This window comes from Balaenoptera acutorostrata, chromosome 19 (assembly GCF_949987535.1).
Source record: "Balaenoptera acutorostrata chromosome 19, mBalAcu1.1, whole genome shotgun sequence".
In the NCBI taxonomy this organism is placed as follows: domain Eukaryota; kingdom Metazoa; phylum Chordata; class Mammalia; order Artiodactyla; family Balaenopteridae; genus Balaenoptera; species Balaenoptera acutorostrata.
Genome location: NC_080082.1, coordinates 3,503,320 through 3,555,084, shown reverse-complemented (window position 1 = coordinate 3,555,084; position 51,765 = coordinate 3,503,320). Strand labels below are relative to the sequence as shown.

Below are 51,765 nucleotides of genomic sequence, written 5' to 3'. Positions count from 1 at the left end.
TTTTTTATACAGCAGGTTCTTATTAGTTATCTATGTTATACATATTAGTGTATAGACCATTCATTTCTGTAAGCACTTTTGGAGCATCTATTCTGCGCCGGGCACCGGGTACCGCAGTGAACAGCATAACTGTCACTGACTGAGTGCTCCTTAGGCACGTGGCCTGCTGTCACCGCCTGCTCAGGACAGCCCTGCTCTCTCCATTTCCCAGGTGTGGGGCCCGCAGCAGAGGGAGGCCACAGGTCATCCCGCCGCTGAGTGGTGGCGTTCCGACCTGTGCCCTGCTGTCCTGCCCCAAGCAGAGAGGGGAGTGGCCAGTCCCTAGGGGGAGTTTGGCCCAACTCAGCACTGGGGGAGGGGACGCGGGGCTAATGTGAGGAGGCCCAGGCGGATGCGCGTTTTGTCGACTGTATGGGGTTGAGATGAGGAATGGAAAGAATCCAGTTTAATTTGCTTCCTCCCCCAGGAGGCCTGAGAACAGCAGGGCTTGTGCTGCAGGATCAGGGTTTCTCAATGTCAGCACTTGGACGCTGGGGCTGGGTAATGATCTGCCATGGGGGGCTGCCCTGGGCACTGTAGGATGCTGGGCGGCATCCCTGGCTTCCACCCACTAAAGGCCAGTAGCATAGCCCCTCCCCAAGTGGTGACAACCAAAAACCTCCCCCGACGTTGCCAGGGGACACCCTGGGGGGCACGACTGCTAGTGCCTTGAGAACCCCTGAGAGTATTCCAGTGGGTTCCAGCCCTGGCAGCATGCCAGGATCCCCGAGGGCGGTGCTTAACCAATAAATAAATACAAATGAGTGAAGCAAACACCCAGACTCGGGTTCACCCCAGGAATCCTGACCTAATTGGTCCAGGTAGGGTCCAGGTAGGGCCCAGGTATGGGTGTTTGTTCTGTAAAAACTCCCACATACGTTAATCGGCTAATACCATGGAGAAGCTCGATTTGAGGGTCAGAGCCCACTTGGAAGGATAGAGACTTCAGACACAGATCAACCTAATGCACATCTGTGCGGTCTGGACGGGTCCTGATTTGAACAAACCAACTAGAAAAATATATTTGTGAGATACTAGAAAATTGAACATAGTCTGGGTATTAGATCATATTAAGAAATTACTGGGACTTCCCTGGTGGTCCAGTGGATAGGACACCACGCTCCCAGGGCAGGGGGCCTGGGTTCGATCCCTGGTCGGGGAGCTAGGTCCCACATGCATGCCGCGACTGGGAGTTCGCACGCCACAACTAAGAAGATCCCGAGCGCCGCAACTGGGACCCGACGCAGCCAAATAAATAAATAAATATTTTTAAAAAAGAAATTACTACTAATGTTAATAGTTGTGACAGTGATATCACTGTGTTTTCTAAAGCCCTTATCTGTTAGTGATCCATGTGGAAAAGTATTTATGAGTGAATTAGTAGGAAGATGAGGTTTGCTTTAAAAGACATGGAAAATAAAAAGGTGGCAGAGTGAGGGTGGGAGGGGTAGAGGGAGATGAAGACAACGGCAAATGTTGATAATAGTTGAAGTTAAGTGATGGTTAGATGGAGGCTCATTATACTATTCTCTCTACTTTTGTATGTGTTTGAAATTTTCCGAAATAAAGTGGGGTGTTTTTTTTTTGTTTTTTTTTTAAAAGAGAGAGAGAGCCCACTTGGACGCCATTTTCCTGGCAGCCAGGTGAGGTGCCCAGGAAGTTGGTCTTGTTTTGGGGTGGGGGTGGGGTAGAGGAAGCTGGTGGTGGGGACCCCACGGGCTCTGGAGGAGAGTTCAGCTCAGTGGGCTTACCTTGCACCACGCGCCTGGAAGCAGCTGCAGTGACTGAAGAGGAGGGGTCAGCCTTGAACCCACACACCCTGGAGATCAAGCCAGCAGCCCCCACCTGTCTGTGATCAGAATCGCCCGGAGCTTTGGGAAAAGGCAGGTGCTGGAGGCGGGGATTCCTCAGGCATGGGCCCCGAGGGGTGGTGATTTGGGAAGTCGGGCCCCTGAGGCTTGTCCCGCAAAACCCTCCCTTCTCAGCCCCTTGGTCTGCAGGGGACGCAGGAGAAGGCTAATGAGAGCAATTCCACCCTCTCCTCCCCTTGGGGACTCAACTCCTGTGCATGATTCTACAAGGCTTCCAATGTGCACGGAGCACCTGCCACGTGTCAGCAACAGTTCCAGGCTCTGAGGATACAGGGAGTGAACGGGACAGTCCTTGCCCCCCGTGGATGTCAGAGTCTAAGTGCTAAGGAGGGAAAATAAAACAGAGGAGGCTGTAAAGGGTGGGGGGCTAAAACTTTAGACGAGGTGGATGAGAACTCGGAGAAGGTGGCCTTTGAGAAGCCGCCAAAGGGAGCCGGGCCCCGCGTGAGTATCAGGAGGAAACGCTTGCTGTGAGGTCCTGGGTTCAGGGCATGGCCCATGGAGGGCAGAAAAGGACCAGATTTGTAGGACGGCTCTTCCTCCTGAGATGTCCCTCCCCCCTGCCCTTGTCCAGTTAGCTCCCCCCGACTTTCACGGATCTGGGCAAGCGTCCCTTTGCCTGGCAGACCGCAGGCTGCCGTGGGTTCATCAATGCGATGACTGAAGGTCTGGGTCTCAGTGGCAGGGAAACCCCTGGAGGACAGGGACCAGGTCCGCAGTACTGGCCTCCCAGCCTCGGCCTGGGGCGCAGGGCCGAGCACAGGGCAGGCGCTCCGGACACACGTGTGGAACGCATCGGGGGTTTGAACAAACCAACAAAGAACTGCAAGTCCTCGGAAGGTTTTCGGGGACCAGGGGACCAGACACATTGCAAGGAGAGCAGCAGGTGCCAGAGCCCATTCCCGGAGGGAGCCATCTGCTTGAATGCGAAGCCAGGGGAGCTGCCCCGGGCAGCTGCTGGGGAGGGAGCGACTGTAAGGTTGCCCAGCCCAGAACAGGGAGGGCGTGGTTCTGTCTGCACAGCCCTGCCCGCCTGTGCCCCTTCCAGTTGCCAGCAAGGGGCAGCGCGGGTGAGGACAGTGGTGGAGGCGAGGCGGCACTAGAGCCACCCCAGGGAGGGGACCAGAGGGAGCTGAGGGGAGGGGCAGGGCTGAGACGACAGCGCTCGCCCCGGACATTTTCTGAGCCTGGAAGGACACCAGGGCAGGCCCAAGGCTCAGCAGGGGCCGTCGCTGGCTAAAGACCATCCCAGCCCAGGACGCCTGTGAATAGGGGCGCTTGGGAGCCCCCAGCCGTGGCATCAGGGTGGGAGAGTGGGTGCCCTGCAGACTGGACGGCCAGCAGACCCTGCATGGGTCTGAGAAGCCGGGCCTTCCTGGTCCCCACGGCATGACCTCCCCACGCCCAGAGAGCACTACCCAGTCACACGAGGCATTGGAGGATTTCGGGCCCAGAGGGCCTCCACAAGCTGTCGAGGAGGGTGGGGAGCAGGGCTGGTGGGGGGGGAGGGGGGAGATCGGTCCATTCACAACCCCCCAGGCCTCACCTGCAGCTAATTCCCTATTTGAGGCATGTCTGTGAAATTCAGTTTCATATTCAACAATCATTTGTTGATCATAGTGGTAGGTTAAAGATGGCTGCAGGCTGCAAATTCTTCCTCCCTCCCCCACTGAAAGGCGACATTCATTTCCCCTCCTTGACCCTACGGCCCTGAGACTGCGCGGCCAACAGAATGCAAGAGAAGCAATGACGTGCCTTTTCCGGGACTAAGCCCTACGGGGCCCCAGGGGCTTCTGCTTCCTGCATCTGGGAAGATTTGCCCTCGGGAAGGCTCCCTCTCGGAACCCCACCGTCATGCTGAGACGCCCAAGCCACAGGGAGAGCCCGGGTGTAGACTGCCTGGCAGAGCTCCGCTGAGCTCCCAGCTGATGCCCAGTCCCCCGCACCCGCCATGTGTGTGAGCCAGGCTGGACATCCAGCCCAGGCAAGTCCCCACCAGGTGACAGCAGCCCCAGCCGGTGCCATGAGAGGCCCAAGAACCACCTGGCTGAGCCCAGGCAACCCGCAGAGTTGGGAGAAAATATACAGTGGGGGCTGTTGTAAGTTACTGCTGTCTTACGTTTGGGGATGTTTGTTACAGAGCAATAGGTCGCTGAGCCAGGCTCCTACTAAGTGTCAAGCAGAGATGTGATCTAACTGCAGCTTTAGTTTGCTGCAGTTAGATTTATGAACTGTTCCAATGTCCAAAAAAGCAGAGAGCATGAGAAAATAGACACCTATAACTTGCTACCTTTGCTTGAGGTTTTTTCCCCCTAAGAATTCGTTGTTGCAGGTATTTGAAGATCTGCGTGTCACTCCCCCATCCCATTCTCTCCCCTCCCTCCCCTCCGACGTTGGGGTTAGCCTTCCCCGCTGTGCTGTTACTGTCCTGCTGTCCACCTGTGCGCCCACAGACAGGCTGCAGTCTTGGCTAATCTCCACAGCCATCTTGCCAGGCAGTAGGCACTGCTATCCCATTGTACAGATGAGGAAACTGTGGCTCAGAGAGGTGAAACAGCCTGGACTGAGGACGTCTGGCTGCAAAGGGGCAGGGCCGGCCTCTCTCACCAGGACCCACCAGTACGGAGTGGGTGGCAGGTAGTCCCTTTCTTTCTGGGGAAACCCTGGTGTGCATGTGTGTGCCCGCACTTGTACTGCGGGATTTTGGAATGCAGTGATATGATGCCTGGAATTTATTCAGAGTATGGGAGAACAGACGAGAATGGCCCTGGAAAGGCCAGTGTTGGATCCGGGTGATGGGTATGTGGGTATTGGTTGTGCTGTCTCCTCTCCACATGCAAGTTTGAAAATTCCCGAAGTTAGAAAAGCAATGCAGGCCCTGGGGAGACGGGTCCCAGGTGAAGGGTAGGCGGGCCACGCGGGCGGGGACACCCCAGTCTGCAGGCCTGTCTGCCCGAGAGGATCACCGGAGAGCCAAAGACTCGCATTGTAGCTCCAGAGGCCAGGCCGTCAGAAGGGGCCCAGGGCTTAACTCCACCCCGGAAGAGGCTGAGACGCCCCTTTCCACACCCCAGGCTGGGTCTGGCCCCTCCTCAGTGCCCCCAACTCCGCCCGGGGCCCTCCAATCTCACTTCGTCTCCCCCCAGAGCACAGGCTTGGCTTGGGGCAGTGGTGATGAGTCCCTCGTCTCTGCGTCCCCTGCTGGCCAGTGCCTGGCCCGTGCTGGTTTAGTGTCCCCGGGGGACAGCTTCTGCCTGGGCTTGCTGGGTCCGGGGAGGGAGCCTCCCTTTGCCTCCGGGGGGTCAGCCGTCGGGAGGCGAGGCAGCAGGTCTGGAACCCTCACTTGGGGTGACACCTCTGTGGCCCCTCGCAGTCTGTGGGACCTCAAGCAAGTCACTCAGCTTTTTGAGTCTCTGTTTTTCACCCTAAAGTGGGGTAAGGAGCACCAGCTCTGAGGGCTGCAGTAAGGATCCAAAGTGAGAGTGAATGTAAATTCCCTGAAGGAACCACAATCCATAGCTAAGGTTTGTTTTGAGCTAACTGGGCCCCAGGCACTGTTTTAAGTACAACTTTGCACAGCTTTCTGAGGTGGGTACTATCATTGTCCCCCTTTCGCACATGAGGTGACGGATGCCCAGAGAGGTGCTGTCACTTGCCCCGGGTCTTGGGCTAGTGAGGACAGAGCCTGGTTCCTGCGCTATGCCTGGCGCCAAAGCAGCGTCCACCAATAGAGGGGAAGTCACACATATCGATGGCCACTTCATCAAAATTACAAACTTCAAAAGACACCATTAAGGAATGAAAAGCCAAGCTGCAGACAGGGAGAACACGTTGGCAAATCATATACTGATCAGGGACTAAATACATAAAGGACTCTCAGAACTCAACAGCGAGAAGGCAAATAACCCAATTAACAACTGACATTTAAATTAAAAAAATTTTTTTAAAGATTAGAATAGATATTTCACCAAAGAAGATCTACAAATGGCCAAGAAGCACGTGAAAAGAAGCACAACGTCATTAGTCTTAAGGGTTTTGCAAGTCAAAACCACAATAGATACCACTTCACATGCACTCGGATGACTTTAATCAAAAAAATAAAAGGAAAATAACAAATGTGGGTGAGAATGTGGAGAAACTCTTAAGTTACTGCTGGGAGTGTAAAGTGATGCAGCCACTTTGGAGTCCAGCTTGGCAGATTCTTAGAAAGTTAAACATTTAGTTACCAATCTATCAATTCCACTTCTAGGCATCTACCCAAGAGAAATGAAAACACATGTCCACACAAAGACTTCTACACAGATGTTCACAGCAGCACTATTCACGAGAACCAAAAGGTGGAAAGAATCCAGCGGTCCGTCCACTAATGTATGGATAAGTAAACTGTGGTCCACCCACACCATGGAATATTACTCAGCCATAGATGGCAGGAAGCACCTCAAAACCGTGATGCTCGGTTCAGGAAGACAGACACAAAAAGCCACACAGAGGACGATTCCATGTATATGAAGTGTCCAGACAGGCAAAATGTATGGAGACAGAAAGAACACTGGTGGTTGCCAAGGGCTGGGGCTGGGGATGAGGAGCGACTGCAGTGGACAGAGGGATCTGTAAAGTTACTAAAGATTATTGGGTCATGCACGCAAAGCAGGTGAATTTTACGGTATGTGAGTTACACCTCATGAAGGCTGTAATACGACAACAACGACAGCCCCAGCTGCCACGTTAACACCTCGCGGGCGGGCACGGCCACAGGAGCGAGGGAGGAAGAGGCACGGCCCGCAGGGACTGGGCCCTGGAATGAGCAGGGGACCCCGCCTGCTGCCGGGCAGAGGTCTCTCGGGCTCCGGGGCTTTTGCAAAGGGCGAGGTGGATGAGCTTCACCACCAGCCTGAGGGCTGGCTCTGCAGCAGAGAGTAGGGGGAGCCCGGGACCCTCGTGGAGGGGCCGCAGCACCTGCAGAGAGGGGCGGGAGGGCAAAGGGTGGGCCCTAAAAACGAAGGGTGGGGGGGTGTGGAAAGAGGAGGGGAGACAAAAAGCAGGAGCGACCCGAGCAGGACAACGGAAGAAGGTGCAGGAGGAAGAGGAGGGGGGCGTCGCCCGGCACCTTGGAGAGCACCGTGACACCGACACCGCAGGCGGGCTGGGCAGCCCAGGGCCCCGAGTGAGGGGCTCACGTCGGCAGAGGGGCCGAGCCTCGTGTTTCCTAGCTCACACTTGTGACGGAGAAAAAGAACGAGCAGCCGTTCCTTCTTCAGTTCCTTAGGTACGGAGCACCTCACAGGTACTCGCGCTCTGTCGGGTGCCGGCAGCTTGGGGAACAGAAGAGCAGCGTGGGGGCGGGGAGGGGAGCCCTGACATGTGCGGAGACAAGCATGATGGGGGGTCACGGGGGCAAAGTTCAGGGGCACAGGGCCAGATGGCAGGGTTCAGGGGCAAGGCAAAAAGGCGTCCCTGAGGCAAGGTGATAGGATGGGAGTGACAGCTGGGCAGCCCTGCCTTGAAGTCCCTCGGGAGGCCGGGCAGAGGAACCCAGAGGGTGAGGGCAGCGTGAGCCGCGGCTGGAGGTCAGAGGTGGCCAGACCCGCGGGCTCAGGGGTCATAGAGTTTGGTAGCAGCTGGTCATCGAGACGGTTTCGGCAGGCGGTGGGCAGATCAGAGGGGCTGCAAAGCTGTCTCCAGCCTGCCGCAGGGAGGGGGCGAGTGGGCTGGAGGGCCGGGGGCCGCGCCGGGCCCTGTGGGTTCTCTATGACCCAGGTAATTGTTCCAGAGCAGGGGAAAAACACCCCCCAAAAACAATAAACAAAAACAAGATTGCAGCCGCAAGAAAGCTCTTCATGTCCTGATGCGGAAAGATCTCCAAGTGAAAAAAGCAAGTTGCAGAAAGGTGTACAAACGTTCAGTCCTTTCGCTGAAAAGGGAGAACACAAGGTCCTGCGTTTGTTTGTTTGTGTTTGCTGGGGTGACTCTGGAGGGTTCTGCAGAATCCAGCGCCCTTGGCTGACTGCGGTAGGAGGGAGTGGGGCCCTGGGCAGAGGCCCGGGGGACTTTTCGTTCCCTTCCCTTTAGCTCCTTTTGAAACTTGAATCAGGAGAATGGATTACTCAGTCCAAAAGTTTAAAAAAAAAAAAAAAATCCATGGGTTTTAAAGTATAGAGAAACCTGCAAAATAGAAGCTAATAAAAGTTTACTTAAGACACTGCAACGTTCTTCTGAGTTAAATTTGGTCCTCACAAAGTTTCAGTTCTTTGAAGACAAATTGAGGTTTCGCTTCACGAGCATTCCTGTGTGCTTGACTGTGCTTGTTAAATTTAATAAGTTACTTATAGCCACATAATTTCAAATGCCAAACTAAAAGAATTATTTTAAAAGTGTTCCAGAACCAAAGGTGTTTAATGGTGGGTGTGGGTGGGATTTCTCATCAGTCTTCCAGTCTCTGGGCTGGGACCTCCCACGGCAGATGTGGAACCCCAGCCTGGGCTGGGGTTGAGCTCGTGGGTGTGGAGAGATACGGAGGGGTTCCTGGGAAGTGGGGGAGGAGTAGGCATGGATCTGTGACGAGGGGGACGTGGTGGGGACGGGAGGAATGGAGGAATTAACTCTGATTTTGCCAGATTCAGGGAAACAGCCGATCTTGGAACCATCTTGAAGATAAAAAGATCGGTACTTTGTGATCTGTAGGGAATTTGTTGCTTTTGATAGACATTCTTGTTCATAAACGAATACGTTCTTATAAGGACAGTAAGCGCCGTTTATTTGAGGGCACGTCCGGGGACCTCCTTGTCCACACCGCAAAGCCCTGTGCCAAAGTCCACCCAGGGGTCAGAGGCAAGACCTGCGCCAAAGCTTTGCCCTTCTTTTACATGGGCTTGAGTAAGCTTGGCTTTCCCAGCTCAGCTCAGTAGAAGCATTTCAAAGGGGATGTAGATGGGCCATGGGGAAAGTGGATCAGGGACGATGAGGGAGGTGGGTGTCCCGACAGAGCTAGAGCACGCACTGGTGAAGCGCCTGGTACCAGGAAGGAGAATGCAGACCCAGGAAGTGTGGCCGATGGGGACGGCGTGGAGGGACAATCCTCCCTGCTCGACAGAGCCTGAGGGCATTGCCGGTCACCCGTCCAGCCTCGTACCTAATGGTCACCATTTGTCGCAGAGAAAAGAATAAACACCATCGTTAAATATTTCCCACCTAAAACCATTAAAATATGTTGAAGCATTGTGCCTGAGGGGTCAGATTCGGCTACCTGAAACCTTAGCTTAAGTCAACTAGACTTCTTACCAAAGATTCCAAACGGGTAAGCTTTCTGCACATCTTTGGAAAGAGCGGGGGATTCCCGGGCAATTCAGACCGGGCTCCGCATCTGCCAGGGGTAACTCCGTGGAACGCTGCGGGCTAGAGCCTGACAGCGCCTTCTTCAAGTCCTGCCCGGCTCAGCTGCCCAGACTGGCAGCTTCAAAGTTAACCTTTCTCAAGGCATCAAAGCGGGTGCCCTGGTGTGCAGGGCCCGGGCCCCGTGCCCAGGGGCCGAGTGCAGCTCTGCTTTCTTCCGGGAGGCCTTGGGCAGCCAGCGTGCTAGCGTGCAACCCTCAGTGTGGTCTCGGCCTCCCGGGGGGTTTGGATGAATGTACCCGGGACGGTGCCAGCAGGGTGGGGACGTCACACACAGTGGCTGGGAGGGGGCTGACCCCAAAGGGGCCTGAGCTGTTCTGCAAGACGTTGTTTCCCTGGTCAGCGTGGGGCTCTCCGGGAGGCGCTGCTCAGGGGGAGGTCAGCCTGGCAGACACCCAGTGTTCCCTGCCCAGGCAGCTGGCTCCCGCGGCCTCTCCCTCACTCCCCTGGGGCAGGAAGAGAAGGGAGGAAGGGAAGGGTGTCAGGGACCAGCTGCTCTGCACAGTCTGAGAACATCAGGGATGGGCCAGAGGGGGCTCAGATACACCGCAGTTCTGTTCTCAAAGCGTCGGGTCACACACTCATTCATTCATCAAACCTTCCCCAGGCACCTGCCACAGGATGCCAGCCTGGTGAAGTCTAGGGCTGTTTCTATCCAACCGAAAGCTATTTCGAGCCACAGGTGCCATTTATCATTTATGATTTCCTAGTAGCCTTGTTAAAACAACTAAAAAAGAAACAAGTGATTTTCATTTTAGTAGCATACTCCATTTACCCTGATTTATCCAAAAATGATCACTTCAACATGTCATCAATATAAAAATTATTAACAAGGTAGCTTACATTCCTTCTTTTCGTGCTAACCCTTCCAAAGCCGGTATGTATTTTACACTCAGAGCACGTCTTGATTTGGCCCAGCTGCATTTCAAGTCCTCAGGAGCCACACATGGCTGCCAGCTGCCATACCAGGCAGCAGGGATCGAGAGGTGCAAAAACCAGTAACACCCAAACCTCCTGCTCAACGGGATCACTGCTGATTGGGGCGGACGGGGGGTGCAGACATGTAAATAACCGATTATGCGACTCAGAGCTTGCTAAGTGCTACAGGACACAGGAGCAGGGGTGCTCTGTCTAGAGTATCCTCCGTGGGCCCCTGGTCCCTGCTTTGCCATTTGATAACCGTGCACGGTGCCTGGCCAGCTCCGGACGCTGGTAAGCATTTAAGGAATTAACTACGAGGAGATGCCACTCCACGCCCACTGAAGTGAAAACTTACAAGTGCTGGTCCCGGCCAGAGGGCTGCTCAGGGAGTGGAAGTGGGGCGACTGGAGGGCAACTGGGCACCATCTGGGGAAGCTAACCTCCGCCAGCCAGCCTCCCCACGGAGGGGTCTGTGTCCTGGGAAGCCTACACATGAGCGCCAGGAGGGGGCATGGGTGGGGGGTTCACTGCAGCATCGCGTATAAAAGAGCGAACTCGGAAAGGCTCTAACTGTTGGTCAGAAGAATGAATAGACAATCTGTGGCGTATTATCATGACCTGTTCGTCCGATGGAAGACCACACAGCAGCCAATGTGAACGAGCTAGGTCTGCGTGCATCCACATGGAAATACTCAAAAGCATACTGAGTGGGAGACAGCAAAATTGTATGGTATGAAGTCGACTGGAGCATTTTGAAAAAGACAAAGCAGTCTATAACTGTACATAAGAACACTGTAGGACTATCTGAGGGGGTGCCCTCCAGCTTCAGGTGAGCGATCGGTTCCGGAGAGAGAAAGGTGGAATAAGAGAGGAGGACAAAGGGACTCTTATCTCAACATCTGATCTGTTAAAAAATTCCGCAAACACAGCAAAATGCTAATATATGTTAAGTACCTGAGTGTGTGTTAAAGTATTCTCTGCACTTTTCTATGAGTGAAATATTTCATAATAAAAAACTAAAACTCCTCTGAATGTAAAAAAAAAAAATGAATGAATGAGCGGCCTTGTGAAAGTCACCTGTCTTCTCTGTGCTTCATTTCCCACACCTGAAAGATGGGATAATAGTATCTGTGTCATTGAGTTGACGTGGGGCAAAAACGTGGCCACTTTTTCATGACCAGCATCTGGTAATAGAAGCTCTTAATCAGTAACAGTCCTGAGTGTTTACTGAGTGCTTGCCAAGTGCCAGACACAAATGAACTGACTTAATGACATCAGGTACAAAAGGCAGGCATCCTTGGGACTTCCTGGAGGTCCAGTGGTTAGGACTCTTCCACTGTGGGGGGCACAGGTTCAATCCCTGGTTGGGGAACTGGGATCCCACATGCTGTGTGGCGCAGCCAAAAAAAAAAAAAAAAGCAGGCATCCTTATCCCCATTTTACAGATGAGAATACCGAGGCAGAGTTAGTTAAGTTGCCCAGCGTTACCAGCTAGTAAGTGGTGCAACTGGGATTTGAACTCAGCCAGCCAGGTTCAGAACTGGCATTTTGACCCCTTCTGTAGACTGCCTCTAATCAGTGCTGATTCTCTTTCCTTTTCCAGAGACTGAAAATTATTTTTCAAGTCTGCAGGTGCCAAATCACCCACAGGGTGCAGGGCTCACGCTAATCCCTGGAGAGGCAGGGGGTGTCCACTCTGGCCACAGACAGCTCACAGCCCTCTCCCCGGCACGGACGAGCCCCTCTGGAAGACCATAGTGCCCCCCACCGACTTTAGGGGACCCCCAAGCACACCAAGTTCCATCTGCTTATTAAATGCTGCTGAGGACTTGGCCACCAGCGGGCCCATTTTTACATCTCCCAGCTACAAAAATATTCAACAGGGTGGGGTGCACGCAGAAGGGGAAGTTCCAAGTCCAAATCCACCTTCAAGTTACCCTGGGGCCCCAGAGAGCAGCTCCCCTCCATGGAAGCCCCCCAACGACCTGGGCTGGGGAGTGAGGGGGTCACAGCCTCCGTGCAGCCCGAAAACGGCAGCGAGCTCTCCTCCACAAACAAAAGATTTGTGCCGCAGACAAACATCCCCTCCCCGTGGGCACTGCCGGCCAACAGCGAGAAGCAAGCAGACCTGCTTGTCCCGTGTCACTTAATTTCAATGCCTCATTGAACCGAAACTGGAACGACTCACTTTGGTTTGGTGACGGGGTGGGGAGTGCGAAGCAGTAGCACTGCCACGTCTTTCTCTCGTATAAACTTCTGAAGTCTTTACGTTAAAAACCCCCAGGAGTGCATTCTGCCATAAGAAAATAAAGGCACGGTTTTTACAATTCAGGAGCGGCCGGGAAAGTAACCGGCACGCTGCTGGGCACCTGGCGGGAGGGAGCTCCACAGCGAGGACAGAGAGAGGGGGCCGCCCAAGCCTTCTGGGGGTCCGGAGGCGCAGCGGGAAGGGGGGGCGGGCTGCTGTCCCTGTGAGGCTCCCTGTGCCCCAGCTCTTACCTCTAGGAGGAGAGGTCGGTGGCCATCTCGCGCCTCAGGCTGGGCACGGTCGCTCGCTCTTCCTGGGTGGCCATCCGGGCTGTGGCAGCTCCCTGTCCCCTGCTGGCTGACCGTCCCCTGACTCTGCGCATATGGACTAAATGCCTGGCCTTCGCAGAGAAGGGAAATTATCTTTAAGCTCAGGCCTTCCAATGGCCCCCGTGGCTTTCGGAAGCTTACTCTGTGCCATTAATCCCTGGCTCACATCCCTGGTTTCTGGCCTCGAGCACAGGGGGATGAGCCAGCCGGAGCCCCGCCGAAGACAGAAACCCACGTGGCGGAGGATCGAAACCACGGCAGGGGAGGAAGAGACAGAGCAAGGATGGGACCATTTCTGGAAGGCTCCCCTAGGAAGGCAGCTGTGGGAGTCTTGTGGGGTCCTAGGGGGTGACACGAGGGTCAGTGGGGGAATGTCAGGAAGTGGTTCATAAAGCAGAAGGGGAAAGGTCTGGCATTCGGGACTGGGGTGAGCTCCCCAAGTTTGGGTGTGTCGGGCACGCTGGTCACCGCACTGGCTTTACTGGGATGGTTGACCTGATGACCTGAGAGCCTGGGAGGGAGGGCGTCCAGGCTCCATTGTCACCGTGCACCCCTTGTGAGCAGGCCTCCTGTGGCCTCGGCTTTCCAAGCAGGCGGGACCTCAGGGAGGAGGAGAGCAGAACTCAGCGCCCTGCCGTCGCCCCCAGCAGGTGGGGGGCACCCCTAACAGTGGTGGTGGGAGAGGCTCTTGTGCTCCAATGACACCCACGTGAGATGCCAGACAAGCAGTCTCGGGGCAAGAAAGCAACCCTGGTCCTAGCCTAGGTGCTTCAAAGCCATGTAGCAGGCCAGACGAGAGCAGGCGACGGCATGATCTGCAGGTGGAGAGCTGCGAGGTCTTCACACGTGGCCGAGAGCTGTGGTTGGGGGGTGAGACCAGGCTGGCAGAGAGACCAGGGCTTTCCAGTTAGCTGATGAGACCCAAGTCAGCCCTGGCAAGGACGTTTGCTCAGACCTGGAAAACCCACCCGAAGCCATCGCTCACCCCAGTCCCAAAAGGGAAGACAGGCCTCTTCCTCCAGCACCTTCCCCAGGCTTAGCTCTGGAGACTTCTGCAGTTCAAATGGAAGCATCGCTGAAAGGCTCCACTCTGACATCCCCTTCCATGCCCCCCACCCTGGAGTAAGGAATGTTCCTGCAGTTAAAGCCCGGAGCCTGGGAGGCAGAGTAAACGGACTTGGGTGTAGGGGTCACCAGTGCGTTTTGGGCTCCCATGCCGAGAACACAGCCGTCCGAGTGGGAGGACCAGAGGCCTTTTGCAGCAGGTCAGGCTGGCGAACTCGGCCTCTGCTCCGCTGGGCGCAGTCCTGGGGGTAACTAAACGCTGTCCACGGCTGAGCTTGGCCTCTGCTGTGTTCACCGCTCCCACGCACGTCATTCTGTTGTAACAGGGCTGAAGCCAAGGCCCCTGCGCAAAGGGGGCCCGGGCGCAGCTGGAGGCCGGAGGGAAATGACCGTGGTGGCAGTTTTCCCAGACTTGTCCTGGCTTCTAGAATTCTGTTGTCGCCACACGCGTCAAAGCACGTTCCTGACACTGGTCCAGCCCCTCTGCTTGGGGTGGGAAGGGCCAGACCAAGGTGGGCCGTCACGTGGGCCAGGTGAGGACGGCTCAGCTCTTACCTCAGACTCTTCCATGGCTGGCATCTGAGTCCCTGGGGCCAAGCGCTGAGCGTCACTACAGGCCTGGCCAAGCCCCCAGCTGGTGAAGTGGCGACCAGACCGTTTGTACTTCCTTCCACAGGCGCACCTGAAGGAAAGGGGCCCTGCACTTTGGGGGTTTTGTATCCGGTCAGAGCCTGGGCTGGCAGGTGCTCCAGTGGCGGGGGGCAGGTTCCAGGGAAGGGCCCTGCAGCCTCACCTCTTCGTCTTTAGTTGATTGGGGAGGCTTTGCTTGTCCTGGGGCCCAGGAAGTTTCTGGCTGATGAAAGCTAAGTGTGCCACCGTGAAAACGTGGTTCTCCTGGCCCCGAGAGGGCCGGCAGCGGGGAGGTGGATGGCAAAGGCCGTCCCTCTGAAGGGTGGAGAGGTGAGCTGAGATGCGGTGGGACCCGCACAGCCCTGTGCACTCCTTCCCCATGACTCAGCTAACCAGAGTCACAGCTGGACTGTCTGGGGTGCTGGGTGGTCTCGTGCCAGCTGACAGCTCCCTGTGGAGCGGGGACAATAAATGACAGGATTTGTTCAGCTCCAGGCTTAGCCAGTGACCCTCAATCTCCAACCCAAACCAGCCACGGACAGTGAGACAGCCAGCCAGGCTCTGCTAGAGGAGCTTCTCAGAGACACACGTCTCCGGGTGTCTCCCTGCAGCATCTGTCTCTGGGGTTCTGACAGGTGCCCCCCAGGTGGCTCAGGAAGCTGGCGCCACCGAAGGCATTTCACAGGAGATACCAGGCAAGGTGGGCAGTGGGTGGGCGTGTGCTCTCACATCCCACGTTCTCTCTGATCACAGGGAAGCCCTTGCTCGTTGGCACAGAGGAGGGAGACCTGTGTGCACAGAGGAACACTTCCTTTTCCACGATTCACTGGACTGTTCCTCCTCTTTCTACAGGCTGCTCCCCTGCCCTTTGGAGCCTGTACAGACAGCATCCGCCCTCCCTCTATGCTGGACACGGGGCACACTGCCTGGTCTGGATGTTCAGGTACGTGAGACATCAGAGGCGCGAATGGAAAGGACGAGATAAGTCAGCTGTCACCCTGGCCCCCAGGCACGACCCCCTGGCTGACGGTTCCCGCCCTCACTGCCAGGCTTTGACCACCACCCAATCCCCGGACCCACAGGGTTGGGGGGCAGTGTGGAGCTACAGGGAACAGCCGAGCAACAGGGTGGTAGCAGCCAGGGATAGTGGTCTCAACCTGCCCACACTCCCGGGGGCTGGTCACTCCCTGCCACCACGTCCTGGCTCTGTCCCGCCTCCCTGGCTGCTCAGGTGGGAGGCCCACCTGGGATGCTTCTCTGCCCCGGCCTCCCTCCACCAGAGGGACGGCCCTTACCTAGGAACTCAAGCTCCTCTTGTGTGTCTGCGCACCAGCTGTGGCCTTCACTGCACTGAAGGGCCTGTGGGCGGGGCCTGCAGGGGACTCTTCTCTATGCCTCTGCTCCCACACAGTGTCCCGACGGCTGACGGCTGAGTAAAGGAAGGGCCAGGAGTCAGCTGGCTTAGAGGCTGCAGGGGGTGGGGGCGGCGGGGCACAGCTCTGAGCACCCCCCGATCTTCCTGCAGGCCCAGGGGAGGTGTGGGGTCCACAGGGTGTCTGAGGCTCTGCCCGCATGAAGCTGGTCTCAAAGGTGGGCTGCTTGGGAGACACATTTGGGAAGAATGCCAAGTGACTCCTTGCTGAAACTGGAAAGATACTTAACTTCCTTTGGGTCCCAGGCTTCTCCCCATCTGCTTTGCTCCCCCAGTCCCCCAACCAAAATGCACTCCCCTCTTCTCTGCTGCCGGCCTGCCCCACTCGCCCAGGTCCACTCCTGCCTCAGTTTCCCTCTGCCCGGATGTGCGTGGCGGCCCGGTGTGTGGCTGTGTCTGCAGGAGCATCAGCCCGCCTGGGTAACCACACTCGCCTGATTACGGGGAACGCTGCCCCTCCTGGATGATCCCGTGATGCCTGGAGGAACGGCGCCTTCCTCCCGGGGTTTCCGTGGGCGCAGAGCCTGCTCGTAAAGGCACCCCAGGTCTCCATGAGTCTTGAGAACGGCTTCTTTGCCCAGAAGTAATTTAGCAGAGAGCTTGGCTGACCACGGGACAGCCATTTTACCAGCAGGATCTGCAAATGGCTTTGAGCTCCTCAAAGTGAGTGAGGCCGGCACTGAGTCAATTCCAGGCATTAGAGGTGATGAACAGAACAGTTGGACTCTGGAAGGACCAGCTCTGAGCTGCAGGGCAGGATGAGGTGGGAGGCGAGGATGGTAGAGGCAGCAGGTAACACCGACAGTAGTCTTCCTTAAAAGTCTCGCAGAGGGACACGTCCTAAGTAGGCGAGGAGAAAGGCACAGCTGAGCTCCTCAGACAAAGCACTGTTGCTCCCTATTGGCGGAGGCCAAGTATTAAAGCCGAGTCTCAGGAATACGCCAGCCCAGTCGAAGGAGCTACGGAGGCTGTTGCTTCTTCGGATGCCCGACACCATCACAGCATGCGAGATCGTGTCGGGAGGCCCAGGACACGTGAGTTGTGCGCAGCGGGGGGATTCTGCTTCTTCACATTTTCTTCCCATGAAAAGCTCTGTTTTCAATTTGCTTCTCCTTGATGACTTTACTTGAGCATATTTTTGATGTTTACTGGCCATTTGGATATCTCCTTTTGGGAAGTACCTGATCAGTTGGGTTGCCTTTTTAAGAAAATTGGTCTGAAAATTTTAATATATTTGGATAGATATATCAAAGTCTTTGTTGGGTGACTGTATTATAAATATCTTCTATCGCTCTGTGACCTCCCTTTTCACAGTCGTAATTTTTTTTTAATGAACAAAAGTTTTGATTTTAATGTAGTACAACTGATCACTTCTTTATGTGTCCTGTTTAAAAATCTTTGCCAAGCCAAGGACATGAGTATATCCTCCTGTTATTTTCTGGAAAGCTTATCATTTTACTTTTCATATGTAGACCAATAATCCATGAGATACCACTACACACCACCAAAATGTCTCACATTCAAAAGACTGACAACGCAGTGTTGTTGAAGGTATGGAGAAAGTGGGGGCAGATGTTCAACTGGTAACATCCCCTAAAAAGCTGAACATACACACCCCGACAGGCTCACTTCTGCACATAATCCTGAAAGAAACGTGTACGTATGCGCACAAAAGGACACATACAAGAAAGTTAGGGACTTCCCTGGTGGTTCAGGGGTTAAGACTCCACGCTCCCAGTGCAGGGGGCCTGGATTCGATCCCTGGTCAGGGAACTAGATTCCCACATGCATGCCACAACTAAGAGTTCGCATGACACAACTAAGGAGCCCGTGTGCCGCAACTGAGGAGCCCACGTGCCACAACTAAGGAGCCCAAGAGCTGCAACTAAGGAGCTGGCAAGCCGCAACTAAGGAGCCCACCCGGCGCAACCAAACAAATAAATGAATTAGAGAAAAAAAGTTAATTGCAGCAAGATTTGTATCAGCCCAAGTCAGGAAAAACCCCAAATGTCCATCCACAGTGAAATGGAGAAATTGGGGTACAGTGATACAAAGAAGTAACACACAAGGAAAATGCATGAAAAATTGCTGCATGTAACATGAATGAATCTCACACACAATTTGAATACATGCTGTACCCTTCCATTTATATAAAGCTCAAAAACCAGGCGGAACTAACCTAGGTTTGGGCATGAGGGGCTCCTGGGTGCTGGCAGTGTTCTAATGTCCTATATTTGGAGCTCGGTGGTAGTTACAAGAGCCTGTGCCTGCCCACTTTGTCCACTTTGTGAAAATTCACTGAGCTATGTACTTGTGATTTGTACACTTTTCTATATACCTGTTATATTTCAATAAGTAAATTTTATTAAGAAAAAAAAAACTCTTGCCAAGTATGTCTGAGATGGGAACACAGAGAACGTAGGACGTGAATATAAAGGGCAAACTTAATGGTTCTGGAAATGAAGTGATTAAATAATCCAGAAATTATCAATTACATTTCTTTCAACAAATTTAAATCTAAGACTTCAGAATTCAAAAATAAAGAATTCTAACATTTAGGGGAGAGCATATTCAGCAAATGGGGAGATTTCAGATGATTCCGCTTTTTCAGTTCCTACCTTTGTCCGGCTTGAACAGCAGCAGGTCTCTGGGGGTATGTCCCGCACGCTAGGGACGAGGACAGGGCCCTCGGGACACAGGAGGCAGCTGCATGGAACACTCTTGGTACAGAGCCGCCTCCAGGAAGTGGGAAGTACTGACAGATTCCAGATTTAATTTAAAAATTAAAGATAATCAATAGGTCTTCCTAGGTATAAGATAACTTGGGAGGCAGAGAAAGTATAAAATATTGTCCTTGCCCTGCCGTCCTGGGTCCAGGGGTTTGAGATGGCTCAGAAGCTGTGAGTCTGGCGTCACCTGCCTGCTTCCTGTTGCTCAAATGTTTACAGCACATTCATGCATTCTGTGCGTGGCACATTTTAAGAGAAAAAAATCAAAGAGCTTCCTGCTGAGACAGAGTTCACTCAGGAGACCTGAAGCCCGCCAGAGTGAACTCTATGGAATTGTGATGCTTGAGCTGCTGACCTGTTGAATTAGCAACTTCACAGGGTCGGCCTAACGGTCCGAATCCTCCGTCCCTGGCTGAGTGTGTACAGTGGGGTAAGTCATTTCAGTTCTGAGGATCTCTAATTCTTCACAATAATGCACGGATTCTGGTCAGAGTTCAGGGTTTTTAAAAGTATGGCCTGAATCACCCGCTAAACACTGACTTTTGGGTCTAAAATCTCAATGAATTTGGATTCTCAGGGCCTGAGCCCAAGAATCTGCACAAATTTCCTAATATTTTACTTGTAATTATGCATTTTACCTCTTAATTTACACTGTAAGCTCCTCAAATGTAGGCTTCCCATGCTTCCCACTTTGCATCTCAGTATCCAGGACATTAAAGGTCTCAGGAGATCCTGACGATGTGACAGCTTTCCGTTGCGTCTTTGTGAACGGGGGGAATGGGAGGATGGCAGAATGGGAGTGACTTCTAGTTTGTTGATTTTCTACTGTGAACAGACACTGACATCGTAGTAAGACGGAAAATGCATTAAGACTGGGGTGGGGGCAGGAGTGAGGCTGGGCAGCGTGGAAAGAGGAGGAGGAACGCGGCTTCTCTGCTCCTCGTCTCCCAGGAGAGGCCCGCGCCCTCAGATCTGGCCGCAGGAGTCCTCAGGCAGTCACTTCTACCACCTGCGAAATGCAGACCCTAACACCCTTCCACATCCTCGGGGCTGGGATGGGGGGTGCGGACTGGGAAGACAAGTGTAAACAAAGGGTTAAGGAAAGGTAAGCTGCTGTTACTGCTGAGAGCAAATGCTTTTATTCACTCATTCATTCCATAAACATTCACTGAATGTTTACTATGAATAAGCACTTAGATCTTTCTTAGCAAAGGACTAAGTAGGCTTTTACCTTAGGGGTCAGTCCGGCCAATAGTATGTTGTAGAACTGTTAAAACATGAGCATGAAGAACGTTATTCAGCGCAGCCCAAACACATTCTACTAAGAGCTAGCACACGGTATTAGTCCCTCTGGTCTTAACAACGTCCCTGCAACTAGGTGCCATCACCCTCCTTTTTCAGACGAGACACGAGAAGTAACTTGCCCACGGCCACAGAGCTGAAGTGGCCAGCTGCGACCCACACCACACACCGCTGCAGCCTGGCGCAGCTGTCTAAGAACCGGGGCGATGAGGCACTGCCCAGGCAACAGGAAGATCAGTTTTTGAGAACACTCTTCTCTGAGGCATGACCACCTCTTCAGTAGTGAGGTCAGCGCAATGGAGAAGGGCAGCTGGGGGACGACAGCGGGGTCCACTCTACACACTTCACGTAACCCTCAGCGCCCAGGGTGCACCCAGGGCCCTCAGCAAACTCGGGCGAGTGTCCTGTCGCGGGGCAGACTCCCCGACTATGGGGGCTGTACTGGGTCTGAAGCCTTGTCCAGGGAACTTCACAAGCACAGGTAGATCTCCTTTTATTGCGCTTTGCAGGTACTGCATTTTTTAAAAATTGCAGTCTGTGGCAACCCTGTGTTGGGCAAGTCTATTGGCACCATTTTCCCAACAACATTTGCACATTCTGTGTTACATTTTGGCAAATCTCACAGTATTTCCAACTTTTCCACTATTGTTATATTTGTTACGGTGATCTGTGATCAGTGATCTTAGATGTGACTATTGTAATTGTTTTGGGGTGCCACAAACCACACCCACGTAAGACAGCAAACAATTGATAAATCATGTGTGTTCCGACTGCTGCACAGACAAGCTGTTCCCCCCTCTCTCCCTCTCCTCGGGCCTCCCTATTCCCTGAGACACAACAATATTGAAATTAGGCCAATTAATAACCCTGCGATAGCCTCTAAGTGTTCAAGTGAAATGAAGAGTCTCTCACTTTAAATCAAAAGCTAGAAACGATGAAGCTTAGTGAGGAAGGCATGTGGAAAGCAGAGCCAGAGGCCTGTTGTGCCAGTTATCTGAGTTGCGAATGCAAAGGAAAAGTTCTTGAAGGAAATTTAAAGCACTACTCCAGTAAACACACTGATAAGAAGAGGAAACAGCCTTACTGCTGATACGGAGAAAGTCTGAGTGATCTGGGTAGAAGATCAAACCAGCCACATTCCCTGAAGCTACAGCCTAATCCGGAGCAAGGCCCCAACTCTCTCCAGTTCTACGAAGGCTGAGAGAGGGGAGGAAGCTGCAGAGGAAAGTCTGAAACAAAGGTCGGTTCATGAGGTTGAAGGACAGAAGCCACCTCCGTAGCACGAAAGCGCCAGGTGAAGCCGCAGGTGCCGAGGGGGAAGCTGCAGCAAGTCCTCCAGAAGCTGCGGCTCAGGTCATCCATGAAGGTGGCTGCACTGAACGAGAGATGGTCACGGCAGAGGAAACAGCCTGCTACCGGAAGAAGATGCCTTCTAGGACTTTCCTAGCTGGAGAGGGGGAGTCAATGCCCGGCTTCAAAGCTTCCAAGGACAGGCTGACTCTCTTGTTAGGGGCTAATGCCTAATGTTAGGGTGACTTTAAGCGGAAGCCGATGCTCATCTGCCATTTCGAAAATCCTGGGGCCCTTAAGAATGATGCGAAATCTACTCCGCCTGTGCTGCATAAACGGAGCAACAAAGCCTGGATGACAGCACACCTGTCGACAACACGGTTTACTGAATGTTTTTAATCCCACTGTTGAGACCCGAGGCTCAGAAAAAAAGATTCTTTTCACAATACTGCAGCTCACTGACAGTGCACCTGGTCACCCAAGAGCTCTGATGCAGATGGACGATGAGATTAATATCATTTTCATGCTGCTAACACAACTTCCATTCTGTAGCCCATGGATCAAAGAGTCATTTTGACCTTTAAGTCTTATTACTTAAGAAACGCATTTCTTAAGGCTCTAACTGCCACAGTGATTCCTCTGATGGATCTGGGCAAAGTAAATTGAAAACCTTGCGGAAAGGATTCACCATTCTAGATGCCATTAAGAACATTCGTGATTCTTGGGAAGAGGTCAAAATACCAACATTGACAGGAGTTGGGAAGAAGTCGATTCCAGCCCTCATGGACGTCTTTCAGGGGTTCAAGATTCAGAGGAGGAAGGAACTGCAGATGTGGTGGAAACAGCAAGAGAACTAGAATTAGAAGTGGAGCCTGAAGATGTGGCTGAATTGATGCAATCTCATGATAAAACCTGAACGGATGAGTTCTTATGGACACAGAAGTGGTTTCTTGAGATGGAATCTACTCCCTATGAAGATGTTAAGACTGCTGAAATGACAACAAAGGATTTAGACTATGACATCAATTTAGTTGATAAGGCAGGGTTTGAGAGGACTGACTCCTATTTTGAAAGAAGTTCTACTGTGGGTCAAATGCTATCAGACAGCATTACATGCTACAGAGAGGTTGTTCAAGGAAGTCAATCCATGCAGCAAACTTCACTGTTGTCTCATTTTAAGTAATTGCCACCGGCACCCTGGCCTTCAGCAACCACCGCCCTGATCAGTCAGCAGCCATAAACACTGAGGCAAGACCCTCCACTAGCAAAAAGATCTTGACTTGCTGAAGGCTCAGATGATGGGTAGTATGTTTTAGCAATGAAGTATTTTAAAATTAAGGTATGTACATTGTTTTCTCAGACATAATGCTATTGTACACTTAACAGACTACAGTATAATGTAAACATAACTTTTATATGCACTGGGAAACCAAAAAATTTATGTGACTCTCTTTATTGCTTGATTTCGGTGATCTGGCTCTGAACCCACAATATCTCCGAGGTGTGCCTGTATTCTGAAAAGCAATTATTTACTACAGCCTTACTGATTGTATCTGGAACTTTTCTCAGACAGCTCTAAATATAGGATGCTATTCTGCTTTATATGGCAACACAAGTTCAAGCCAAGGGTTTCCTCCACTCAAATCGAAGTGGATGTTCTGCTGGCACTTGTCACACTACTTTGAAAGCAAAAGACCAAGGAAAACACAATTTTTGGCAGTTCTAAAGCTGGACTAGATCCCAAGAAGTTAATCTTCAAGGGAAAAAAAGCTCCTGAGAAGAATGGGGATTCATTTTGGAGAAATGCAAAACTTGATCAGATTTTGCATCCCATTCAAGGAGACCTTAAGCATTTTTAAGGAGTAACAACAAGTCAACATTATGAGGATACAAATATCAAAGTTATTCCCTGGATTCTGAAGTGTGAACGAAGTCAGATTAACACACCACCTATCTGAGAGGTGGCAGGAGGAACACAAACCAACATTTGCTGCCAGGCTTTCTACTGAACCGAAGAAAAAAATCTAATGCTCAAGAGGCACCGAGTTGATGGAAAGGCTAAAGAAATGTCAATTAGTAAAACGAAAGTCTATTTTAAAATTCAGCTCTCTTCATTAAAATTGCTGAAACTCTCCACAGGGTATGGAGATTAATACTCATGGCTATTTTTCTTGCTTCCACTCAACAGGATGTCACAAACCAGCTACCGTGTTAAGACAGTTATAATACTAAAAAGGGGCAGTTTTGGAAGCAAATATTTTTCTTTTGAAGGCAAAACAAAAAAGGTAGGTCAGAAAAGCTGAAAATGACTACACACAGGAACAAGAGTTTTCCAAACACATCAATCAGAAAAATGAGCTAGTAAATCAAAGCTACTTATACAGAACTTTTTACACTGAGGAGGCTTAAAAATACCAGATCCCTGGAAAACTTCAATTACTCAAGATTTCTAACTTGTTTTTTATTCTAGGTCAATCTAATTTCATTAGAATTAGCGAAGTCAATTTTTCCTTAGTATATGCATTGCTTTTTGTCATTTATGCCTACCTTTTCACGTTTAGTATCCTCAGTTCTTAAAGGCAACCATTAGACATGGAAAATGGCATTTTTACATAAACCAGTAAGTCATCTGTCCCATTCACTTCATGATGGATAGATGCTATGGAAGACAGAAATGTCCACCAGAGTTTTAAGCATATGGCTGGTTCTAAGGGGACATCGCTACACAACCCCCCGCCCCCCCTTCCCCTCCAACCCCTTCAGATTTAAGTAGGAAAGAGTTACTCAGGAGCACTCTGACGGACGAAGATCTCTTCAATGTACAAATATACTTTGTGTTGCTCCTTTAAGTCTTTTCTAGGAAAAGGCAGAGTATGAGTCCATTTCAGTGGCTATCTGACAGGCTGTCACTTTTATCCTGCGTGGGGAAAAATGAAGACTGTTCTTAGGGCCAGAAGACTGGAGGCTCAGAGGCCACACAGCAAGAGGGAGGCGGGCCCAGCACAGGGCCTGGGGCTCCCCTCAGAGGCTTCTGCTGTCTTTACAAGCATCCAGGACCAGTTATCTGCACTTTGGAAATCTGTTTTTGTTTTTTTCACAGATACGTTCCTCCCTTTGGAGTATTTAATATGCTTTCTTCTGAAAACATAAGCCTGACTCAGCCGTAGACAGGGCGCCTGGTTCTAGGCTGAAATCCAAACTGGAGAACGGCACACGTTCCCGGGAAGGTGGTGGAATCAAGAACAAGAATTCCACAAAGAGGTGAAAATGAGGGAAAATAAGACTATCTTTGCAATGCCTCCAAAACTAGCCTTGGCCGCACCTTTTGTTACAAACAGCTCTGCCAGTTCCCCTTGACCTTGACCTGGAGATAGCACATGTTCATTTTAATCCCAGGAAAAGAGAGCCTTTTCTTTTTTTTAACTTTATTTTATTTTTATTTATTTATTTATTTTTGGTGGCGTTGGGTCTCCGTTGCTGCGCGCGGGCTTTCTCTAGTTGCGGCGAGCGGGGGCCACTCCTCCTTGCAGTGCGCGGCCTTCTCATTGCGGTGGCTTCTCTTGTTGCGGAGCACGGGCTCTAGGCGCGCGGGCTTCGGTAGTTGTGGCTCGTGGGCTCTAGAGCGCAGGCTCAGTAGTTGTGGTGCACGGGCTCAGTTGCTCCCCGGCATGTGGTATCCTCCCAGACCAGGGATCGAACCCGTGTCCCCTGAATTGGCAGGCGGATTCTTAACCATTGCGCCACCAGGGAAGTCCCAAGACAGCCTTTTCTGGTAAATGCTGGAGATAACTCTTTTTCTTTTTCGAAACAAATACAGACCCATCTGGGACGAGACTGTCCACTGCATTCCACTTGTGCTGGCCCTGGCGTCTAAGTCGAGGAGAGCGAAAAGATAAAGTGTACCAATGCATCCATCACCCCTTCATTTGTCTTCCCCACGTGACTTAAAGTCAGCTTAAAAAGCCAAGGGCGAGCGAGACTTGAAGAAAGAAGAGAGAATCTGGTGGACCAAATAAAGCACATCTATTGTAAGCAATGCTGAAATGTTTCCTACTTATTAAGAGAAAATTGTGAATGCTGTGTCATAAACCTTTTCAACAGATTATCTGATTGTTACAAATTTCCTTCATGTAGTCCAAAAAACGACAGTAGCAAAGGTACAGTTCTCTGAACTCTGCGTGAAATAATTCATGTAAAAAAGAAAAAGATGTAATGGGACCATAAAGTTTCCCCATCAGTTTCCTACGACTGGGTTAAAAAGCTTGACTGATTGTTTCAAGTATAATGATTACAGACAGTGCACTGTAAAACTCCGGGACCCTAACTTTTGTTCTGCTTTTGTTGCTTCAAATACCAAAAAAATAATTGTTTTGAAGACGTAAATTAGAACCATTTGGATAATCATGCAAGTCAGTCAGGAGTTAGGACCGATTCTTGCCTTTTTAAGATAATCTTGGCATGGTTCCGCTTTTCTTTTGGTTCCACAGGTTTACAAGCTTTCTGGTTGAGGATTATTACACTGTGCTCCCATCCAAGCTGCCTTCCCAACAATGTTTGTTTTTACCCTTAACGATGAAGGTTTCTCAGGCAACTGTGGCGTTATTCCCACGTGTAGAGTCGTGGCAGCTACGGAAGCGTGACCGCGGGGGGCGGGGGCGTAGCTGCAGCCTCCTGAGCGCTGACACCAGCACACGGCTCTCAAGAACTGCTCGGCACTGGCACACCACGTGCCTGCCCAATCCCAGGTCTGGATGATACTAACTCAAACAGGATGAAAACTCACAAACACTCTCATTCGGGTATAAGATCTGGGCCTTTTTTTTTTTTTTTTTTTAAATATAGTTCATAAGCCTTAAAAAGTATTCCTCCAGATTATAAAAGGTTAGTTAAAACTGTTTAATAGGAACAATCTTGGACAAGCGGAAATAGCTTTGATTTGAAGAATTATAGCAACGTACAACTGGGAAGGACTCCACAGGGATGATCAGATGGGACAGTCTATGCCTGTTCTCGAGGCTCTGCATTAGAAAGATGACTGATGGGACATTCTGCCCTCTTTCAAGGCACGTGCCACTTCTGAAAACTGCCGGCTTTCCACACAGGCTATGAGATATTTTATTTACATTTAAAAATAGCTTTTCTTCTTCAGTGTAGTGGAAATGCCCAGAGACCAGTCACTGAAATCCCTCCCTAACACAGGTGCAGAACAGCTTTATTGATCTCTGGATTTGTCCAGTCATTCCGAATGTCATCCAGATGGTTATCAAAATCCACGAGCGTTTCATAGGACCGGCTATCCAGGAGTGATGCCGAGATCCTCTGGGCCTCTGGCCAGTCTTCACAGTAATCACTACGAGGTGAAACAGGAGAAATCAGCCTCTTAATGAAAACAGGTGGCTTTTCAATAGAGTAAACAGGAAACCAGCCACATGCATAGTGGTATAAAAGAAGACAGTAATGAACACTAGCAAACACGTACGTTTAAACACATGAAGATGTACGTAACGAATATGAAACATGAAAGAGTCACCCTCCAAATGAAATTCTGAAAAAGGTGGAAGTAGATGATTGATTACAAATAAACCAAACCAAATGCCTGGAAAGAGGGCTCGGCTTGGGGAGGGGTGCCCTGGGGTTGAGGTGGGAAGACCCTCGAGTGACACTCAGGTTGTCTTGACTGCTTGGAAACCCTGTAGGCCTTAGTCCTCCAGGGGTCGAGGAACACGCGTGACTTCTGTATGAGGTTTGCACGCTCCTCTGGAGAAGACGCTAACTTAAAACCCCAGAAGGCTGGGGTCAGCTTTCCCGTGGGAGCCGAGTGCCCCGAATGGCACCAGCACACATGGCACACGGGCCACCCTGGGAACAGGGCACTCACTAGTGAGGGTCTCTGCAGCGCCATTTGTTTTCGTGGTGTTCGTACACATGGATTGTGGGTACCACACAGTCCATCGTGAACTTAGTGTTGTCTACCTGCAACGAGACAAAGGACACGCTCGTGAGCAGAGCCAGCACTTCTGCTGCAAGTCCGCAGGCCCTTCCTCGTGGCTCTCCCAGGACCAGTGTCAACACTGCCCGTGGCAGAAACCCCACCTCACAGCGCGTGACACCACGAGAGCACGGCCCAGGTGTACTGTGTCATACAGCAGAAACACTAAGTACTTTACTGCTTTTTCACAAACGTGAAGCTTCCCAACTTTACTTCTGCCTTCCCTGTTAGAATCCCATCTGGAGTGAGGTTAACAGGGTTCTTGATGAGAGCTACTCACCTACCTGGCTCCTTCCCCCGCTCCCTCAGCTGTGCCAGCTAACGTAATTCAATGGTTCTCACACCTGAGCGTGCATGAGAATCATCTGGAAGCTTAGTGAAACAGACCGCTAGGCCCCTAGAATCTGCATGTCTAACAAATTCCCAGGTGGTGCTGCTGCTGCTGGCATGGGGACCCCACTGTGAGACCTGCTGAAGCGGACTGACCCCCACCTCTAGAAATCCGTGTGCCGGGACAGCAGTGGCCTGCGACTCAGCAACTGTAAGCCTGCAGTTGGGAGCAGACTGCAAAAGGGGGCCACGGTCCGATGAAGTGTCCGCAGAAAGGAAAACCGTTTATATCAATAGATAAAGCTCCACGTCAGCAAGAGGACGCTCAGCCGCCATCCCGCACACAGAAGACTCAGGAGTGAGCGAGTGACTTACCATGACGAGAGCCGTGTCGCTGAAGCCCTCGGCGATTCTGGAGGCCACCTTTTCTGCAACCTGGTTTGGACTGTGAGAGAAGAACCAGAGAGGTTACCGCATTCTAGTTAACGCCGTTCAACCTGTCTGCCTAAGGCAGAGTGAATGGCAATGATACAAAGACCAAGGGCACCAGTAAGCTGCCCGAGCTTGTTACGCCCGTTTAAGTAGCTTCTCGTGACTGCGCTCCCGCTGCAGTGACTGGTGAGGATGGGGAATCCTGTGTGGGCCATGAGGAGCACAGGGGAGAGCAGGGCCCTTCCCCCACCAGGAAGCCCTGGGAGGGGATCTTGAGAGGGTGTCTTCTAAACAGAAAGGCTCCCTGGACCCCGGGGCAGAGCGCCACCCAGGGCCTGCAGACAACTGTGCTTCTGAGAGCCGCCCCAGGCCAGCAGCCTCCAGGGCCCACCTTCTCCATCTGTGCTCTTAGCTGCTGGAATCGAGTCAGTTGTTTTTCCTTTTTTTTAGTTTTAAAAATTCCTAAGCCATTCCAGATCTTCTCAGTGCTCATGAGCCTTCCCTGGCTGGCTCTGGCCCTGCGCCCACCGCAACCTTGATAAATGGCAACCTTCCACCTTACATCAATAGAGTGACTTGAAAAAAAAAAAAAAAAATAGAGTGACTTGGAGAGTGGGTCTCATGCGTCCCTGCACTCCCCCTCCTCCCGCCCACAGGCCCATCCACTCTGACCTCCTCCTCGGGGCCTTACTTATCTCCCTTCCCCCACAACGGGCCCAGCTCTGATGTCAAATCTGAGTCTTTTCCTTTTTAGGACAAGAAAATTAACTGGTTCTGTCCAGCCACGGTCCAACTTCTCTTCTCGCTTTCAACCATATTTCTTCAACTTCTTTAGTAAGTTGATGATCCTGTCCCTCTTGCTCCATTTCCTCACTCTGCTGTGCAGTCTGGCGTCTGCCCCCTCACCCCGGAGGGCCAGCACCCCCGAAGCCTCCCTACCGCCTGCCATGCTCCCAAGGCCCCCTGGCTGGAATCCGGGGCAGCTGGAATCAGAGGCAGGCAGGCCGGCTTGTTCCCAGTTTCTCTGGCTGAGGTGACCTTTCCCACTTCTTTCCAACCCCTCACCAGGCGCCTCCCCCTGGCCTCCTTCATTCTCCCTGCCACCCGCTCCCTTCCGCCTATCACCGGAGGCATGCGTTTCTAAAACTGCCTCCTCATGGGTCTCAATTTCCAGGCTCTTCTTAGAGGAGGAAAGCCCGCCGTGCTCAGGCTGGCAGACCCAGCCTCTCTCAGCACGGGACCAGCTACCGTTCCCACCCCCGGGAGCAACGCGCTGTGTGCCTTCCATCCCAGGGAACTGTCTGCACGCCGTCCTCCTCACACACCCCTCCCCTCACTCATACTCTTCCCTGTCTGGAAGGCCCTTCGGCGCCCACCTCTGCTTACTCAATTCCTTCCATCTTCAATGCCAAGAAAACACCATCCTCTCTGGGACGTCTTGCCAAGCTGCCCCAGATGAGGTCCATTGGTCCCCTCTCTAAACACTTAAGCCTTGGTATGCAGTTGCCTTTTTGTGCATCTTTTTCCCCTGCACAATTAGAGTCTCAGCTTTTTGAAGCAGGGACAGAGCCATAAAGAAACACACTATACAATTACGATCGTTTCTTTGTGATTGAGGTGAAAAAAGCAGGTTCAATGCTTTATAAAAATAAGTTTATCTAATTATTCTATTTTCACTTTTAAAATTGAGAATTTATAGAGATGTGTGATTATTTATCTGCAGTATCGTGTTAAGAAAAATGAAAACAAAAAAACAGTTTAATAGGGAAAGGGCCCCAGGGACTCTTGTCCCTCAGGTCACCCCGGAAAGCCCTCAAAGTGAAGTCAGCACTTCACAGGAGTCGGCAAGTGCCGAGCTCCCGTAGAGGGACCTGCTGATTCACCCGCCCACTGTGGAGAAGGCGCACCCCGTGACCGCTCCGAGTCTTTGCGGGTCCTCACTCAGTCACACCTTAGGTGCGAAGGGAAACGAAGTCAGCATTTGCTAAGGGCATGATCTTCTCCCTAGGAGCATTTGCCACAAGGAAACTGGCAAAATACTATTATCCTAACGTTTATGATTATCATAGTACTTGGTGACTTTTATTGGGAAGGGGATCGAGAAACATTTATTATGTTTCATTTCAGATACCCCCAAACTCACTTAACGTGTGTTCTTTTGAAAGAACTTAAAACTTACAATAGTTAATGAATTGCCAAAGTATTTCAAAGAACTACCAATTTTGTTTACCTCCTATTTGTATTTCACACTTAGTCTCTAACACCGACCTGCTCCACTCCTAATGTCAGATCGTCACATTGTGACAGTCACGTCAGTACTTTGTTTCCAACTAGGCTGTACAAGTCCTTGTTCCTGTGAACAGTCAGCTGCCAAATACAACGGTGGGGACCCTGGAGATGGAAGCCACTTGCCAATCCCCCGTCCCAACCCACACAAAACTAGGCATCTACCTGTGATTGAGATCTTACATTTCCATCTAAAAGCTCTTTACTGAGCATCTACCTCAGGCCAAGGCACTGGACCTGGTACTGAAATCTACCCCTCATGAAATGTTTATTATGAAGCAAAGCTCCAGCAATTATGAAATGATCAAATAAAACTTGATGGGATAACCTGAAGTTTAGGAAACGAGTAAAACAGTTACAAACACCTTATAGTTCTTTTCTCAGATTAAAACAGTGACTGAATGATCCTTTTTTAAAAAAGGTAATCACAGGACTAGTAACAGGACCGGCCTCTATTTGGAATCAAGCACAAAGCTAAGCACGCTGCGTGTGGCTTCGCTCTGCCCTCCTCAGTACCACTCTCCGAAGGATGAACTCTTCGGCTCCATTTTACAGACAGGACCACTGAGGCCAATGTGGTGAATCAGTAAGTCACTGAGGACTTGAATCCAAGTCTAACCTGGCTCCAAAGCTTATGCTGTGAGATGATGTGAATCAGCCGATGTTTCTAAAAGAGGAGCAAAATTTTAGCTAGGCGAGGCTGAAGAGAGAAGGGAAGGTTTTCTAGGTAGAAGCAAACGGTACTAAAGAAGGAAGTCAGCGTGATCCCAGCTTCTGAGCTTCCTGGCTGTGTGGCTTTGGTGCAGCGAGCGTCTCTGGCTGGAGTTTCTTCAGCTGAGTGTCCTTGTGAGGATTCGAAAGGATGACACCAAGAAAGCCCCAGGCCAGGCTCAGTGGTAGTGACTGGAGGTTTACTCCAAACATGCTGGAGGGGTGGCTTAGATCCCGGAGTACGGCCGAGGCTCACGGGGTCAGAAGGGATCCAGAGGGTTACTGGACACACTTGTCTCACCGCCCACCACGCTCTCTACAGATCTCACCAACGGTTGGTAGGCACTTAGACACTGACTTCAGTGGGAGAATGAAGACCTCCTGAGCAGAGCAGGTGAAGGACCTGGGAAATTCTAGAAGGTGTGAAGAGCATGAAAGTGGCGTCTGAGCAAGTAATTCTAGGCTGCGCTGCAATGAGGTCCGAACAGAGGCAGGAAGATGAAGAGGCCACGAGCCAAGTGAGGCAGCGGAGGGCAGAGCCTGTGCGGGCGCGTCTGGGGGCGCGGGAGGAAGGAAGCCAGCGCCGTCACCTCTGGCCCGGTCTCCTCTCCTTCCTGCAAGAACAGCTGTGGGACAGTACTGTCTGCTTCCGGGAAGCCTTCCAAGGACGGCTCCCCGCTGCTTACAAAATAAAGTGAAATGCCGCAGAGCCATCAGGGTGGCCTCACCCGCTGGCGCCCCTGTGTGTGCGCCCCTCGCTCCTGCCAGTTTCCACCCGGTGTCTGCATCACGCTGCCCCCCCTCCGCACTCTTCCCTCTGCTCTCCACGTCTGCACGTGACAGGACCCTGCCACGCGCAAGCATCCGCTTCAAACAACACCCCTCCCTGAGGGCCCCTCTGGTCACAGCAGTGGACTCAATGCCGGCCTGCTCCTGCTGGACAGCGCTCTGTACCACCCTCCCGGCATGGGGCCTGGGGGCCTGCACCACAGGCCTAGGTGTCGGTGTCTTCTGTGTTCAATCCAGCAACTCGAGGGCGAGGGCCAAGAGTCCAGCTTGGCTCAGCACAGAGCTTGGCCCGGGGCAGGCGCTCTGTGCCCTGCAGCCTCTTTCGTGTAACAAAGACCAAGACTGACACGGGCCGTGAATAGGCCCCAGCTCATCAGCACCCGGGAGGCAGGTGGGCTCAAAAGGAAGGCGTGGTCAACAAGAGACGCACAGGGAGAGAGAGCCCGAACGGGCAGCGGGCGGGGAGACGCGGGAGCCAGGCTTCGGAGGGCGCCCCTGCGCCGTGGCCCACGCAGCGGCTTTCACGGGAGTCGTGCTGAGCCCAGCGCTGCGCCGGCGACCCTGTCTCCCTCAGAGTCCCGACTGGGCCCAGCCCTCTAGGGCAGAACGGCTTCCATCCCTGAAGTGTTTCATCAGCTTATTGTATTATGGCCCTAACGCTGTGAGTCCAGCCTCTTGCCTTTGCTGGGCAAGCAGATGTGACTCCAGGGGACACTTCGGTCTGGGGTCCTTCACCGCGTCCCAGGCCGCCTGGCCACGTGAGGGAAGCATGCGAGGGCACCCCAGCTTCTGCCTCTGGCTTTCGCTGGTCAGGGTGCTGACTCCTCTGGGACTCTGCCTGTGAGGTCCCATCAGGCTGGCTGCTGGTCGTATCCCTCGACCAGAGGGCACTCTTCTCCTCGGGCCGGACTTCTTGACCCAACCCCTCCTCACCCCTTCTGGCAGCGCAGGTACCAGCTTTTGTCTCCAGCTCTGGGTGACTGAACCACCCTCTCCTGAGTTCTCTTGCATACCGTTCACACCTCTGCAAACAACTGCCTTATTAAGTCTTCCTCAAATTATCCTAACTACACGGTGTCAAGTGTTTTTTTGCTGGGACTTTGACGCAGAAATAAAGCAAAGACCTCAGCTTTGCTCATTAGTGAGAATCACAGTGGGTGCAAATAGCCGGATAAAAGAAACCGGAACCTAACATGAAAGAAGCAGCAAACACCACATTTTCATCAAAGTATCAGACCTTAAGAGCACCAGACCTAAAAGTTACTCTTTTTTTAACCCCCCAAAAGAGTGGAGTTCTTTCCTAATGCTATGCCCTACATCATTCCCACCTTGGCAATGGGAAGCAAGACACAGCTGAGTGGGGACAGAAACAGGAGGCCCTGGACTGTTGCTTTCATTATATGAATTCCCTTCAAGCAAAACAAAGAAGATACAGAACAGAATCCCAACGTTAATATAAATGTTTAGAATTACTGTTGTTTGGAATTACCCATACCGCACTCCCCCTGGAATACTATAAACAAGCACAGAGGGCCCAGAGGGGTTCTGTTCTAACAGATTTTGCATCCTGAGACCACAGAGGTCAAAACGTGTATCAGAGATCATCTCCCTCACAGTATCATTCTTTCAGACCCCAGAGAGGTTTTGCATGGACATACCTGGCATCCTTTACTCGTTCGTTAGCTTGATAATAACCAGCAATCACATAGCTATTATCTTTGCACCATGAATCAATCTGAAAGAAGAACAAAATTTGGGAAGAAAAGGTGAATGATTTTCCCTTAAATATCAAGTCTCAATAAACAGAGGGAACCCCCCCAACTGCTGGATGCTGGGACAAGTCAGATATAAGCCCTGTATCCTCCTCCCTACAAGAATGAAATGGGGGAGCTCCCTGGTGGCCTAGTGGTGAGGATTCCAGGCTGTCACTGCTGTGGCCTGGGTTCAATCCCTGACTGGGGAACTGAGATCCTGCAAGCCGAGCAACGCCGCCAAAAAAAAAAAAAAAAAAAAAAAACAAACAAGAATGAAATGGGTGTTCAGGGGAAAGAAGGTCACCCCAATTTGCTTTCCACGGTCCACGTGAGGCCAGAGAAAGCAAAGAAGAGCCTGGGCTCCCACTCTCACTGAGGTGGGGTGTCTTCCCACAGAGGAGGGCCCTGTAATGACTGGGAAGGGTGGGGCTGGACACGAACAACCTCATCCCCCAGTCCCAGCAGAAGGCCCCAGTGTAGACATATATTAAACAGGTGCAGTGCCGTGGGTGAGGTGAGACCAGAGTTACCCACCTTCTCTGATAATATGAAGCACTGAGGCATTCTGGGGCTTGAATAAGCCTTAAGATCATTTAAATCAATCTTTCACAGGTAAGCAAACTAAAAAGCTCGGGGAGGGTCTAAGTTTGCACAGCCAGGTAGCACAGCCAGCCTGGGAATATAAGTCTGTTTCAAAGCCAAGTGCTTTAATACTGTATCTCAGTATTCCTAGCAACACACCATGAAAAATCCATCATGCCGGGATGTGGGGTAAACAGGCACACGCATTCACGCGCACACCCTTCTCAGTGGCATGTTTTTAAATGGGAGCATGGCAGCAGATTTTTAAAGTTTTTTGTTTTATAATGCCACTCTTCTCTCATCAGATTTAGCATCCTGCAGGTCTAATGCTATTATTAAAAGCAACAAAAGGTCATCCTGTTTTGCCATAATGGAATTTTAATAATACACTGCAGTAAATTCTATCCTCAGTCTGCAAAAGAAGAGATAAAATTGATCCTCAATTTTTTCAAAGTGAAGTAGCTGGTTAAAAATGTTTTTCTTTTCTTTCTTATTTTTCTCCTTTTTTAAACATAGCTCTACTGCTCTTTTTCTCAAATTCTGGTTTGGGTCTCCAACAGTCTCCTTTATGACTAAAAGCAGACATTACAGAATGGTTACAGACCAAGGTTCCCTCGCTCACACAAGGATTAGAATAATAATTCTGGCTTCCTAAGAGCTCACATATTACCACATTGGGGCAAAACCAAGGCTCAGTGAACGAATTAGACGTTTTGGTCATCCACTCAAAAGACGAGAGCCATGTCTACAAAATATTTATAATGGCTCTTTCACTGTAACTTTGATGCAAATTATTCCACAATTACTTATATTTTATTTCTATCACCTCTTAAAGGAATGAGTTCTAGAAACTCTCTATTGCTGCTTACAGCACCAAATTCTTTCATTTCTTTCTAAATGTATCTCTATGTAGTATCAAAGGGCATAGCCCTGTTCTAAAATTTGGCATTTGGCCCCATTCCCTGAACTCAAACCCGTAAGTTAGCCCATCCTTTAGTGTAGCCCTCTCAGTCTTTGTTTCTGATCGAAGACTGGTCTCTTGAATGTGTCCTCACTTGAGGTGACCCTCACCCCTGCCCACTTTGGTGCCCCTCTCCCAGCCCTGTGGTGTGGCCTGTTCTTATATCCAGAGTCACAACTACAGATGGTATCCCGAGTTTGGCTACTGTCCTGGCTTCCTAATGCCCTTGTAACAAGTTACAAAAATTTAGTGGCTTAATACAACACAAATTTATCTTACAGGTCAGAAGTCTAAAATGGGTCCACTGGGCTGATTCCTTCTGGAGGCTCTAGGGGAGAATTCGTTCCTTGCCTTTTCCGACACCTGGTGGTCACCACATTCCTTGGCTGGTGGCTGTATCACTCTGACCTCTGCTTCTGTCACAACTCTTTTCTCTGTCTCCTACCCTGCTGCCTCTTATGAGGACCCCTGTGATTATACTGGGTCCATCAGATAATCCAGGATAATCACCACATCTCAAGATCCTTAACTTAATCTCATTTGCAGTCCTTTTTACCACATAAGGTTACATGTTCACAGGTTCCAAGGATTAAGGTGTGGACATCTTGGGGGGCCATTTTTTGGCCCACCACAGCTACATTTAATATAAGATAATTATTTTCTGCTGCTGATATCCTGACCACCCCAGCAGTAGTCCTTTTCTATGGCCATGCTGCGCAGCTTGCGGGATCTCAGTTCCCTGACCAGAGATCAACCCGCGCCATGGCAGTGAAAGCTCAGAATCCTAACCACTACGCCACCAGGGACTCCCACAGCAGTCTTTAGTGAGCAGTCTAAGCTGCTCCCAGATCCCTTTCCTGGGCTGAAGGTAACGGTTCAGGACTCAATCCCTAGCAAACACGTGGTGTCACCTTGTACCTGCACTCAGAGAGCAGAGGAGGCACTTGACATGAAGGATGATTCTTGTGACAAACACAATGCACACCTCAACTTACACTTTACCTAACGAGGGGTGAATTCCTGTATGTAAATCTCCAAGGGCCTAACCAAATTCCAGCAGAAAAATAATGTCATGACCTTGAACTTCTAGTAGAACTTTTTTAAAAAAAATTTATTTATTTAATTTATTTTTGGCTGCATTGGGTCTTCATTGCTGCACGCGGGCTTTCTCTAGTTGCGGGGAGCAGGGGCTACTCTTCGCTGCGGTGAGTGGGCTTCTTATTGCGGTGGCTTCTCTTGTTGCAGAGCACAGGTTCTAGGCTCGTGGGCTCAGTAGTTGTGGCGCACGGGCTTAGTTGCTCTGCAGCATGTGGGATCTTCCTGGACCAGGGCTCGAACCCGCGTCCCCTGCATTGGCAGGCAGATTCTTATCCACTGCGCCACCAGGGAAGCCCTTTTGTTTTGTTTTTGTTTTTTTGGCAACGCCGCATGGCTTGTGGGATCTCAGTTCCCTGACCAGGGATTGAACCTGGGCCCTGGCATTGAAAGCGCTAAGTCCTAACCACTAGACCACCAGGGAGCTCCCTAGTAGAACTCTTTGAAGAGGCTGTCCCAAAAATGAACCAGGCACAAAAGCTCTGGCTTGGCTTTAGAAACCTTTCGATGATTCAGAAAAGAACAACCAAGTTAAGTGTGGATGCCCGTGACAGGCATGCACAGCCTGTCCACAGCTGTCCAGATTCAGACACAAGCGGCCCCCAGTTGAGGAACGGAGAACGGGCCACCAGAGCCCACAGAGGTAGCGTAAACAAGTTTCAGCGGAACCAGACCTCATCGGTGAGAGTGACCTGGCGGGCGGAAGAGTCAGGGTGTGGGAGGAGGCGAGCAGTGTGGACGGTCGGTAGGGCAGGGATGGGGCAGGCAGCTCTTGAGGGCCCTCAGAATCCTGAAGTCAGCCCAAATGGCCTGCTTATGAAAAGCCCAAGCAGATTTACTTAAGTGGCAGCTTATACAGTAAAGGCAACTTGCTCGCTCCCAAGTGGGGCAGGACAAGGCAAAAGAACTGAGAAGCTGTCTGACCGCTGTTCTCAACGAATCCGCTTCCGTCTTCCTTACCTTGCTGCTAAGATGCCCTCCTCCCGTGATGCATCTTGTGAACAATCAAAATGAAAAAGTTCAGGACAACACTCTGAAACTCGTCAAGTGACTCTGAATACAGGGTCCAAATCCTGCATTTACTTATGCAGTTTCTTTTACTTTTCAGAGGGAAAGAAGGACACTTTCACCTTGGCATAAGTCTGCCACCCTCTGTTCAATGCCCTTTCAGGCTCGTTCCATTCCAGACACATAGGAGAACTACTAAAGGCCCTGGGCCCGACTCATCCGTTCCCAGTTAGACTGCACAAAGAAAGCAGCTTCTCTCAGCAAACTCGCTAATATTTGCATGTATGAGGCACTCTGTAATTTTCAAAGCACTATCACCCACTGCATGTGGCTATATAATAGCCATGAAGTAGGCAAGGCAGGGAGCTGATAAGAGCCACCCCCAGCAGTACGTTGCTCCCATGTTTGCACTTACAAGCTGGGTGTGTCTGTCAGCCTCCCTGTCTGCAGCAATGAGCAGGCCTTGGCTTCTAAAAGTAGAGGGGTTGTTAGTTTCATGGAGAAGAAAAGCTCCTTCTCAAGTCGGCTGCTGATTCTTCTCTGGCAGGAAAGGAGCTTGCTCCAAGGAGGAAAAGCGCTGGAGGTAAATGGCATGGGGACAGAGGGTGAAGGTCAAGGGGAGGAACTGAAAGGAGAACCCAGCGCAGCCAGCTCCCTCTCCCAGGCCAGCACATTTATGTTCTGGAGAGAAAAGGGGGCAGGAGGAAGCAGGGGGCTGAGCCAAAAGCCAGCGGGGCAGCAAGCGGCCTGTGCAGGTGAGTAGAGAAGGCACATATGGAGGCGGCAGAAAGAATTCTAGACTGAAGTCACGCTGACTAGACCAACCGGCAAAGAAGGAAGTCACTGGAGCAGAATGTAATGAAAGGCAGCTCCACAGCACCAGGAAACCACCGACAGGGGAAAAGGACAAAGAGGGCTTAGGGAAACAGCAGGTTTATGCTAATTTCCCTACTGACATTTTATGGGTTTTTGCTTTTAGAAATAATTCCATCACTACCTACGTCAAAGGGTTATAAGGATAAATTAACAGGCATAAGTACTTAAAAAAAAAATAGAAAGCACCCAGAAATGCAAGGATTTTTTTTTTAATGGAAAATTATAATGAAAAGCCTTGCAAAGGAATCTGATGCTGCCCTTTGATGGACTGCATATCAAGTCAGTCATTCCCACTTATCAAAAACAACTCAATACGAAACTCCCTGAACAGAAACAAGCTGTGAGAATTAGGCCTCGTTTATACAGTTTTATGGATGTAGATGCTTTATTAAAACTACATCTTCTATAGCTGATAAACCATGGCTCCATACACTGAGATTTTTCACTGCCTTCAGGTTATAAAGTTGCTAAGTCAAAAGCTGAATGATATAAACTTAACTATCTTAATTGTAATACAAAATTTGTGGATGGACTCAAATTGCAAATTTTCCTTTTATAACTTTATTTAGAAAGTTATTTAATTTGTACTCAGTTGACATCTTTCTCGTATTTTTCAAATTCTGAGTCTATGATTCAAAGTTTTGATCAACAGAGGAAAAGTGAGCACAAACCACCACTGCTTGGCAAGGATAAAACTTTGGCTGTTAGTTTCTACTGTCTGAAAAGAAGCTAAGCGCAGAGAATCTGGTTTGCACTTAATTTTACTGGACAGGAGACTCAAACACTGAAGGGCACATTGGGGGACATGCTGGAAGGTGAGTCTGGAGTGCAGTGTGCAGTGGTGCAGGGTCAGAACAGGCCTCAAGCAGTGCCCCTTAACAAGCTGTGGCAGTGGGCCTGTCTTAAGAGTCAAGGTGCCCTCTGGACCTGGCCTTCCCTCCCCAGGTAAATGGTGGACACAGCCCTAATCCTTGGGGAAAATTCATGTAAAGGCGACTCCTATGCGGTTGCTTATAGTTGGTATATTTAATTCGTTCAAGTATTGCGTTTATATCTTGTAATAGGAACATAACCCTTTAACTCTGTAAAGCTTACTTAAGAATGAAAAGAATTAATCCCATTTTGACAATTCCAAGTGAGGTTCAAGTTTGCCTTTAAGATGCTCTTTGATTATTTCTGATAGGATTTTCTAGGGATTTAAAGCAACACACCTTTTCCTCCTACCCACGCTGGCTCCACCCTGGTTAGTCTGCTGGCTTCCCTTCTTCCACCCACCCCGCAGAAGCTGGAGGTCCTCAGGTTTCTGCCCATGGCTCTCTACTCGTTACACACAGTCCCAGCCAATAGGACCTGCGCTCATGGCTTCAGAAGTCACTGAGAAGCTACTGGTCCCCCATCTACGTCTCCAGCCCACCCATCTTCGGAGTTTCAGGCCCAGTTTTCAGCTGTCAACACTAGGTCATTTTCCCTCAACGAATGGCGCCACTGTCCTTCTGATGCTTAAGTCAGAAATCGAGGTGTGTCACCCTTGCCTCCTTTTCCCTATGTCCCCACACGATTAGTCACGGAATGCTGTGGATTCTCCCTCCTGGCTCTCTCCGGTCTGTCTCCTCTGCTTCCACAGTGCACTTAGTTTAGGCCACCTCTCTGCCTCCAGTATTATACACACTCCTGCTTCCAACATCCTCTTTGCTGCAGGCTGGGGCAATCACTCCAAGACACAAATGTGACCATGCAGCTCTCCTCCAGGGGCTTCCCTGTCCTCATGATGGAGCCCAAACTCCCCTGTGTGACCTGCAAGGTCCTCTACGATGAAATCTGTCCACTGCTCACCTCTCTCCACGCCAGGTCGCTTTATACTCTGCTATACTTGCCCGCTTGGTACAAGTTCAACTGCTAAGCAGGTACGGTGTTTGATCCATAGCCATATCCCTCCCCCAGCACAGGCCTGACACTACTGGAGAACTGAATAATCCTGCATTAATGCTGCTGGTTAATCTAGTTCCCGCAGGTGAATGCACTTCCCATATCCAATTCACCACGCAATTCCCTTGATAACAAAATAGTCGAGACAGGTGGTTGAAAAGACTTGAAGTAAAACAGACACAGGCACACCCCAGGGATGTATTGGTACTGACAAGCTATTTCTTCAGGAGCTAAAATGGTCGATTTTATAAATATCATCTACTTCTTATCTATCTCCTGCCCCAAGATGATATGAAGAAATTCAGACAATGACTCAGTTTAACCGGCATTCAAAGATATGCCCAGTAAGCTAGGGCGAGGACCGTTCGTCTAAAGATACTTCCTGCTTACCAAGAATTTACATGGGTGTCATAATTACGTAAATTACAAAATGGATTCATTTTACTTGTTGGGAGGTATAGAAAAAGGACTTCTACCTATACCTTCTCGAACTTAACTACTTTTTGCATAACCAACTAATATTTTTTTAGTACCATAGTTTATATGTATATGAAAAACTGTACCTCAAGCCAGGCAGGTCTGAGTCTACAGTTTATTTTTCCTTAAGGTTTCAACTCAAATTTATAGGCGGTCTGTTTTCCTTCATGGGTCACCCTACCTCAACAAGCACTGCCCAGGATTCAATGACCAGCCAGGCTATCCCTATGCCACATCTTTTCTCACTGTACTTCAACAGACCAGTCGTGAGCAGACCCACAGAAGTGTGCGGGCTGGAAGGCATGTCTGCTCCGACTTTTAAATTCCACAGTCTTCAGCTTTTAAAACCACGGGTGCATTCTAGATGTCACTAAGGAGGACAGACAAGCCTCCCTTACAAAGCGCTCAGGGGCATTCTCGGGCAGCAGTGCCCGTGATGCCAGCGCTGCCTCGAAACGTGTCTCCACCCTCGGGGTCCGGGGCACTAACGTCGGAAGAACCGCAGCCTTTACACCCACGGCAGACACGGATCCGGCCCCGCGAAGGTGCGCAAGAGCCAAACCGCAGTGCCAAAACTTCCCGTGACTCAAAATCCCAAATACAAACGCTGTCGAATCATCGCTCAGTTAACGACGGCTTGTTTCTATAAAGGATACTGGTGTGAGAAAATTAATGTATTACTCGTCGCCTAAAGCGTCTAAAAACACCCAGGACGGTTAAGATCGCTCCTGCGGCCGCTGCCACTACGAGCTGCCATCTGCGGGGCCTTGCTAAGTGCAGGCAAAGTCCTATACGCCCTCGCGGGTCGTCCGTTCGTGGTCACGGCTACCTCGGGGGTGGGTCTAGACTCCGGCTGGACCACTGTGAGCTTCCAGCTGGGACTGCTCGGAAGCTGATCGCCAGGCGATCTCCTGCCCTGCTGATTCCGAGGCAGTACCCTTCCCGCGCTTACCAGGGTGAGGGCCACCTCCAGCATGGGGGCGAGGGCCAGGGTGCCGTGGAAGAGGGGTATACAGTCCACGAAGAGGGTGTGGTGGGCACCCGGGCCGCCCAGAGGAAGGTGCTCCTTGCGCGGCTTCTGCTTCTCGGCCACCAGCAGTCCGTTGACGGCGCAGTGCGGGTACTTGGCGCCGTGCAGCACCATCTTGCAGTAGGCCTGGGTGGTCAGCTTCACCCCGGGCATGCTGAGCCCGGGAGGGCCCCGGAGGCCCGGCGCCGGCCGAGGCCTGGATCCGCTGCCCGGCCGCGCGGCGCCTCAGGGGAGAAGTGGGACGAGGCGGCGGCTGCCTGGTGCGGTCGCGCGGCTGGCGGAGGCCCCCACAGGCCAGGCCCCGCTCGGGCTCGGCTCCTCTCGACGCCGGCTTCCCTCCGGGAGAGACGGAGGAGCCCACGTCAGACTCCCCTCATGCCTCTCGCCGGGCGCCGCCGAAAAGCGGTCTCCCAGCGGCCGCCGGAAAGCAGCCCAGCTCTGCGTTTTACGACGTTCGCGGCGGCCCCCTTGACTTCCGGTCCTGTGACCTCCGGTGCGGTCGGGCGCGGGGTGGGGTCCTCCTCGATCCCGTGGTGCTCCGCGGCGTGACCTCTCTGTCTTCCGGTCGTGAGTAGCCGGGGTGTAGAGGGCGGTCGCGACGGGCACGTTGAGCATCGGCTGGGCGGCGGCAGGTGAGGGGGGCAGCGGCAGGTCTGCTCCGCGAGGCTGGTGAGGGTCGGGCGCAGGAACCGGCGCTGGGCCTCCGATCCCAGTGATATTGAGGCCGGCCGGCGAGGGCTCCGGGCTCGGGAGCCGCCGGGTGGCGGTCTCTGTGCCTCCCAGAAGCATCCGGCAGGTCCTCGCCTGCGCTGCCGCGGCCGCGGGCTGGCTTCGGCTCTGACCTTGGAGCGTCCGCTGGCCGCGGGCGCGCACCCTAGGGCAGGTCGCTTTGCGGGCTCCCGGCCACCTTTTCAGACGGTGCTGCGCCACCGCCCCGGGTGTAACGGGGCTCAGGGGCAGGCGTTCGGCGTCCGCCCACGCGCGGGCCAGGCAGGGGGAGAAAACACGGGAAACGGGAACGAGTTCGCCCCTGATGTCATGCTTGTGTTTATTCTGCCCGTGATGGGTATTTTCTGAATGCGTTTGGGATCCTTTTCGTCATCGGTGGGGGTCCCCTGAAACGTCCAGTTTTAAGGGAGGGGGAGGTAAGGAGGCTAGGCATGATTCAGTGAAGGCCCAGGTGAGAGGTGGGTCAACCAGGTCATTCGTTGTCCTGCAGGGTTTGGAAGTGGCCCAGGGCCCTGTCTGCAGCCTTTCTCCCGGGTTTCCCCTTCCTGTCTTGTGCACATATTAGGTCTTAAAGCAAATAATGAATGCAGTGCGTGCCACAGTTCCTTTGAACTGTTGACTTTTTTTCTCTGAACAGTGGAGCCCATCATAGCGGCACATTCTAGCTTTTCCAGAGTTTCCTTTAAAAATATTTTTCTCTTTGCTTTTTAAGAAAGCCAATGTTTAAAAAACAAAAGCAAAGAAACGATATGCAAGAAAAACCAAAAACCCAGTTTTCTCCGAATTGCCTTAAGTGTATACATATGGTGCTTGGTTTATAATGAAGCTCCGTTAAAACGTGCTGACTGCTGAGGAAAAATAACCTCATCCTAGGTTAATTTGTGAATTCAGAGTCAGTAATGAAGAAGGGATCAGTTATGCTAGAGGGGAGAAGAAGAAAAAAGAATTGCATTGACTTCCAAAATGCATTGGGGCAAAAAGAAGAATCATTCCTAATAGGTGTTTATGCTTATTCATAGAGAAGGTACATTTTTATCTTTCAGAATGTTGGCTACCAGAGTATTTAGCCTAATTGGCAAGCGAGCAATTTCCACTTCGGTGTGTGTACGGGCACACGGTAAGTGTAACTTTTCTTTTTGCTCTGCTCTGTTTAAGGCCCTGTGCTGGTGTTTCAAACACAGAGGGCTGAGATGGCTAAGATCCTGGTCACGATGTTGAGGAACTTGAGGGGAGGTATAAATATTTTAATGGGGCATACTTCTAGATTAGAGAGTATTTATGAATCATATAGAATTCTGGTCTGGGTCTTTGCTTATACTGATATTTTCCCCCTTTTCCTTCCCTTCCCATATTTTCAGGTTCAAGTTCAAGTTCCAGCCCTTTTAAGAGATCCCCACTGTACCTGACTTTAACACTCTCTCCCTCCGACAAAACTCCCAGCCACTTACCTTGAACACGGTTTACATTATTGGGACAATGGAAGGGAAGGAGTTTGGACTTCCTCGCCTGAACTGGGTTTAATCTCATTTCTGCCTTGGACTAGTTACTCAAGTTTAGGAATCTGTTTTCTCACCTGAAATATATGTAAAGAGCTTAGTGCAGTGCCTGGCACATAGCAAGTTTAGTTTTGCATTTATCAAGCATCTTCTTTGTACTTGTCACTGTTAGGCACTTAGAATAAAAGAATATGAGATATGAAATCATTCCCCAAGAATGTTTGCAATCTGGAGAGGGAAGATACATGAAGGCAGCGATTCAGTAAGAGATGGACCCTGAGGAGAAACATTTAGCCTGGCCTCTGGGGTACAGGGGAGGCTTCTGGAGGAGAGGCCTTGCTCTGCCGAAGGGCTAGTAGCTTTAACCTCACATTCCAGAGGGGAGTGGCATACCACGCAGAGGGAAAACAAGCGGAAGGAGGAAGTGCAAGTCAGCATGGCAGGTTGTGTTACTGAGGGGTCGAGGGCAAGGCTTGAGTGGTGGCTGATAAAGGCAGAGAGCAAGGCTTATGTATCCAGGGGCTCAAAAGCTGTTGCCTGAGTTGCTTTGTGTGTGAATTTTTCCTTGAAATTGTGTCCTTTAATCGGCAACACTGTTGTCTTACCTTTCTCTATATTGCTGATATAGCTCAGGATAACACTATGGACGTAGACTCTAAAACAGAGCATTTTAGTGAGAGTATTATTGAAGTATGTAGTTTAAATGACTAGGTAATGAAAAAAATTAGTTGTTTAGTTAATACATGCAGAAAGAAGCACTCCTTCACTAAAAGCCTGGCAAGTCACGTAGGACAGAAATTACATTTTGTTTCCATTTTGGTTTTGCTAATATATTTCCTTAGCTTTTAGTTTGTTTGCTTAGTTTAGTTGGTAGTATAATTTACAGAAAGGAAAATTTATCTTTTCTAGGTGTTAAGTTTCTACGGATTTAGGTACACTCACACAGTTGTGTAACAACGACCCCTGTCAGGACATACAACATTTCCGTCACCCCCAAGAGTTCTTTCATGTCCCTTTGGTCGTTCGGATCTTCTGTAAGAAGTCAGCTTGAACCTCCCTTGGTGGCACTGGTCATGACTTATTCTTAGGGTATTGCTTTAGGCAGAGGAAGTCAGATCTAGTCAGTCCCTTCTTGAAGCCCTCCGCTGGCTTCTTGTGCCTGGAGTAAGGTCAGCACGCAGCCTCTCTGGTCTCGTCTCGTCACGTCAGGCTCAGGATGGCAAAGGGCAGCCCAAACCGGCCCTTCCTGTTGGCTCACGCCCCCAGCCCGCACGGGAGTCCTGCTCCGCACATGCGCCAGGCTGGCCCCTCCTGCCTCAGCCCCAGAGGTGTGGATGGTTGCTTCTTTCGAATCATCACCCTCCGTGCAGGTGTTATTTCAGAACAGCCTTTCCTGACCACCTGTCCTGCCTTACCTTGCCTTGTGCTTCCTTAGAGACTGTGGATTTGGGGTAGTTTGAGTGTCGTCTGCTTCTAGAGCGCCAGCTTTGGAGGCCAGGGACCTGGCCGGGCTTATTCGTTGCCACACCTCCAGCACGCGGTAGGCAGGTGGAGAGAACTGCAGTCCATTAGACAAGTCTCGTCCTTTAATTTTGAAGTTTTACTTGTACAAGTCGTACACGAATACGTGAACCGGTTCTCCACATAAAATAGCACAGTCTGGAGCACCATTGGTAGCCCCTGTGGGAAGTTTGGATGTTTGTGCGGAGACACGTCTGATGGAGAGGGGAGCTCAGATTCCCCAGATTGCCTCAGCAGAGGCTCCCCAGAATCCATCCAGGTTGAGGATAGAAATGCTAAAACATGCACTAGAATGCGAAGTCTTTGCTTTCTCTCTTTTTAAAAGGAATGTTTGGTGTGTTAAGCTTTATGTGTCTGTGCTCCGCACTCCCCTCCCCGCCCCCCGTTTACTGGGGACCAGGCCCAAAGTGCTGAAGAGCCCTTGGCAGCCCTGAGATCACGAATTGGCCATTCTTGTTCTAGAAAGCGCGATTTTATGCTTAGAGTGCTGGAAGGTTATGAGCATTTACGTCTTTATAACAGCTTTATTGAGATGTAATTTGCATAACACCCATTCACCCGCTAAAGGGTGCACTTCAGTGGTTTTTAGTTCCTTCGCTGAGTTGTGCCATTATCACGCAGTCAGTTTTAGAACATTCTCATGACCCTAGTTAGCATCTATTTTTAATAACTCGTGTAACCTGAGTGCTTTGTAGTTTTTTCATCATTTTGATAGAGTTTTTAAATTGGAAGGTAATTCTAGCCATTTTCGTCTCAGATCCTTTTGCGATAAGGTCGGGTATAAATATATAAGTATGGTAGGCATTTGCAAGTCACAGATACACATCTAGAGAAATTTTACTGCTTTAAGACTTAAGGTTTTATTTCACTACTGTTAACATGTTTGGGGAGATTTTAATCATTGGGACTAAGCTAAATGGAGGTGAAGCATTTTTGCAGGACTTCATACCTCTAAACCAGTTTGGAACACAAAATTTTCTTGGAGATGTAGGGTAGAATTGAACACAGCTTTTTGCAGAGGGAAAACCCTGAATAAAATTGAAGATATTCCTTTTTTTTCCTGCTGTCTGAACTTTCTTCCTCTTTACTGGAAGAATACATGGGTACACACCCACTTGAAGGCACTAAAATTTCTGACTTTTTGAGCAGAATCCTCATTTTGTCCTCTCCTCTTTCCACTGATAACAACTTGGGTTTAACTTGCCAGGGGTTTTGTGTGTTTAGTTACACATACCTGTGAGTATCTACATGTAACTTAGATTTTTAAAAAGAAAACATAACCCTGATAGTGTTCTGTGACTTGGTGGGTACACAATTGTCTTTCCATTTTGGGCACATGGATCTCCATCATTCATTGTACTGTTGTAACTTTGTTTCCTGCCATGCATGTACCCCTGGTTCCCTTCCTCTGCTTGCCTTTTTCTTTTTTTTCCAGATCTCTCATTTCCCAACGTTCTCTGTAGTTTATTGTTTGATTCCCACTTCTAGCATGTAGACACTGGTAGGCAGGAATGTTTGCGTTGTTCACTGATGATCCCAGATTGGAGCCACGCTTGGCATACAGTAGGTGCTTGGTAAACCTTTGCTGAACAGGCCAAATGGCTCTGTGATAACGCGTTTCTAAGGAGCACAGCTTCTTAGTGCGTCCTTGGTTGGACACAGGTTATTTGATACTTTGCTGTAATAAGCAGTGGCGCAGTAACCAGCTTTTCATACATCTTTCTTTCTGAACTTTGAACCCTTGTTTCTTTCATGAGGTTTACATTGTTTGTGTTCTTCCCCATTAGTTGGAGTCCCTTGCAGAAGGGCCTTCCCTTAGTCCAGTCTCCAGTCCAGCCCAGGGAACCCGAGCGCCCTCTCTGACCTCTGCATGAACACTGGTCGTTGCAGGCAGTGCCGCCTTGTTAGCGATGCCCCGGCAGGTTTTTGTTTTGCTGCGATGAAAAGCGCTGCTGTTACCCATCTGCCAGCCTCGCTCTGCTGTCTGGGCCCCTCAGGAGAAGCCTGCTCCCTGTTGCACATGACAGTCCTGTGGCTGTTTGGAATGGTGGCCGCAGCCCCTGGGATAACTGAAGTTTTCTGGGTGCACATACACATACTTATTTTGGTTTTTAGAAGTACTGCCTTGTTTGTAACGCTGAACCTATGTGAATTTTCAAATATTTATCCAATGCATGTTTTAGGAAGTGTTGTGAAGAGTGAAGACTATGCTCTCCCGAGTTACGTCGACCGGCGTGACTACCCCTTGCCCGATGTGGCCCACGTCAGGGACCTTTCTGCCAGCCAGAAGGCCTTGAAGGAGAAGGAGAAGGCCTCCTGGAGCAGCCTCTCCATTGATGAGAAAGTTGAACGTGGGTATTGAAGGGAAGCAAGGGCAGCTTGCGTTGGGCGAGAATTCTCCTGATTCTGGGCTGCCGCCCAGAGCCCAGCGTGCTGGGGAGGGTGGGGTGCTGTGGCCCTGTGGGGCTGTCCAGGCTTGTGGGCTCCAGCCCCCCCGGGGAGGAGCGGGAACAGGGATACAGAGCTGCTGAGCGGGGCTCTGTGGAGGGCTTAGCGTGTGAGTCGCTTCTCGGGGCCTCCCTGGGTGGGACTGGGTTGGCTGAAAATTATTGACGGAAGATCAGCGAAATGTCACTGTCAGGTAGGAAAGAGGCATGAAAGTATTATGGGCTTAAACAGACCCTTAAACCTTAATGTAAAGGAGAAAGAATTTCACTGCTTTTTTTGCCCAGAGTAAACTCCATTATGTTATGTTATGAGGCTATGAGGGTTGCCCAGTCCAACAGCAGTAACTTCATGCATCTGCTTCCTTCCCCCTTACGTGTGCGTGGGTGCGTCCGGGCCTCAGGCCTGTGTTGTGTTCCTGGCTGTGTGTTTGCCGCCCCCGTGTTGTGGGGAGGAGTGATGGAGCCCCGCCGCGAGGAGGGGCTGTCGGTCCCCGTGGCCCTCTGCGCCTGCAGCGCTGTCCTTTCTGTTCCCAGTGTACCGCCTTAAGTTCAAGGAGAGCTTCGCGGAAATGAACAGGAGCACGAACGAGTGGAAGACGGTTGTGGGCGCTGCCATGTTCTTCCTCGGCTTCACTGCTCTCATCCTCATCTGGGAGAAGCTGTACGGTGAGTGGCGGGGAGAGAAGGGGCCGTGTACCCGGAGCGGCTGCACCTTTCAGTGCCCAAGAGTGGGCCGTGGGGCCTTCACACAAAATCGGCGCTTCCGTCCTGGGCTCCACCCCCAGCTTGTTTACCGGGTCTGAGAGACTGGCTCACGTGAACGGAAGTGGTGTGTAAGCCGAGTCTGCTTTATTCTGAGCGGGCCACGCTCGGTCACGCACGGCTTCCTTTGTACAGCACGCCACCTATCCAGTAGTGGTTTCTCTGCTCGCCAGTCAGTTGTCAGAAGAAGGAGTAGTGGAGGTTAGATCAAGGAGAAGGGAACTGTTACGCATCAAGGGCCGTTTCAGCTGTCGGGGAGGGACCGCAGCTCAGTAACCAGAGTTCTGGGTCTGCGGACCTAGCAGTTCGTGCTCAGCCATCGCTGGGGCTGCCTGCTTGCTCGCTCGTGTGCTGCCTGTCCTGTGTTCTCTCCGCCCAGCCGAGGACGCATCGTCCCATTCTCAGGAGGTGTGGTCCTGGGTCTGTGGCCTGCCTGTGGCCGCGGGTCGGCGACAGACCTGTGACCCTCTGCTCTCCCCCGCGTCACCTTTGGTTCTGTTCGTGCTCTGTGCTTGCCTGTAGACCCGTTGTCTGTATCCTGTAGAGAGGACGTTCTGCTTTTAGCTTAAGTATTTTATTGCTCGCTTTTACAAACGAAGGAATAATTTGCAAATGTCGAGTTGTCAGTGCCCAGAATTCGAAACCAGTGTGTGTGCACGCGTGTGGCTGGCAAGTGGCAGACGACTGCGCTGGTCGGGTCGCCAGTGAGGGGGGAAGACCTCGCCCGTGTGGCGCGTTGGCTCGGCAACACCTTGTCGGGACCGTGTCGCCTCACGAAGCTGTTCTGGGCTGCAGTGTACGGCCCCGTCCCGCACACCTTTGAGGACGAGTGGGTGGCCAAGCAGACCAAGAGGATGCTTGACATGAAGGCGGCCCCGGTCCAGGGCTTCTCAGCCAAGTGGGACTACGAGAGGAGCGAGTGGAAGAAGTAAGGACCCGCCGCTCGCACGCGGAGCCCCCGTCTCCTCCCTGCAGCTCCGCACGTTTACGGCGGTGCTCGTTCCCAGTACCAGTGCTAATAAACGAGCGGTTTACGTGACGTCCTTGTGGCTGGTTCTTTGATGATAACTGAATGAAATGGAAGCGTCATTTGAAACACAGTACGTTTCTCCCAAGTGTCTGTAGTGAATACATTTTGGGTATAAACGAACTGGCGAAAGTAAGTTGTATAAGGGGATAGCATATAAAAACTAAAAATACAGAGTCTTGTGGTATGGGGTGTTTCGACAAGAGATTTTCATGAGAGTTAAATCCCCATCACAGTAACCAGACTGACAGACCTCCCCGTGGTCGCTTCCCTCCTGGGACTGTCTCTCCCCTTGCAATTGTGAGTGTCGGTTGGAGTGTGTGACCACGAGATTGGGAAGGGCAGACCGAGTTCTGCGCTCCTGCCTTTTTATCTAAGAAGCAACAGCGAAGCCAGCTGTAGGCTGGGCAGGCGTTAAGGAGCCCTGCCCGAGCCCCCGGCAGGCGTCCTGGGGGGGCTCCTCCGTCTGTCCTGTGGTTCTCTCCCCTCGCTCTAATGTCCGTTCCCCTCACTGGGTCCTGGAACCCCTGCGTGGGGAAGCAGAACAGATTCCGGAACAGAGCTGGTGCAGAGGGGTCTCCCAGCAGCGTTGGTGAAGGGGGGGGTCGGGGGGGAGCTGTGACTGGGAAGGGAAGTTGGTCCCTGGAGCTCGACCAGAGGGATGTCCCAGGAAGTTGGCCTTAGACGGGCTTGTGAGAAGGCTTGAAGCAACCAGTGTGGCAGGAGGAGCAGGGGAGCTGTAGCCCGATTGCGTATCTCCCGCTGCTCTGGAAATGGCCCTGCTGGCTTGTTCTCAAGGGCCAGCTGACTCCCCGGGAGGCCCTCTGCGGGGAGGACGTGCCGGGAGCTGTGGGGTGCGAGTCTGGCTGTGAGGACCAGCCTGTGGCTCTGGGTGGCTTGGCCCTCCCGCGGGCAGTGCCATTTGCAGCTCCTTCCCAGCGAGAGCTCCTGTGGTGGGGCTGGAGTTCCTGACCTGGCCCCTCACCTGGCTCTGCTGACCCTTGAACGATCACTGGTGGGTCCCCTGCCATGGGCCAGGCGCTCACTGTCTCACTCTCCAGAACGACCCCAAGAGGAAGGGGCCCTTCCCGGGTTGGGCGGTGGAACTGAATGCAGCTAGAGGCCGAGGGCTCTGCCTGAGTGGGAGTGGGGGGTGCTGGAGACTGACCCCCAGACGGCTGCTCCCCTGGAGTGGCTTCACACGGAGTCTCCCTGGGCCTGGGGGCTTCCCCCGACCACGTCGGAACCACTCGTGCACTTGCTCAGAGGATGACCACCTGTACCTCAGCGTCAGATTCCAAGATGTGACTGCTGTCCTATTCTGTCTCTCTGTCTTTGTGGGTTTATGCCTTAAAAAAAAAAATCCCTTTACTGCCATTTTAATGGAAATTCAGCAGGAAACAATGAATGCTCGATCCAGCCCACCATCCTTAAGCTGGAGGTCTACTGAGCACTTACGGATGGTCTGCATGTTGTGAGAGTGACGGTGTGAACACGACCCTTGGGGCTCACCGTTGGGGCTCCCAGGAGCACCGAGGACGAGTGAAACAACAGACGACGTAATTAGAGGGTTCGAGAGGGCTCGGGGCGGTGATGGAGAGGGTGTTTCAGCTGGGGGTGGGAAAAATTCGAGGTCGGTGATGGGAGACATCCCCGAGGAGGTAGCCCGTGAGCTGAGACTTGGTGACTCTTGCCCACCCTTGAGCAGAGGCAGGGACGAGGGGGCTCAGGTGGAGACAGTCATGCTCGAAGGACCACGGACAAAGGCCCTGAGGACAGAGCTCACTCGGTTCGAGGGCCTGAAAGACGACCCATGGGGCTGAGACCCTGTGAGGGAGGAGAGGAAGGGTGTGGAGAGCATGGGGGCGCAGGAGAGAGGGCAGGCTGAGCTCTCTCGGGGGGTGCGCTCGTGTGGCCACAGGCTGCCCCTCCCAGGGTGTCTGGGGAGACTTGTGGTTCCTTGTGTGACATGAAGTTGGGGCAGGACTTTGAGAAACACCAAGAAGGCTGACGGGACAGCCACCGGCTTAGCTCCCCGGAGTCCAGAGGGGTCCCTGTCCCCTCCCCAGGAGTGGGGATTCTTCAGAGTGGGGGTCCCTGACCAGCCCAGGCTTGGGCTCTACCTGGGACCATTGCAAGGCCCTGCTGGGCTGCTGTTCTCACCTGACGCGTGGAGAGCTCCTTGCCGTTTAGAGTGTGTTTCATCCTTTTCTACTATTCTTATTTTTGCCTGTCACTCGGTGCTCACCTTGTTAGCAGCTGGCAGCTTTCTACCCTGTAGAACTTAAAAAT

At 51.4% G+C, this 51,765-nt stretch overlaps 2 protein-coding genes across 3 annotated transcripts; one reads left to right on the top strand and one right to left on the bottom strand.

Moving 5' to 3' along the window:
• Positions 1–25,246: 25,246 nt before the first annotated feature.
• On the bottom strand, positions 25,247–41,962 carry EMC8 (ER membrane protein complex subunit 8). Of its 2 annotated transcripts, XM_007172585.3 has the most exons (5): positions 41,414–41,959; positions 33,441–33,517; positions 27,940–28,009; positions 27,124–27,218; positions 25,247–26,595 (listed from the first exon to the last, which is right to left on the bottom strand). In XM_007172585.3, the coding sequence occupies exons 1-5, from the start codon at positions 41,642–41,644 to the stop codon at positions 26,436–26,438; spliced, it is 633 nt and encodes a 210-aa protein (XP_007172647.1). In that variant the 5' UTR covers positions 41,645–41,959; the 3' UTR covers positions 25,247–26,435. The 2 variants fall into 2 exon arrangements, with proteins under 2 accessions (XP_007172647.1, XP_007172648.1); XM_007172586.2 differs by lacking the exon at positions 27,124–27,218 and having other exon boundaries at positions 26,468–26,595; positions 41,414–41,962.
• Positions 41,963–41,985: 23 nt separating this feature from the next.
• Positions 41,986–49,485, top strand: LOC103015443 (cytochrome c oxidase subunit 4 isoform 1, mitochondrial). The gene is made up of 5 exons (XM_007172584.3): positions 41,986–42,123; positions 43,264–43,337; positions 47,421–47,588; positions 48,219–48,350; positions 49,242–49,485. The coding sequence occupies exons 2-5, from the start codon at positions 43,265–43,267 to the stop codon at positions 49,376–49,378; spliced, it is 510 nt and encodes a 169-aa protein (XP_007172646.1). The 5' UTR covers positions 41,986–42,123; position 43,264; the 3' UTR covers positions 49,379–49,485.
• Positions 49,486–51,765: the final 2,280 nt, after the last annotated feature.

What these genes read in the sequence shown, in the direction of transcription:
- EMC8 (XM_007172585.3), bottom strand. Translation starts at nt 41,644, where the DNA reads ATGCCCGGGGTGAAGCTGACCACCCAGGCCTACTGCAAGATGGTGCTG. An exon ending in GCGACACGGCTCTCGTCATG is followed by an intron (nt 27,219 to 27,939) that starts GTAAGTCACTCG and finishes GTCTCGTTGCAG; the next exon opens with GTAGACAACACTAAGTTCAC. An exon ending in CGCTGCAGAGACCCTCACTA is followed by an intron (nt 26,596 to 27,123) that starts GTGAGTGCCCTG and finishes TTCACCTCGTAG; the next exon opens with TGATTACTGTGAAGACTGGC.
- LOC103015443 (XM_007172584.3), top strand. Translation starts at nt 43,265, where the DNA reads ATGTTGGCTACCAGAGTATTTAGCCTAATTGGCAAGCGAGCAATTTCC. An exon ending in CATTGATGAGAAAGTTGAAC is followed by an intron (nt 47,589 to 48,218) that starts GTGGGTATTGAA and finishes TTCTGTTCCCAG; the next exon opens with TGTACCGCCTTAAGTTCAAG. An exon ending in CATCTGGGAGAAGCTGTACG is followed by an intron (nt 48,351 to 49,241) that starts GTGAGTGGCGGG and finishes TCTGGGCTGCAG; the next exon opens with TGTACGGCCCCGTCCCGCAC.